Here is a 71270-nt window from a genome sequence, read left to right as displayed (position 1 = left end):
GCCATTTACGCAACAGCTAGAAAATTGTGTGTGCTTAGATGCTTGCGCTTAGAGAGATTTGAGTTCTCAATAGCTCTTTCCAAGCTGTAGTGAATGGTTTAGCAATGTTGAGAAAGATTTGATGCAAGTTCTCTTATCTTTCAGTAGTGATGAGTAATAGTAATCTTTGGTTTTGTCAGTTCCAGCAAATTAATGTTGATTTGAGTAGTGTAATATTAAAACTGTAAACTTATTCACAGCATGGTAATTCTTGTGTCATTTTAATGTCTCAGTGGGACAGTTTTGTGCGGCTATCGCTCTTGCTGTGCTCAAACAGTGAATTTGTATTTCTAAAATAAGTTTATTAATGTGTTAACTCTAAAACTTGTTCTTTTGTCCTTTCTAGTTATCTGTGAAGTTCAGTAACAGCTAAATATCTCTTTCTAGGTAACTTGGAAGAGAAATGCCTAATAGTGTTTCTGTGTCCCTTACTGGATAAAAATAACTTCCAAGGAGTGACCCTGAGTAATCGGTGAAGACGTGTGGCATTATCTGGAGTATTGAATGTTCTCATAATGAAGATCCCTCTTCTGCAGCAGATGTATAAGGACGTACTGGGAGGCATTCCACTAGCAAAGGAAAGCCATCATTACACCTCGCTACTTAATCTGTGTATTGAGCAGTCACCAGAAAGAGATGAATCTTGTCACCAGGTGCACCTGCCATCTGCTGGTGGTGGTGGTAGGAGCCATGAGGACACTGATACGTCAGGTGTGGTTGTCCCTACAACAGCTGATACATCAAGTAGCTTTGCAAACATGAAGTCCTCCTTCTCCCCACGAGAAGTGACGCTGCTTCAGTTAACCTTGATCAGGATGATGGTGGCTAAAGCTGAGTCCCAGCAAATTGAATCTGATACGAGGCAGAAGTACTGTGAAATCTTTGTCCTCCTTCTGAAGGAGGCAAAACTTGACTCAAAGTTGGTAAGCTTTTATGAACTTTTGAAACATTTTTGTGAACTGAGGAGGGGGGGAAAAAAAAGGAACGTGTCTTAGATAACCTTTTCTTTCTACATATCTGCAGATTTGTCTGCTCAGTAGTTCTGATCAGCTGTTATCTCACATGGCTTCAAAAAGTTTAGCATCTCTTGTGTATTTCCAGCTGAAGGAAGAGGTGAGTATGTCATAACTTTTCACACCTCAAAAAATGACTTCGTGAATATGTGCCTTCAAGTTGTTCTGTTCGACTCTAGAGCCAAGTTTTTGTACTGTTTATAGGGCACAAAAGGAGTCGCTGTGTGACTACTGTGTAATCTAAATGTAGTTCTAAAGAGGCTCCTTCTGTGAGTAGAAACTATTTTAAGGTAAAATGTGTCTAGATGACAAGAAATATTCTCTTCAAGGTTGCAATACAGGTATTTAACACCCCCCCGATAATCTAGGTTATCAATATTTTTACAATTACTTGATATCTGTTAGGTGACGTGGTATGTAAAAATAGGTAATAACCTATTGAAAATTAATCAGATGCTTTTCTGCATTTTCTTGTTTGAGTATTCCAGTTACTTGTGGGCTGTTATTTTTTGCTCGTATACTGGTGAATGTGTATTGTAACCTCCATAGTAGCATCTCTGAGCTTAGATTTCTCTCAGAAATACGTTTGTTATTTCTTCCAAGGTTGCCTGGCACTAGGAATTACAAATTCAGATATGATCTGTCTACAGTATTATCTGATTTTGGGAAGGTCATGTGACTTGAGGAGGTTTGGTTTTTCCCTTTCTGGAAAACAGACAATTCCTATGGCATGCGTACATGACTTCGTGTTTGTAAAGTGGCCTAAGTACTTAAACAGCCCTGGACAAATATATTGTTTCTACCTGTGTTTTTTTTCTATGTCTGCATTTGAATCTTTCTAACATACAATTTTAAAATCTTCATGTTATGATTAGCATAGTAATTGTAAAATATACGTGATTGTTTTTTAAACAAATTTCCTCAGAACGCGTTAAATGTCACCTGGCTCGCCTTTAGCTTGAAGACTCTTTCAGGATTCCCTGTGAACACCCGGGTAGCAGGATGTCTGTGGACTCTTACCACCATTATCAAGGACATACTGAAAGATGAAGTTTTACCCAAAGCAGGTACTGCAGCAATTTTAAGATGTTACCGATACACGAATCCCCACTAGGGGGGGGAATGTTACTGGTAATCTCATCTGGACAAGCTTGTCTGAAAAACACGTATCCTCTTCGTTATAAAAGGATGACAAAGAACTGTTAAAAATGTAGTGGTTTAAACACACTTAAGAACTCGAAAATTAAATAGTCACAATCACCTGGTTTTTGCTTCTTTAATGATTTAGCTATGTTGCACTCCAACTCCATAACGTTCTTCTTGTTGCTGTAGGTATTTTGAAGAAGCTATTGGCTCCTCTGGATGCTGTGCTTGAAGGATTTTTTAATTCCATGCTGTTCCATCATTTTGACAGTCACCACTATACTTCACCTTATTCTGAAGCTGCAAACAATTTGATCAGTTTTATAGATCTGCACGAAGCACTTTTGACTTCCAGAACTGAATTTGAACTACCGCTTGCATGTCAGAGAGTGTTATTTTTGAAAGTTTCTTATATTCTGAACCTCATTAGCTCATCAATTCACTATATAATCAAGAAGAAGTTCATTATGCTCCTGAAAAAATGTGTCCTTTACAAATCTAGAGAAGATGCTAGAGGTGGATCCCTGTTCTTGCAAAACCCAGCTTTGTATGAGGATGCACTTGTGCTGAGTAACGCTGTTCTGCAGGTCGTGAATTTGACTTGGCTTAATCAGATCCCGCTTGGTGAGAATGCCGGCCACTTTGGAGGCAGTGAAGTTGCTGCTGGAGATGATGTTCAAAGTGGTTCAGACCAAACTGTTGTCAGAGCCTTAAGTCTCATTGTGCTTAAAGCACTGGAATTCAAGTTTCAGAACTCTGCTGCAGAGGCTGAAATCAAAGGTAATAGTCTCTTCTAGTTGTGATCATTAAGCAGCAAGAGATTTAAAGCTTTCAGGTTTTGTAGTCACAGCTCATTAAGACTGTAAGTAGAATTCAGGTGAATTACTGGCGGTGGGAGGGAGGAAAGAGAAGTCCCACCCAGGAAACCTGCTCTCACTAATTAGTTGTCTCCTTGCATTTTATTCTGTCCTTAGTTTTGCAATGGGGGGGGGCTTGAAGCAGTTGCGTCTGAGATTGAAAACTTCTCCTGTTAAGAACATGTCTTTAATATTTCAAATAATTGAGGCAGCTTAGGAACACCAGCCTCTTCTCCAGTTGGAAAAGAAGAGAGGCCATAGCACAAGCATCTGCTCTCTTCAGGGTAGGGAACTAAAAAGAACTGCAGGTAACATTCTGCTATTTTCTAACACAGAGATAGGACTTTAAGTACTGTCAAGTATTTATCTTTGTTGAAGGTACTAGGCACTACTGTTGGACAAATGACATATATAGGGTAAAGCCAGTAGTGGTAGAAAAGGTAAAAATAATGAAGCTGTAAAGTAAGAGACAGGAAAATTATGGGACTTGGCAGAGTATAGTGGTTGTGTTTTTCACCCTGACATATAGGTCTAGTCCTCTGAGTAAAGTGTGAGGCATACTTCTCATACCTGCTTACTTGTTTGTTTGTTTGTTCTGCTGAACAGGGGAATTAGATTAGGAGAAGAGCAGACCTGGCGCTGATGCTCAGGCTATGCCACAAGGCAGGCAGCGGGCCGGCGAGGGAATGCTGCGTGACTTGTGTTCCTCACGGGAGAGAAGGCGTTGCTGTGTCACGCTGGTAGGCAGTTAGGAGCCTTCTGCTGTTGCTGTAATGAAGTGGTGGGGCAAGGCATTTTGCCTGAGAGATGCTTCTGGAATCCCATCTTCCCACTTGCATGTTTTACCTCGGAGAGAGACATGATACCCGTCTTCTGATGCTAAGCCGTGTGGACGGAGACGTGCGAATTCTGTGAGCTTGCTGTGCCTGGATGACGGGCTTCATGGCAAAAATGGAAAGGCAGCTCAAACACAAGTGAGGGTGTTCCTTATTGTAGGTTAATCAATGATGTGGCAAAAAAAAGTAATTATATTTGGTTTTTCACCAAGGATAAAATTTTACAGCATTTTAAATGTATCAAGGCATTTTAATACAAGTTCTAGATGTAAATGTTATTTTAGGTTTTGTATTTCTGCTATGTGGCACGCATAAAACCAATTTTTAATTCATCTGACTGTGCAAAAGCACCGCAGACTTCTGTTAGCTTCTGACACTTTTTTTTACATTTTGAAAGATGTTGTATTTGTGTTGCTAGTTGCATTCTTAGTTTTTTTCAGGATTTGTAGAGAATATTTTACTTACTATCCACCTTCTGAAAAATATGTAGAGACTGAGATTGTCCAAGAGCAAGCGAGCAGAAAAAATGTAGGTTAAATCTATTTTAGACGTCTTTATGAAAATTCTTTCTCAAAAAAAGAAATACTCCTTTCTTTTCCAGATTCGTGACACAAAAATGAGTTCTTTAATTAGATTCAAATACCCAAACTGTCAAGAGGAATTTCAAGTTGAAAGGAATGGTGGTTCTATTTTAGTGATGTTGAATTAAGTGGTTAAAACAAGCACCAAAACACTCTAATATGCTAACTTCTTCCCTTCCAGGAAGCTCGTTGATCTTATCTTTTTTTATTAACATGAATTACAGTGGCTTAACTTTTAATTCATTTCAATTTTGAGGGTAATTTCCAGATATCTTTGATTTATAGGGAAGGATTTCAGTCTGAATAGTAACTATTAATAACAAGGGTAATTTGCTATCCCTGTTATTTGCTAAGAGGAAGAGCAAATCATAAAGTCAAATATTACGGGAAACCACATAGTGATGTGGAAAGTAAAATTGATTCTGATGTTGCAGGAATTTTTCAAAAGCTGTAATCACTGTTTATATAAATTATGCAACTGTGCCCTTCCAGCCGTAGTGTACTTCCAGCAGCATTAGAGTTCTTGCTTAAGGACTAGCTTTGGGGTAAAAATCTGTATGTCACTGTATTATTTTCTGTTTTCTAAACATTGATGTGTGCTGTGCTACATGAAGAACTAGTATATGCTACGTAGTGTATGTGTGTAGTACATCCTAGAGTATGTCACTAGTAGCAAAGAGGTAAGCTTCTTGACTTAAGGGAAAGAGCCTGTCTGTCGTACAAGCGTAAAGTTATCAGTAAGCCACTGAACTAAAATAGCTTAAATTCTGAGATACTTTTCCTGTCCAGGAGTGCACTGTTTAGAGAGGGGGGGAAAGTGAAGATTTGCAATTAAAACGCTGCTCACATTAATCCTTCCGGTAAGGATTTTGGACTGTTTCACAAAGATACCTTTATCCCAAGCCTATATGGACTTGAAAGCATATGTCACCCATGAAAAATTTGTTTTATAAAGAATATGGCTATGCTACAAGCTTTCTTTTTTATTTTTTACTGTAGAAATGACAGTTTCTTCCCACCAGCTGTAGATCACTGCAGTTAGCTCCTACGGTGAATCACACTGTGGGGCATTGCTTCAGTCCTATTAAAACTTTGCAGGTGGATTATTCATATGGGAAAAGCTAACCTGGATATAATCTCAGCAAAGTGCTCAGGTTGGGTTGTTTTATCTGTGGCATTGACTTCATTCCGATTCACCTTTCTTTCGTTTGTGATGCACCAGTGAAGCTACCTGATCAGGGAGTTAAAGGAAATTATAAATCCCAGCTCTGTAGTTATAGTCACATTTTTGTAGATTTCCTGATAGATGCAACTTTTTGGAGGTATAATCTTGTTCGTTGGTCTGCAGGCTTAGGTGTGAGAGGATTCATCCAAAACTTTTTAGGTCACATCTGATTATTCTTCCTTGAACTCCAAGGAAATGAGATCAGATGAGTAAATCATGTCCTTAAATTGTATCTGTCTCGGGGTGGGGAAAGAGGGAGGAGGTGGTGCCTCATGAGTCATTTAATTCTCTGCAGGTTACTTATTGTTAGCACATTGGCATCTAAACATTGTTATGTTTAGAGTTTAACAGAGTGACCATTCATAGTGAATTGAAGGTTAGATAATTTCTTATGGTTTTCTACAAAACATTTCTTGATTTTTAAAATATTTTTTGCTACCAAGAAGCAAAAACAACTCTACAAAATTTGATGCCATGTTAAGTCAATTGAACTAATTAAGTCAATTAAGTCAGTTGAGTCAAATGATAAATGCATTCTTGAACTGTTATGCACTGCTCATTTAAAAACCAAAAAGTGTATATTGTTTAGTAACAAAAAAATAAAAGCAAAATTCATGGTTACTTCTTTTTTTCAGGAGACTTTCAGAGTACCATGTCCCAGCTGTTGATATTCTGGAGGAGTCATCTGAAGTCTTCCCCACAGTCTTCCCCGGTTGTACATCACTGCGAGTGGCTCTCGTTAGTTTTCATAGAGCAAGACGATGATATGTGGGAAGCTGCTAAAGCTTTATTACTCATTTATTTAAAATTTGATAGGTTAGTGTACATATTGTTTGACGGAACTATGGCGAATTGTAATTTAGTGATGTTATTGTGATATATATAACATTTTCATTGATTACTTTATAGAAAGAAAAGAATTTTTTTACTAATTCAAAAAAGCCCCCAAACCTCGGGACAATGTAATAATATGTGGTATAAGAGCAGTTGACTTCACTGATAATTTCATTAAGTGTTTTTTGGATTGAAATGAGGGACTTGTGTAACAGTTTCATATTAGATACTCTATAAAATCTTATCATTCATAATAATTGACTTCACAATCTAAAATAAGCTTAGACACAGATAAAAGACTGGATTTTTTCAACACTGCAAGTTTGACCAGAATAGACTACTATAATTAAACTTCAAGAATTCAGAGATTTCTGGTGAAGTAGCCCTCTAAGAATTGGACCCATGTTAATTCTAGCTAGCTGATAAACACTGTTACTGCTAACAGCTGAAATGTGTTCTTCATTGATTTGTCCTGGACACACGCTGCTTCTTTGGTGTTTAAATTACCATTCGGGATATCCTAATTTATAAAAGGTCACTCAAGCTTCAAATGGGAAAATATTGCAAGTAGTATCTTAGACAAACACAATTCTTCTTAGATCCCTAATAAAAGTAGGCCACTCTTCTCCAGTGTGCTTAGTATCCTGAAAGTTAGTCTGTGTTCAGGTTTACAAAAATATTGAAATAACAATTCATGTATTGTAAGCAACTTTGTTTACTCCAGAATGTTTCCTAAGGAGTGCTCTTAAAGAAGGCCTGCTTTAAATGCCTTAGAGTCCTAAACTGTTTGATGTCCTAGCCCCACCTGCCTTCAGTCTTGTGTAAAAAGGTCTTTTTTTGGTTTTTACTTTTTGACAGATTCAAGAAAGAGCAAGACGTACTTGTTTAAAAAAAATAAATTGTAAACTTCGATTGAATTTAATCCATTTCATGACTTACTTTTCAGGTTACAGTGTGATGCTGCTGACAGCTTAAGCCAAAAAGAGGAGGAAATGTGCAACTCCCTTACACACGCAAGTGGATATAATCCTCATTGTATCTTTTTATTTTTTCTAGAAAAAATTGCATTTGATTCCACAGTACTTCTAGATTTTTTGATTTCCTCAGAAACTTGCTTTTTGGAGTACTTGGTAAGGTACCTGAAGCTTCTTAGCAAAGACTGGCATCAGTTTGTAGATGTCTGTAACCGTTTTGATACCAGACATGGCATTTTTCCATCCGTTTCTTCTGTCAAGCCACCCCATCAAGAAAAACAAAGCGATATGACTGATGAGAGTTTGCAAAATGCCTGTTGTGAACCAGAACTGCAGACTCCAATATCTTTGGCTTCTTCTCACAGTTACGTAGTGTTTACAACAGAGCAAGGTGACAATGAAGTTGCAGAGTCAAACCAGTCTAACTCATTGATATGCACTGATAGTGCAGCTCTGCTGGGTTCTCTTCAAAGCCTTGTTAATTATGACAGCTCAGAAGACTCTGAATTAGAATCAGATGGAAAAGAGTGCTTGACAGACACAAAACAGGTGCCTCTAAATAATAGTGAGACAAGGATAAGGGAAACTGGTTGCAGCTACGCAGGTGAGAAGTGTAATACACTTAAATCTGAAGTGTCGCCTCTGAAACAAAAGGGATCTAATACCTCATCCGGTTTGACTTGTGTGAGGTCTTCAGATAACATCGTTCCCCTGAGAATAATGCTTTACAAATCAACAAAATGTTTGGAAGAACTGCAAAAAGCTATCTCTAGGTTGCAGAGAAGAAATCTTTTCCCATATAATCCGTCTGCATTGTTGAAACTACTGACTCACGTTGAGAAGATCAGTAAGAACATGAATCCACAATAATCCGAAGAAACGTTCTAGTGATTTATTTTTTTTTAAACTAGTACACCAGGGAACGTTTCCATGAGACTAATGACTTCTAAAGCTCATGCCTCTTGCACCTGCAGCATATTTAACCTGGAGCAGGATAAATGTGGTTTTGGTTGACACCTTAAAAATCTGCAATTGCATTCAGTGATATGATCCATTACCTAAGGATCCTGAGGTTATTCATGGTATGTATGTCAGTGTATGGCACGTAAGGATTAATTGTTAGGTATTCACAATTTGATAATAAATGACTGACTAATAGGAAAGCAGATCAACAATACATAATACTTAAAGTATTGTCAATTATACTTTACTGTCATTTTGTATCCAAAGTCATTGCCAGTTTGGCAGTGATTTATGGACCACAGTACAGTGTTAATGCAACACTTGACTGCTTCCAGGTTGAGCTAAATAAAATATTTTAGTTGGGGACAGTGCTGGTGTTTCTCCTGTGTGTTCTGCATCGGTGCTTTGCTCCAAGTGGACCTTCAGAAGTGCTACTACCACAGTCACAATAATCCGTGCCACGCTTTTCATGGCTGAAGTGCTTAACCGATGTCTAGGCTGTACTTTTTTTTTAGCTCTTACTGTTTGTCTGATTTAATCAGCAGTGTTATCATTTCAATAAAAATTAAAAGTAGTTTTTCATAGTATTTTATAATATATTCCCAGAATTAGAAGGGAAGATAGATATGAGACTAATTCATATATTTCCTATTTATAGAACATTTTGGTGGAGCTTTATATCTAAAATCAAGCTTAGGTAACACAGAAGTGAAATTCCTTTCATCCATTATGTGTTTTGTGTTATTATAGACTATATACTTCATACATTTGTTAAATCAGAAACGGATAACTAGAAATTAAGTGTTTGCAGTGCGGTGAGATGAATATTAAGTTCTTATACTTGACACCTTTTATTAGATCTAATTTGAATAACCTGAAAGGTAAGCATCTTAAGACTTTGCCTGGGGAGATTTAGTCCAGAACAGGATCCAAACCAGTGCGTGCACTTAGCAGGAAGCCACCTCATGTTGGTACATTTAACGTGCAACTTGTGCTGATCTTACAAGGGTTGAGCAATGAGAAGGTCCTGATGACGGAGACTGCTGTAAAGATCTCAGACTTCATCAGAGCTGTAAGAAGCAGTTTTCCTTTTAGGATTGTCTCGTGAAGGTAAGTGCTCTATTCAGGTTGAGAACCGAGTAAGTTCATTTGAAACAGCTGTTTAATGTTAAATTGAAATAGGTGTTAAGATGTGTAGTCTCTGGAGCAAGATGGCCCAGATCCCTGTGGCCATCTTCTAGATTAGTCTTGAGCTCTGAACTGCTTAATCAACACTGTTGGGATGGACAGAAAACTGGGTGAAGCTTAGGGGACAATTTAGCTGGAAATTGCATCGCTCTGCTCTCCAGAGACACTTGAATGGTGTGAATCGCCAGAGAGGAAGGTTTGAACCTCAGTCTTACCCTTTCAGGCTGACAGCTGTAATCACTTGGCAGCCAGATGGGAAAGGGTAGATCCCCTTCAGTGGCAGGTAGGAAATCTGAATATTCTGTGCATTCATGGTGCTTTGGTTTCTTCCTGAGGTAACAGTTGTGCATAGGAGTGGATGAGACTGTCAATGAATGGAAATTTTTCCATTCATGATTAGAGTTACTTTAGTTGAGAACTACCCTCTGTTTCTCTTTGCTGTTTGAACTTGGTTATGCTCTAGATGCTAAATTGCACTTTTCTGTCAGGATTAAATTGTCAGGACTAAATGCTTGTGGGCGTGTTCAAAGATGCAACTCTAGACAACCTGGGAACTTTTCGATTCAAACAAGGGAAGTGCCTTTGGCAAGGCAATTGAGCAAGAGTTTCTCAAGATCACAATTTTAATTGTAAGTAGGTGCTTAGATTTCAGTGAAATCCTTTCCACTATCCACACTTCTAATCTAGCCTTTGCTGACTAGTTTATTATAACCGACTATCTTCATTGTTTTCACTGAACACAGTATTGTTCAGCATTTCTTGTTCTATACTGTGCCAGTTGCAAGTATCCAAGTTGCAGCAATATTTCTCAGATACTGATAAGATAAGCAAGGTGGGAAAAGTGGAGCGGGGAGATAATTTTGGCTTTGTTAAGCACTGGTCGTCTTGTTTGTCAGTGATTACTGTAGGAAATTTCCTGAAGTAAAAGTGTAGACATCTCGGAACGGTGTCTAAAATTTAGCAAGAAGTGTAGGAGCCATAACTTGATTTTTGAATACAGCAAATCCAGTGGCAGTCCAAATGTATTTAATTCTTACAGGCATGAAATTGGTATTGTGCCCAATTGGTTGCTAGTAGTGAACATTCCCACATGTTTCACCTCTCAGGAAGCCATTGTTTTAATTCTCAGAGTGTTTTAGTGATAAAAATGGGTAAATGTGGTATGTATCTGGCAACTAGATACCTTAATGTGTTGATATTTTACCATTTATGAACTGTGGGACCTGACATGGTGTAAACCCGATACGAGTGAACTTTTTTTTATTGCACACAAAATGACTGTGAGCAGTGAAGGTAGCTAGTCGTTGTATGGATATATTAAAAAAAAAAGTCTAGCAGATAGAAAACACATTGCAAAAGAATTTGTAATCGGTGAGTGTATAAGGTGGGGTGGTTGAGGTCTGGTTTTGGGGTTGCTGGTGGTTGGGTTTTTTTGGCTAGAGTTTCTACTATCTAAAATGATAAGGCAGAGCTGTCATTGCACTTGCTAGAGCAAATTAACTTGGCTACAGAACCTATTACCAACATTCAATTAGAACTTGAGAAGTAGGTCAGTTATTACTAGGCTGTGCCTTGCCTTTGGATATTGATATCTAACAACTCTTCTTGTATTATTTCAAAGCAAGACAGAACAAATCAGGTGACCTGTCTGGAGACAGTTTTCTATCTGAGGACTTGAAGTGTCCACAGTCTCCATCTGTGTCTGTGCAGTTGTTTTGAGGAGTTTACCTTCAACATCAATAGAATAAATTATGCTTTAATGAGGTAAGCAGGTAGGTAGCACTAGAAGTTACTTACAGGATGTGCTTCTTAAAAAGAGTATTTTTGAACTTGAATATTTGTAGAGCTTGGCTGCAATTACAGCTGAATCCAGGTGGTTCCATGCCTGTGGTTCTTCAAACTGGATTTCCTCCAGTATTTTTACGATGTCTTGTCATTCTAGTTTTCAGACTTGTAACACGAGTTTTAATCCTGTAATAGAAGAATAAAACCCAACCTTGAGAATTTGTGTACTTCCGATACTCTTGTAAAGCGAGGATTAACGAGCCTTGGTTGTTACCTTGTTTATTAGTGCAGGATAAGCGTCATCTGTCCTACTTCCAAGGTCAATCTGGGATGGTGTCTGAAGTCACTATCAAGTACTCACCCTTTCAGTCTCAGTAGGAGCGAAATTACCGTGGTCATTACATTTTTACTTCTGTGTATTTTCCCTTAAAGAGGTATCCAAATGAATTTGCTAATTCTCATTGTACTTTGTACAACTCTTCAGAGTGAACCAGGTAGCCTAAAAAGCTTCTTAGAAGCCAGTTGTGTGTCGGAAGGGCTAATAGGCAGTCTGTTACTGCCACTAGCTCAGCAGCAGGCACAGACCCAGACTTGGCTGAGAAACATCTCGGGGATTTAAGCTTTTCCAAGTCCTTGTCTTTTGCAGTGTTGTGCAAAGGAGTTTACTGGTGGTAACTGTCAGAGACAGTGTTTAATAGACAATCTGGCTTGCAGCTGGTTTGCATACAGCAAGGGAGGAAGGAATACAACAGGATATCTTGTGGTGAAAAGCTTGCGTGGAGAATTACACTGTCCTTAGTTATTTCTGGTTCCTGCTTACTTGTGCTGTGAAACATGAGCTCTGTCAGTCAGCAGCGTGCTTTGAGAGGGAGGGTTCGGGGAAAAAAAAAAATTGTGAAATGTTCAGAAAAGTAGCACCCATAACCTCAAGAGTAATTGCTGAACTTTGGCTTCCTTCAAAGGTTGTGGGGAAAGTTTGTCTGTACATATCCTGAAATTATGTCAGGAGTTATCCAAGAATGTGCCCCATCTCATCTTGGTGCTACGGAGTTGAAACCTGGAAGATTTTCCATGGAGCTTCAAAGAGCTTCCACACGTCCATGGCTATTTTGACGGAAGTAATAGCTGCGTAGAAAGCAATAGATAAGATTTTGAAGTCTACTTTGCAAAAATGCATGTACTCACTACGTACAAAAGATTTGTTGTCGTATGACAAAATCATTATTTTCACATTCATGATGTTCATCCTTTGATTGCTAGCTTTATCTTCAGATGAAATCTTCTGGAGTTTGTCAGCTCTTAAAAGTAACTTTGTCTCATACAGCTATTTTGTGTAGGAATTTAATAGAAACAAAAGTCCTGGAAACTTATCTCCAGTACTTGGCTTCCTTGGTAGTATTTATATTCTTCAAGAAAATCATGTATGAAATGGTGTTCTCTTTCTGCTGTGAGAATTAGGCAAAGATCCCCAATGCAACTAATGTAAAACTATAATAATAATAATAATGAATTATTATTATTATTTCTTTAATTATCTCTTTAAAGGAGAATCTTGTACTCTGTCATCTTCAACAGAGTATTGGTGGCTCTAAAGGACTATTTCTTTACCTGAAGAAACTAAAAATATTGACCAGTGTGATGCCAGCATTTTCTGTAATTTTCAATGAGGAGCTAATGCAGAGAGGGGATTTGCTGACTGTGAATCGTCAAAGGGATTGCGTTTCAGTTTCGCCAAGCAAATACTCTTTATTTTGCGCTTATGTTTCCTGTGGATGGATAAAGATGAATGCGTTAAGAGTCTTCTAGTCATGTAATCAAACATTTGCAACATTGTCTTATGTGCAAGTGTTACAAATTGTTGAGATTTATTTTCATAGGGGTTGTTAAACCAGTGCTTCCTGCTCCAAGGATCAGCAAAGACATCTTTTTTTTTTTTTAATCCTGTATTATCTGAGCTGTTGGAAAAGAATTAAAAACCTCTCTGAATTAATTGGTTGGAGTAATTGGTAAATCTCTAGTGTTGCAGACAGGTTTTGTGTGCTACTCTCCTGTATCCTGAGATAGTAATAGCGCACAAATGTTATTTGAGTGAACTGTTTCCTACAAATGTAAGCAGCTAAAGTTACTATTCTTGCTCAACTGACCTAAGTATCAGAACGTACTTAGTGAAAGTATCTTATATAGATATGTAGTTATTTTTTAATTACTCTAGTGTTTCTGATTATTAGAAAGGTGAATTTGACGAGTATGGGCAATTTGATGCTAAATCAAGGGAAAAGAAAAAAAACTTCACGCCAAAGATAATTTAAAGACAAAACCAATTTGGATTTTGCATGACCAAACTGTAACCAGATGAATTTTTCACCAGATCCCACATCCATCTCTGCCTCTGGACATGACAGCACTCTTAATTGCTCTCCTGGAGGCTTATTGATACACTTTGTGTTCAGCATTCAGGTGAAATGCAGCCAAGAGTTTGTAACGACTTGAAAGAGATAGCATAACTGGTATTTATAACCCTCAATTGTTAAGTGTGTGAGAGAAATTAGTTAGAAAGCAGTCCCCAGGTGATGTCAATGACTTTTCCTGGAGCCTTTTTCCTAAGGCATATTTGAAGCCTGTCAATAATCCTGTTCTCTGCATTCAGATGAAGTGATGGTGGCTTGGGTCAGCAGCCGAGTGTGTTTGTGTTTCTTCAGTTCCCTCCACTGTCTGTCCAGTGTTACTGCTGGCATCCCCTTTGCATCCGATTGTCATCTTCCTTCTGGTTATTAAAACCCAGATTCTCCAAGTGTTCAGTTTTTTAATTCTTATTAAAAGTCACAGGAGCCAAGTTCTGAAACAGTGATTTAGAAAGACTTTGGTGTTTTGAAGATTTCAGGCTATGTATCCAAATTGTGTGTGTTCCTGATTTAGTCCTGCATTCACTTACGAAAAGTGTTTATTACCTTTCTTTGTTCAAAAACAGGTATCTAGTCTTCAACTATGACAGATGGCATTGTTAATTAATAAGAAATTAACCTCTCCTTACTTAAAACCTGTATGGATTATGAATCAGATCATATATCTTAGTAAGAAGGGTCTTGAGAAAGCTTTCTGAGAGATTGTAAATGGACTTCTGCATCCCTTTTATGTAGGGGTAGGTTGCTATATTAGGAGACGATAGGAATTCGTATGAAGAAGAGGAGCTTAGCTTTTAAACTACAGGTTGGAAGATTAGGAGTTACAATATCCATCTCCTTGAGCATGTGACTTGGATTGATGTATTTTCAGATATTTATTGATTCTTGAGGAGCAGAAAGTATAGGAGTATCAACATTTTTTTAAACTTAATCTTGCAGGAGAGCCGCATGACAAGCAGATGGGTTTCACTGGTGGTGAAAAGAGAATTTGGTCTAAATTATTATTATTTTTAGATCAAATTGATTTCTCCTTATTCTGTGTGTGTGTGTGTATATATGGCTGGAATGTGATTAACCATCTGACATTGAGATAATCTGTTAGCAAAAATGACTTAAGTATTAATAAGCAATGTATTTAGAACATTCACCTGTTGGCTCCCCAAATGAATTTTTTGGTTTTTTAGAAAGAAAAACAGAATAAACCCTTAGGTTCTGGTTTTTAGTGGTTTATTTCTTCTTCCCCTTGCAGGTGCCATCATACACAACAGCTCTGATTCTAGAAGTTTAAGATTTAATACGGTCTCAAAGATTTGCTGAGAAAGTTGGTTAATACTGTATTCTTTCTTATGTAATTGCTTAGAAGGTCAGGTGAAAGCTCCCCTCAAATGGTGGATTCACTGTAATTTGATATATGTATTTAACTAGCTGGAAATTTGAGATAAGTGAATTTTGTGATTTTTTTTCTTAGTTTGTTCTAGTATTTTTTTCACTGAAAAATTGTACACAATTTCTGGTGATATGTGAAATAATTATTTGGGTCAAATACACGCTTCCATCACCTAGTATATTTAATTGTCATGTGATTGAGTAAGGAGTAGTAACAGATTTCCTCAGCAAGACATACAGGTGTGTGTTTTGTTTAGGTTTTTTTGGGTTTTTCTTGGGTTTTTTTTTGCAGCATTCAGAGACCTGACATAAGTACTGTGAACGTGCAGCAATAATTGAAAGGTTAGTGGGCAGTTTTGATCAAGAGAGTTTAGTTAGCTTGTTATTTACCAAGCAATGTCTTTAATCTTGTAATAGAGTTCTGCGTGGGTGGTGAGTGATACCTAATGACTGCTCCTCAAAAAATAAGTAAAAACATTTTTTTCCCGGTTTTTATTACTTGTAGCAGCCCCACATTTGTTTCAGACAAATGTGTTTGTTGCAATTTAGTGGAACAGTGAAGAAATCGTGGATTGAGGCATAACAAAGATGTTTCTGCCAATTACTTACTACATTACTGGCGCAGCATTAGCCAAGCGATATATGAATCAGCTTGCTCGAGGCTTTCCTAATTGGCAAAGTGTTCCTGAGTGTTCTGTTTGGTTCATACTAGTAGTTCAGATGTGGGAAAATATGGAGATAATTTAAAGCAACAACAAAGCCATAATACTACCTTTCTGAAATAATCCTTCATGTTTAATAGTTCTCTGGTACATCAGTTTATTGAACGTATCGGTTATATGAAAGGACTGAAGACATGCAATAGCTGCAAACTGTAATACCTCAAAAAGGAGAAAAAAAAACCCAACAAAAACCATACGTGAACAACCCCAAACTTTTCTCTGTAGGAAAATAAATGAACAGGATCCGAATATTCCCTGGGTCACATCTTCTTTTATTGCAGTCTTACAGATTACAATGGAAGTTTCATTATACTTAAAAGGAGTTGTGGACGTTTGGATGGCAGGAGGAACCTCTCCAGTTTTATTTACACAGACACCAGATGTGGTTTGGGAAGTCTGAGCCCCAAACTACTGAAGACTGTGGTGTCATCAGTTACTATTTGGTGTATATTCTCCTCCTGTACTCTTCCGTAGCCCTCTGCTTATTGTAGCTTCCTGCAGAGCCGGTACACTGGGCGAGGTGAAAATTTGGTTTAACTTTGACATGTCTGTTCCTATTTCATGGGTTGCTGTTTGCTGACTGCCAGAAGGAGGAAAGGGCTAATAGGTGTTTCTCTGGCTTGGCAGAGAGGTTCTCTCCTTACTTTCAAACAACATTAAGGTGTCCTGCCCACCAGAACACTAAGTAATGTCGACGCTTCTGAAGGCTGTTACTTATTTGAAGCTGGAGAGAGCTGCTGAAGAATGACTTTCAGCCTTTTCCTGTAGTTACGGCATTTAAAAAAAAAAAAGCACATAGGGTTAAGTACAAGTTACATGTTTGTATGCTATCTCTAACCAAACGTACACTCAGTGTGTGTTTCCCTCTGCTTTAAGAATTTCAAAAATTTCAGTTTGTATCCTCTGAGGAACTGGAGCACTTTCTGTAAAACTGCAAAGCGTTTAGTTAATTGAGGCTGGAAGTATTCCTGGGGCTGGTCAATAGGAGTAGAAACTTTCTCAACTTTATTTGAGAGCCTACAGTTCATCTAATAATGTCAGTGTGAAGTGATGCTTTTGGCGTTTCCTCTTCTGCGCAATCCTCAGGTGCAGCATCCTCCTGTGCATGTGTAAAGCAATGTAAGTTGACACGAATTCTCATCGCGCAACAAAATACCACGTGACTTCGAACATTTCTTCATCTGCTGTGTTGAAACAAGCGCAAGCGAAGGTGCTTGGCATTACTGCTCCAGAGTTTCACCGCGTAGATACATAGGATGTGGGGATCGCCTTCAGTCGGAAATCTTGAAGTGCAGCTTTGCTGGGTGGGTCTCGGAAGAATTTGAAAGAGTTCCCTAGGTAGGGTGTGTTTACCTTTGTCAAACTAGCGAGCATAATGCCTCTTCCCTGCTGATGTGCTTGTTCTCTGTGACTACAACATCATAAAGGTAGGAATTTCTTCTTCTTTCCTTTTTTCTGTTGTTGTTTTTTTTTTTTTTACCCCTGCATATGTCAGATTATGGTCTGAATCATTAGTATGTGCTGGTCTGTAACATTGTCTTGTTTTGTGAGGGAAAATTAGAGTAACTTTTGATAGTCTTCAGCTAAGGAAAGGAGTAGGTCTTAAGTTTTACATTCCAACCTATGAGAACTGCTTTATTTTAGAGAAAAGTGGTAGGGGTTAGTTGCTTTTCTACTCCTTGTATCGTTATTAAGTGCTTGTAAGAGCACTTCTTTCTGAACTGGAAGGGGGGAAAAATTATTAACAGAAATAATAATATTCAATAATTATATAAATGTGATTGCATCAAAACTCCCTTGAATTTAAGTTGCTCAAAAAAACTAGTTCTAATTTTGTTCTGTAAAAAAATGTTCTGTAAGAAATTCGGTTTGACAGTTTTTTTGACTTACCTGTTGAAGATGTGAAGCAGCTAGTGCCATAAACAACACATTTAAGCAAGTTGCCACAAAAGGGTCTGTCATAGTAATGCTGTAACATTCAGATGGGGGAACCCCATTTATTTTAATTTTTTTTTATCCTCTTATTTTTGTAATTTGTACCTATTTTTAGCTACCTTCCTAGCTTGGATCACATCTTCAGCTGGGGTGCTGCTGGTGAAGCAGAGGTTATGCTGGTACACATTTAGCCGAAGACCTCTCTCACATTTGTTAGGACATGAAGAGGCTGCCAAACTATGGCTGAAATGGTGGAATAGCAGCTCCCTTCTGGCTCCTCCTCTAGCCGGCTTTGTGGGTGGAGAATGTCGGGACAGGTTAAACTCCTACAGGAGGAAAATTGCAAGTAGTGAAGTGCAACAGACTCTGATTGCTGGTCCAGGATGGTGCAGAGATCATTCAAGTCCATGTATGAGCTTGAGCTGCTTTGTGGACGCCGTGGCTGAAGCCCCCGTTTTGAGAGGCTGCAGACAGGATGGTTTTCCAGGGTGCAAACGCACCAGCCCTGTCCCTTTCCCTGCCTCCCAAGGGCTAATTTAAAACCTTGAGTCATCTGCTGTGCAGGTGGAGAAGGCAACAACCTTTGCCTCGGCACCCTCGGGTCCTTTCTCTGGTTCTTTCCTATTCTGCTGGTTTCACACGTTTGGCAGGACTTGCGCTTCCAATAACGCGCTCATCCCAGCCCTCGTGTACCTCTTTGCGGTTCCACTCTTCTCTGCCCTTAGCTCTTGTCTTAAATGACCGGGAAGGCTCACAACTCGGGTAAAATCTCCATTATGTAACATAGCATTTTAAGTGGGGCTTCGGGATTTTCTTTCAAATAACATTTTGGTAAGTGACAAAAAAATAATGATTTCTGCATCTTTCCCCAAGAGTAATAATTTGAAGAAAAGTGTCATACTGAAAAGATTTTTTTTTTCCTTACTTTCTGGCTAGTGTTATTAACAAGTTCTTGAAGTAGCTGTGTTGTCCCTCTAGGTCTGTTCAAACTTTTTATGAATTAAACATCTATTAAGAACCTGTAGTTTGGATAATTTTGATTTTCGTTTGGGTTCTATTTGTCCCTAAAGAACTATTTTTCCCCTCGAAATTATTGAAGGTAATTGAGTTTCTTCATAGCTCTTTATCCAATTCTATCAATGTAATGGATTTTTAAAGTTTAAAGGCAGACATAGTTTGCTCTGTAACTGTACCATGCAAGAACAGTATTTCACTTTCTTCAGCTGCCTGCCATCAGCTAAAACCATTTTAACTGCTCTTTACCTTTGAGTAGAGAGAGCATGGTAACTTTCACCCAGAAAATGAACTATTTCAAACAAGTCTGGTTCTCTTTTTTTCTTTTCCCCTAGAGAACAGGGAAAAATATAAAATTCACTTGCCACCTTAATTGAGATTTATTCAAAGTGCTATTTTAGCCAGCTACAATATGGTAACCAAGTTACAAGGTAATGTGATAGAACAGTAAAAGAAGTAAAATACTCTAATTGCCCTATAAGTAGGCACTTAAACTGTTTACAGTAGAGATTTGTACAAGCTAGGGAATAAATCTGAAATTAAAGGTCTCACAGCAATCTTAATTCAGCTGGTTTAGATGCATGGAGTATTTCAGTGTTTCATCATAAGAACCTCAAAGTCCAACAGCTCTTTTATTCTGTGCTGCCACTGGTTGTGTGTGTAGGCTTGGTGAGATGTCATTCACACTGGGGTTGTGTGCATTTTGACTGAATTCATGTTTTCACATTGGGACAAACAAGATGAGATAATACAAGATGCAAAGAGATGGTGGGATCGATCCAGATGGAAACAAGTGATGTCTTTCAGCTGGCAGATACCTGCAATGTGCAACTGATGCCTCAATGAATGGTTTTGTGTGGAAGAAAACAGTGGAGGTCAGGGTTGCTCTTCTTGCCCTAGGGACTAACAATTTTTCGGCATAAAACGTTATCAGTGGAGAAGCTAATCTGGTGTCACGTCCTGTGGTTTCTCAAACTTGCAAGTTGTATGTATGTCTTGAAGATGCATAAAGCAGCTGTTGTACATTTGACAGGCTGTGCGGCACAGTACAAACTGTCAGCACGTGCCCAAATATGAAACCATTAAGATTAGGGTTTGGACATACAGGACTTTTTGGATTTTATTATAACTCACTTTTCTGTAGTATTGGGATTATTTTTTTTCCAAGGTATCTCTTAGGTAGTGCTTCTGCTGTCCTCAGTAGCAGAAAGGTTGTACAACTTGGCAACAAAGCGTAGGTCTCATATTTTTCCACCTGTTTCACGGTGCTGATCGCAGTTGGAATTCTTTATGCAAGGTGATTCCTATTTTTAGCAGAACAGGAATCTGCTGAAACTTGTTTGTTAACTTGCATATATTGCATAGTCTTAAACAAAACCTGTGCTATGGTGGATCTGATCTTTATTTACTCTTTTAAACCACTTCTGTTTAACGCTGGTGATTAACAGCCTAGAAAAGCTTTGCTATCGCTTCATATCTGGGAGACTTGGTTTCTCCCAACAGTCACTGTACTGGCTTTGCTAGTTCTACCAAATGATGAGAGAAATAGATGAATTATGTTATTCTTGGTTTTTGCTGATTTTATTTTTCTGTGTTACACTTCTGGAGTCATGCTGCCTAGACAGTGAAATAATACGCTTAGAGAAATTAAGGCTTCTTTCACTTGCATGTTTTAGTGATCCACTGGGGTTTTGAATTTATTCAGTGGATAAGGACAGGAAATTCTCCTGACACATCCTTCAAACCGGAATATTGCCTTCTCTTGTTCTGGTTTTGAAAGTGCAGTTTTTGCAAGTAAGAGCTTTTGTGTGGAGAGCACAATCAAAGCTTTGGCTCTGTTTCTTTTTATTCATTCCCCAGACTGCTGCAGCCAGGCATTCCACTTCAAAGCAGCTCCTGAATTGGCTTTTCAAAATGTAGCCATGAAGCTTTTGGTGAACCAAAATTTGCCCCCTTTTTTTTCCTTAATGATACTAAAAATTTGATTTTTATTTTTTTTTTTTTTAGTTTAATCAAATATATCACGGACCCAAGGAACAGAGCTTTGGAAGAAACTACATTGGTACTTCCCAACTGTACAAGCTTTCCTTTAATTATAAAGGATGCAGCTCCTGAAGTAATCATTCCTGATTTTCCTGTTTTGCACTAGCCCATTTAAAATGCGATGAGGCTACAGAGGAGATCCTGCCTTAGCAAGGAGGTGATTAGGTTTCTTTACTTGGAGTATTTCATTTCCAAGGCGCAGGGGAAATTTCCAGTTTTCGAAAGTATCTTTATTTTATTGCTAGACTGACTTTTAGACCCTTGTAGGGCAAGAACAGTGATTCCAGTTTTGTCAATAAAAATAAGGTTGGTGGTCCCGGTGTATGGGTAGGAATCTGGGAAGAAGCAGGGAGAGGTTTTTTACCCTGGGTTGGGCAGAATGCAGGTCACTCAGCTGTTGCCATTTCTCACTCCTTGCTTTGTGCTGTTAAAAGCTGTAAGGAAAAAAAGTTCTGGGTTCAGCGCTCTTAGCAATAGGAGGTTCAGGCTGGGTGGGCTTTCAGGTTTCTTGTTAGAGCTGGTCCCAAATCAGAACAAGCTGGTCCTTTGCATCTGCTGCCTATTCTCTGAGAGGAGTGTGTGTGAGGGGAGGATAACAGCTCGTGACAGATCGTGCAAACAGATCAGCTGCCTTTGAAATCCAGTACCTAGAGCCTGTTGCCAGCCCTGAAACTGGTTGCCACCACTTGTGGTTACTCTGGAATACATTCCTTTGTGTGGTAACAAGCTCCTGATGAACGTAACCATCTTCGAGTTTTACGCAGATGCCCTAGGAGCCGAGCAAGTCTGGGTCCCTGGCACTGCACTCGCCAAGCTGCACAGAGGCCAATATGTCTCGGCAGGGTAAAACGAGCTTGTTGCAAAACATGCCTCGCTCACCCAAGCGATAAGAAACTGGTTCTCCTGTTTCCCACCCAGATTTCGGGCACTCTCTGAGGAAATGCCTATCCACCTCACCATCCCTGCCCATAGGCCTGCGTGGCAGAAAGGGCAGCTGAAAGAATTCTGCTTTTTTGTTAGTGCCTTCCACCAGAGGACCTGTGGTGGGTGCCTTCCCTTTCCCACTCACGCTGCGGGCGCTCGGAAGAGGTGTTCTCACTGTAAGATTGTGTGTCCAAAGTGTTACTGGCCTTCCTTAGGATTTAACAAACTGCCAAAAATCTTTGGGTTAAAATCAAAGCTAAGCAGTAGAGATGTCACTTAAAATTTATGCGAGTGCTTGAGGTTGGTTTGTGTGTAATAAGCAAGAGTAATGGCCCTTGTGGGGGCAAAACCTTTTTTTTCAGAAAAAGTGGCATGCAAGCAATAATAGGATTTTTTTTTTCTCTCCTATGGCACTGGCAAGGTGCCTTTAACCTGATGTGATGTGGAAGCAGAGTTTGATCTGTCTGGCTGTGCAATCTCTGCCTGGTGAATTGACACAGATGTGGGCTTAAGGGTTCTGCGAAGTCATTCTGCCACAGCTGTCCCAGGCAGCTGGTAATCGGAGGGAGAAGAGATAAGCAAATGGCAGCTGTAGTTTTTCTTACAGACAAAGCCTGCTAGAGACAGCTGACCTGGATGCTTTCTGTTTCCTTTTCTCCAACCCCTGGCCTCTTCTTTCACGATTTAGACAGCCATTGTTTTTAGGGCTGAAGGGATTCAAAGTAAATAATTCAGAATGAAGTGGTCAAGTCATAACGTGGAGAAAGCTGAAAATGAAGATGAGTATTTGGGACGTTGTTTACTGTAGATGTTGTGAATAAACCACAAAGCCGGGTTATTTGTGTGAGTGATGCTGTGGGAGCATTGGAAGAACTTCTTGGCAGAGGGGATGGGATAATAAATGGCTTCATTTTTAAAAGTGTAGTTGAGTTCTAATACTAATTTTAATCGAAGTTTCTAGGAAGTAGCAGGCATCTATTGGTGCATAAGGAGATGCTGACGTTAGTGCTGAGCTGTTGCCAGGTCTTTTATTTGCCTTGAGTGATGCTTCCTGAGATGGAGACTTCTGTCAGGTGTCAGCTTCCTTTTCATGCAGAAAACCGTGCAAACTACGTGTGGGTTGTGTGCGATACTTCTCCGCAAGCTGAAAGGGCCACGGCCTATTTGCAATACAAGAGAAGAGAACCCTGCTTGTCTACGATACATGTGACAAAATAATATTTGTGGAGTTTCTATATGTTTCAGGATCTCTGTTTTAAGTCAGACACAGTCACACAGTCACACAGTCACAGCCACAGCTGGTAGCCATTGAAGAGCAAGAGGGTAGAAAGAGAAACTAAAACACCTGTGTCAGTGCTGCCCAGGTGTGTTTGGAAGGAATTCCTCACTTTTCAGGTGCTCCGGGAACCTCATCATGAGAACGAAAGATAAAGGGAATCAGGAAAACAGCCCAACTACTTAAGCAGCTGCTATTATGAAGATGGAAATCTCCACGATGGCTGCAGTGGAAGCATAGGTTGGGTGTGAGGGTGAACATCCAGTTTAAGGGTAATGAAACCTAAGGATAGGCTGCAAACAGATGTGGAAGCTCATCAACAGTTTTCTGATAATTACTTGGACAATGTTTGTCACTGATGGTCTAATCCCCTGTGTGCTGGGCAAGACCTGGTATAGCTACAGGGAATTACAGAAGAAAGAGTTGCAGAGATCCCACCTTTCTGTAAGTCTGTCTGATATTTGTGAGGAGGGATTTCTGCTGAAATCTGTGGACTCTGGACCAGACCCCAAATGCCAGGATTCCCTTTACATTTTAAGATTAAGCATGTGCTTATGAGCTTAGTTTAATAGAGATGTATTAATTAGTTTAAGACCTGAAAAGGCAGTCATACGGTAAAGCATCAGTGTGTGGAAGGAAAACTTGAATTAGTGGGGACCCCAAGAATCCGATATGAATATATGCACTCTAGGATTTTTCTAGGGCTTCAGTGTTTTGGGTACGTAGTCAGTCACAACCCATCTCACCATAACCCAGCTGTTAGCACTCTGTCCACAGTGTTGTACTACACTGGCCTATTTTTGTTACAGTTAGTGATAGTTTGCAATGCACAGGGCAATTAAAAAATATAGATTATATATTAGGAAGCAAAACTGTGTAATGAGTCTCTCCCTTGGTCTTCCAGGGCAGTTTGCAAGCCTTTCTGTCTGACCTAAAATGTCATGTTTCAAAGCCCTGCTTCATTACCGTGGCGCCTGCTAGCTGTAGTTAAGGGTCTGTTAGCAGCCCCATTATAAATCCCTACTTCCAGGAGTTTATAATAGAGCAGTAAAAAATTGCTCTAGGCTGAAACTCGGCATATAAAGTCTCAGCGCAGGAATAATTGTGATTTCTCCCTCTTTTATTTTTGCCTGTACTTATACACACATAATTCATTCAGTAGGTTTTTACTGTCCCCTTTCGGCATTTAAAAAGATTAAATGGCTTGGTTATTAATATTTCAATACCGACTACTGTGCTCGGCCAGGAAATGGATTCGCGGTGTCTGTTAACCCGGCTCTGCTCGATGGGTACAAGTCACCCTTTCACAAACCAGCTGCAAAACTTCATCTTTAGCAGCCGAGGTGACAGCAATTGCTCATCGAGCTGTTGATTAAATTGGGTTTCAGAGCCAGCCGTGTCTGAACCAGGAAAGCCAGAGGGAGTGTGCTGAGCTGTGGTGTCCTGATACAGCATGCCTGGGTGCAGAATTAACGTTGTGTGGCCCCTGCACAGATCTGGAGGAACATGAAAGGGCCTGAACTAGTGTCTGTCCTCAGCATGATTTGATCTTATGGCTTGATCCTGTGCAAATAGATTGCTGGGAGATCTTTCAGTGGGACATCCAACGCTACAAGGAGACTTGGTTGAAATTCTCCCAGCTCAACTGTTTCCTCATTGAAATTATGGTTCAGTGATATCAGTTATTTCCTCGTATTTTATTTTCTGGTTTACAGGAGGTTTTGGTACGGAAAAGATTGTTAAAATCTATTATTACTAAAAATTATAGCAAAATGACTTATTTCAGCCTTATGGAAAACACTATAGTGACTTCTATTTCTGTTCAATTTTAGAATATTTTTATGACATATATAACATATTTGTACTGTAAAGTCCTTACAACTTGATGAGGGATAACAGAAATTTCTAAATATATAGTGTAGAATGCAAAGGTTAAAAATGAGGCTTTTACAAGAAGGAAGTGTTTTGGCTCAGGTGATATTTTTTTAATTTATTTTCTTCCAGAGCTTATTTTACACATTTTGTTATGATCTAGGATTTGGTCACAGTTACATCATAGTATTTCCTGCAAATCCCTCAAAAAGTTGGCTATACTCTGTAACTTTTATACTTGATCCTGTGCGCAGGTGTTTGCAAAATCAGGATCGAGGTGTATATTGCCATTAGTGTATTGAACAGCAGTAATTCAACAGCAAATGTCTTCATTATTATGGAACCGAGTCACCCCCAGAACTTTCTCGGTTCTTTTCCACTCCTCCGTCCACTTATATTGAATTTATGAAGGCAGCCTAGGGAGGATCAGTTTTCTCTCGTATCTTTTGTGTATTGGGGTGATTATAAATGATTATTGTGAGAGATTTGACTGGGTACTAAGCAGTCTGGTGCAAATGACCAAAATGAGACCGCCGATTACCACCACCTGTTGGATTTTGAAGGTCTTGCATTGGTTTTTACCAGCTCAAAATTTACCTTTATTATTTTATGTTCTGCTAGATTTTAATCCCACCTGCATACTCTAAACCGACTGAGTTCTGGTGGGACCTGAGCTGCCTCAGCTGCTTGTTCCTTCTCTCTGGGAAATGTCCTGCCAGCTGGGAACTACCATTTTGCACAACGGGGTTTGATAAGTTTTATTTGATATGTTTTATTTTTTATGCAGAGGGAGTAACTTTTAATTATCTCTTTCTTTGCTTAGCATGGCGCACGTACTAAAGACGCTCAACAGCTGGTTCTGGTGGGAGAACATCTGGATGCCTATCAATTGCACATGGGAAAATTTTGTAGACCGTGATGGACTTGTCTTTCCAAAGCCACAACAGTTATATGCCACGATCCCGTATGCCTTTGTATTGCTGATTATCCGATTCCTCAGTGAAAGGTAAGAAACATAAAAGCAAATTAATGGTAATGTTAATCCTTCTCAATGCTACAAATTTTTGAATAATAAGATATCATTAGATCAATGTGCTTTTGGTTTTCTAAAGGAGGATTAGTTGACGGTTTGCTCAAAAGATCTAGTACAGATAATCTGGCAGGTGAAAAAATGGGAAATATTTTCACTATTAAAAACATGTGGCTGTGGTCCAATCTAGAAAGAAAATATTTCTATCTAGCTTTCCTAGAGATGCATGTGGACAATTCCAATTATCCTCTTCCCCTAGAGATTCGATTAATACAAAACCATTCTGGTTTCCTTTTGCTTTTTCTCCTTTAGTGGCAGGGTGGAGGTGTTCATCCTCCAAACCAAACCTCTACTTTTGTTTGGTTCTCCATTTATGTGAGGCTGATAGACCCCAAGTGTCTAGCTGCAGCAAAACTAGGTGGAGCAGAGGAATCTCAGAGTTTCATCTGAACATTTTTTGCAGATCTAATAATGCTGATTCCTTTTTTTCTCACTTTGGCACTGATGGATTGCTTCTGCAGCTGGAATCTTGCGGGACAGGCAGAAGTTGGCTCCACAGAAGAAAGATACAGATATATTCAGATTTGCAATGCTTTGACATATTTATATTTGTCTTTCTTGCTTGACCTTTGGTGGTTTTATTGCTCTAAAGAATGTGATTAGTAGTTTTTTATAATTATTTCAGGATAGAATGAGGAAATTTGGAATGTCATAAGTTGGACAGACTTGAAAACAGAACCAGATAAGATCATTCGTATTAGAGATCAAAAGTAATTTGGATCATATGTTTATAACCATTCTCAGTAAATGCTTGCCCAACTGTGTCTCACTGTGCTGCTATTGGAAATTACTCCTGTGAGTAATTAGCCCACACATCTGGCCTGCAGTGAATCTGCCCATTAAAGAGGAAAACTGACCGCTGTTATGAGTAATAAGGTATCAATTGCTGATACCAGCGGGAGTGAGTGGGACTTCTGTAGAAGAGCCTACCCAAGAAGAAGAGCAGAACATTTGGCACGCTCTGCAGCGATTTGCGTTGGAAAATGGAAGAGAAAGAGAAGCCTTTGGTCTCTGGGGGAGTTGGTGTGTGCCACAAGCTGGAGGCCACAAGCCAAATCAGTGGTAGCCCTGTGAAGCAATGTGCTGAGTGACTATCTGCAGCTAGGACAAAGTATCCCAGTAGCAGTTTTTCAGCTCACGTGGAGAGAGCATCTGTTATTGTTTCATTCTCCCTTACTCGTTGCTTAACTCCAGCATGCCTCTGAAAAGCACAAGGACACAAAAATCAGGATATTTCCTTTCATTTTATAGCATTGCATCACCACAAACTTGAGTCCTTGGGTCTGTTTTTTTTGCATAACTGCTGATACGTGATGGTTCTCTCCTGGGATTAGCTAGAGGGAGGTTTCTTTCTCTCACAGTGCAGGGTCATATCCTAGAGCAGATTAAATTGCTTTGCATTTATTGTCTTCATATGCTGCCATGAGAAAATAGCTGAGGTCTTGTAACTGTGTTGTATTTTTAAAGTTTTTCATGCTATGTCTTTTCAGATATGTTGCTATACCTCTAGCAAAAGCTTTAGGTATAAAGAATGTAAGACGTGTGAAGCCACAGCCTAATCCTGTTTTAGAGAGTTATTTCCGGGAGTGCTCCAAACATCCATCCCAAGTAAGGACTCTCATTCTTTTGAAGCTAGTTTTGGTTTTGGAAAATCCCAAGTCTTACTGTTTCAATCAGCTATCAGCAATGACATCATGGGATGAGTTCCAGCTGATTGACAGATGACTTAATTTATTTGGGTTTTTGTTGCTGTTCTGCTGACAAGGGTGTATGGCATCCAAAACACAAAATATGTTTAAGATGTTTAATTTTCTGGCATGCTATTCTAGGTTAGACTGTTAATATTTCCAGTGAAGATCAGTGTTCCATCTTTAACTCATTCCGCCTGGAGAAAACATCAGCTGACATCTGTTGTTGGAAATTGGTATCATGTTTACTGCAAGCAATAATATTGGAATGCTGGCATGGAAGCCTTTTGATCCGTTGTATTGCTGTGTACTTAATCCTGGCTTATGTGAGAAAGAAAAACAATCTTTCTATTACCTTGCTGGTTTTTTTTTTTTAAAATTGAACAAGAGAAAAAATTATAGCCAATGTTTACCATCTCAAAAAATGAGGCTACTTGGTTGTTGATGGGAAAAAGGTACTTTGATATGAATGTAGCCTCAGAAAGTTCACTTACGTGACTACAGTTACCAAATAATCTCAGTGTTCCTACACAGTTTTTGAAAAGTATGTGCTTTCTAGTAACGAGAAGTGTTGATAATTATTGCTACGTGGAACTTGGCTTTCTATCCTTAACTCTCCTATTCTCTTACTGTTTCTTTTGCCTGATATCATCAGGAATAGATGTATTCGTGTTCACATATGAGCTCTTCTCTGTCTGGGCAAGTATCCTGATCTCTCTGTTTCTTACCTGCCTTCTGCATGAGTACCATTTGACAGTTATTCTCAGAAAGGAAACACAGCATTTTTATGCTTGTCAGTACCTGGAAAAGACTGAGGCTGCCTCCTTTAGGTGTCCAGCTTGGAGACCAATGTGCCTGAAAAACCACGCAGAGGCCTGGCTATTGGATTGAGGGCATCCATTCTCCATCAAAATAGTCATTATTCCTGCCTGGCAAGTGGAGAGCTTCCCAGCCAGCAGGGTGGGCTGGGCACAGAGGCTGTCTGCACTCCTGCCCTCCCCGGCAGCTGAGGTGCCTTCACCCACATACCAGAGCTTTCTCTCAGGGTAGGAGACTAACTAAACTGGACTTACCTTGGTGGAGGCAGCACCACTGCCACCCACAATTTGCATACTGGCCTGGCAGGGAAGGAACTTCCCCAGGGATGAGTCCAACACTGCCTCCTCTCCTGCAGCAGCCCCAGGGGAGGTCATCCCACACCTTCCTCTCGTCAGGATGGAGAGGGAGGAAGCCTTGAGGCTGCTGCATGCAGCACTGGGCACTGAGCACCCAGAAATTCAGGAGCTGCTGTGCCTCGAGCTTAGCATCTGCTATCGTGACTGCACGGCGCAGCCACTTGACCTTCAGAGCACACGTCAGGCACAGACACTTGACTGTCGCACGTGAAGGGCTGGATGTATTTCTTGGCAACTCTCTAGTCCTAATTTATTTCTAGGTGTCAAAAGGCAGTCTGGATTTCACTCAGTAAGATTAACTGGCTTGCCCTGTACCACAGAAGTACATTGGATTTGAAAACACAGCTTGGATCACCTTAATGGCAGGCCCATGTCTCACCTGCAAAACTTATTTAAATATAATCTAATAATTAATTATAATTAGGTAGGTATGTCAACACATGGCGCTTCCTCCTCCAGCGCAACCTCTTGCTTAACTTAAAAGTTGCATCTTTGAAACTATCAGAAGCTACCAGAAAGACAATTGCACAGTTTGTGGACGTGTGTATTTCCTGATTATATAAATTAGCATCTTGAACATCCGGGATTTCTGTGAGCGTCACGCAAAAATTAAACCAGGGAGCCTGCAAGATAAACTCCCATAGATAGTTAATATTAGTAACATTTTTAAATTAAGACCTCAGTGGGAAGCTGATCTGTGAACGACAAAATAAATGGAAGTTACATGGGAGCGCGTCTTGTTGCTAACACTGTTCCATTTTTGCAGTCAGATATTCAAGGCCTTGCCAAAAAGTGCAACTGTACTGTCCGTTTGGTGGAAAAATGGTTTAGGAGACGACGAAACCTTGAGATCCCAACAGTGCTGCGGAAATTCCAGGAAGCTTTGTAAGAGAAAAAACAGGTTTTTAATTATTATTGGTTTTACTGTTTGGGGGGAAAAAAAAAAAATGATTGAGGTCCTCAGGTGCCTTGTAAGGGGAACAGATTTCCAGAAAGCTGGGACTGTCTGAGGGTTTTGGTTTCTGCGTACACAAACAAATTGGAAGGTTTTAGCAGTGTTTCTCCAAGTGGCATGACTTTAAAAGACTAGGTTAACAGTTTCTCCTGGAAAAAAACCCACCTTCACAATATTTTACAATTTTTCTTCAGTGTGTAATAATGGACTTATTTGTAGACTCCTCCTACATAGTGCTTAATGAAGAGAATAGGAAAATACTTCTTCTGTTTGCCAGTAATCATAGGGGAACAAAACTACTCACTCTTGTGTATGTACGTACCCATGCTGTTGTTTTGGATGCCATGTACAGAAGGCAACTCAAGAGCGGGAATTGTGGCTTCCCAACTGAACGATAGCTTGAACATGGAGCACTGTGCAAAACGTGAGCTCAGATGCACTGATGGGAGTGGGCTGTTGGGCAGTTTTGAGGGATAATAGTGAATATGTAAAGAGTTTCAAAACCTTCTGCCTAATTCTGGTCTAATTTTCACTCAAAAGTCTCATTTTTCACAAATATGCAAAGACCTTCCAGCCTAGGCCGTTCTTTGATTCTGTGACCTCCCCAGACCTAAACATTTTACTGATAACTATTCTATTGTTACCCAAAATCTTATACAAATTGTGAATCCCCAAATGGGCAGGGCTTTACTTACATAGCTCATTCCTTTTGGATACTGAAATTAACTGTACCAGTGTAAAACACTTTCCTAATTTTCTTTTATATTTGGATTTTGAGTAGCATAATTACCTTGGCAAAAATGCACATGATTATAATATTTAACCTCTTTTTTTGTGTAGATTAGCTTAAGGAATGAGTGTTAAAAGCTCAAACTTGATTTTTTTTTTTCAAGATTATTTTCAGTGTGAATCAATACGATGGTTTGATGATGTCCTCTGTTGGGCATAAAGCCAGCTGATAGACATAGATGTGTGTCTCATAAGTCAGAGTTGAGTAAGCTGACTCTGTGTTGGTTTTGTGGACCAGTTAACTTGGTGTTTACAAATGACAGTAAGATTTCTTGCTGTTGATATAAGACCTGCTTGCCACGGGTGCATGTCTCTAGTAACACACAGCCAAAGACTGAAGCTAAAACTTGCTCAGCAGCTCAAGTGAGAATGAAGCAAACAGGTTTCTCTTGTGCAATTTTGTGAACCTTATTCTGCTCTTTGTTACTGAATATAATTGGATGCATTTCTCAAGGCAACAAACGACGAACAGAGTTATTCCACGCTAGCAGTCACTGTTACAAGCATTATGAAACTTTTGAAAGCCTGCAATCTCCAGGATCATTTTTCTGAATCACAAGGAAAATCTGATGAGCCAGATCTAAACCATACTTAAGCTATTAGTGCTCCCAGTTAAGCAACACTGGAGTTTGGAAAGCCCTCTGCACGAAACTTTCCTTGCCTTAAAAGACTTGCCAGCCTTTAACTTCACCTGCTAAATTCTTTTTAGTTCAAGAGAAAAGATTCCTGTAGTTAAATCAGAAAATTCTTTTGCGTAGCTGCTGTTCAGTGCTCTGCCTGGTGGCCAGGTTTAGAGCTTTTAAAAGGCACTCGGGTAAAAATCGGTGACTTTGGACGAGTTTTACTTCAGGTTTTGTTCACCAAATTCATAAAGAAGCTTGGCTAAATGCAAAATGAGGTAGTGCTCTGGCAGTGTTGCACATATAGCGAGTTATCTGAAGCCCAGAGTGTTTGTTGCCACGTGTGTCCAATATATATTAGTAGGGCTGGGGACTAATGGCACAGTCTTCTTAGGTGCTTCGTGCTTTGGATCCAATTCAGAAAACCACTTACACTTTACAGTCAATGCAGAATCAGTCCCGCTACGTTGACCGGCTGCTCGCACCTCACTTGCATGAAAGAGGAGGCCTCAGGGCAGAATGAGCCCTTCAGTGTGAAGTCTGTCCCATGCCACAGAATCGAGAATGTCAGGGATTGGAAGGGACCTCGAGATCATCCAGTCCAGCCCCCCTGCCAGAGCAGGATCACCCAGAGTTGGTCACACAGGAACGTGTCCAGGTGGGCTTTGAAAGTCTCCAGAGCAGGAGACTCCACAACGTCTCTGGGCAGCCTGTGCCAGGGCTCCGGCACCCTCACGTTAAAGAATTTTTTTACTAATGTTCTTGTGGAACCTCCTGTGCTCCAGGTTGCATCCATTGCCCCTTGTCCTGTCATTGGACGTCCCTGAGAAGAGCCTGGCTCTGTCCTCCTGACACTCACCCTTTACATATTTATAAACATTAATGAGGGTCACCCCTCCTCCAAGCTGAAGAGACCTGCAGGGTTGTTTTTCCTGGCATCTCTTGGTTAACTCTGAGCTGGCTATTACTCCTGGATTCTGCTCTCCCCTTCCCTGGGCTCTCCTAATTTTCATCACATCCCTTTGAATTTTTCTGTCTGTGCAGTGGGTGTTTTGCAGTGTTAGTTGTCCTGATCTTTTGTTTGTTTGCTTTTCTTGTAAAACGCTGGCTCAGCTGTTGAACATCTCATTCTTTCACCTGGGGTATCAGCCTCCAGGTAATGTAGGGCTCAGAAAGGAAGGGCTGCTTTTACCAGACAGGTTCTCCTCATCATCTCTCATGTGGCACTTCGCTAATGTTTGCCAAAGACCACAATCTCATTTTTATACATCTCTCAACCTGTTAGTGCCGTGTAATTCTTGAACCTCTCTGTCCTTCTTCAGAGGTTCTGGGAGGCTGTTTGCTGCTCTTCGCCAGGATATCTCTTGTTCTATACAAAGTTCACTCTGGGTGTGGGGCTACGCGCCTGTTCCCGTGATCACGACCTTTCTTAGCGTGTCGAGTTCTGCAGTGTTTTCCTACTGATCTTGAAGAGCTGCTCTGGGAAAGGTCAAATGTGTTCCTGCCAAGGGGAAGAGTGGAAAGGAAGAAATTTTCCATCACCTGTAGAGGTGGGAGTGAGAATGCTCCGACTGAGTCTCCAGCCGCACCCATTCCCCGGGACAATACCTCCCACGCAGGCTCTGGAGTCATTACAGTGCTGATTGCTGGCTCCACATCACCGCATCCTGCTCTGACATACAGAAGCAACAACATCATTTGCTGAGATACACAAGAACTTTTTTCCCCTTTGCTGACTTAACAGATCAGTGGTGAAACCCTGGAAGTTTTATCTGCTTTGATGGATATCTGTTTAAGGCCCCAAAAACTTAGATCAGGCTAAGTGCTGGCAAACACAGTGAAAGATTGAGGTTTATAGTTAATTCAGACCTCTGTAGTAAGACATAAACCAGTCCAGTAGTTGTTAAAGTTTTGAGGGGCTGCCCTGTTTTCAGTAATCAGTGTTAAGACAGATCAAGAGAAATTAACTCAGCAGTTGACATCGGTCATTGTAGGCGCTCCCAGTGTATCATTGGATTGGAAAGTGTGTGCCACATGGCTGAAAGACCTTCTGGGGTCAGGAAACTGTGAGATGTTCTTAGGCCACTGTGAATATTCTTGAGGGATTGATACAGCAGGAAATGTTGCTGTTATCGAACATTCATTTTAGGGAGTTTATTACATTTGCTGTGACCATGCTCTTGATGAGATCATGCCTGGCTGGAAAATTACTACTGTAATCACAGTCAGGGTACTTGTATTGTGATAATGTAAATTAATTTATTTCTTTAGCAATTAGTCAAAGCTTAAGTAGTTAAATGTTAATAATTCGGATATAGTTAATATTGGTCAACCCTTAATGTAGAGTGTGAGGGCGCATTTATGTGAAGATTGTCTGTGATATACAGACAGTGATTGCAGTAATTCTAGCTCAAGACGCTCTGTTCTTATTTGTTCATTTTAATTTTGCAGCTGGCGATTTTCATTCTATCTTACATCCTCCATTGCTGGATTTATATTTCTCTATGATGTAAGTTAATTTTTTGAAGGATTGATATTCTTAGATGTTTAACAAAATAAGGACTGGTTTCTAATCTTGTTGAAGCCTGTTAAAAGACTCAGTCATTTTCTTTGGGTTCAGATCTGTGATATATGTAATCTAGATGAGAGGCTGCAATGTGCACCGAGGTTTTGCTTAATTTTGAAATTCTCTTTTGAACTTCTGTGCTAAGGTAATTTATGAGCAACCAGTATTTTTAAGGCAAGTTTCAAGATGGCTTTACAACTTGCCTGTTAACACCTACAAATGCATCACATGGCCATGTTTTTTCTCCGAGGAGGCCATAAACCTTTTCTGGCAGCACTTTTGGGGGTCACAACAATGGTGTATTTCGTGGCTATTTATTGAGGTGTTGCTGCCGACTCAGAAGCTGGGAATAACAGAGAGAGTGCTGCTTGTAACTCTGTGAGCACTGCCTGGGGTGTCATTAATTCTTGTCCTGAGCAGCCCAACAGTTCTCAGCGTGTCTGCGTTCATCTGGCTCTTCTCCCCAAACACTGTTTATCACCGTGAGCCAGCGGTGTGTGGGACTGGTAAACACAGCAAAATCTAATCGCTGTGGCAACGTATCTTGAGTAACTGCAGTAATAAAACACACACCCACTGCTTTGGATGATGAAATGATCAACTGGAACATTTCAGGTGTCCTGAAAAGTAGCCAAAAAGCTGGGACCAATATAATAAATCTGAGATTTAAGATCCCTTTAGAAATTGGTGGAGAATGGTCATCAAGACTATAGCTTCTTAGCCTGCTCCACTTAGAAATTTTGAGTACTGAAGATTTTGAGTTAAGGTGACTTATTGTTGCTCAGCTGATCAGTCTCTGAATCATCTGTCTTTCCCAGAAACCTTGGTTTTACGACATATGGCAGACGTGGGTTGGCTATCCATTTCAGGTAAGCTTTTTGGCATTGGGCCATTGGCCCGGAGGCATTTCAAGTATTTCCCTGTTGAAAGGGGTAATCCACAGAAGCCCTTCTCCCTCCCACCCGGCACCACCTAGAAAGGTGCGGCACCAGAGCCTTTTGCCTTTCTTCGGTACCTCCTGTTGACTGCTGCAGGACTTCTCCATGATCTGCTGGTGCTGCAACTCATCCCTCCAGCCAGACCGCTGTTATTTCCACCCGTCCCCGGTTACCGGTTGCGCACAGGAGATGTTATCGGTGTTGGGGTTCTAGTGCAGAATGCCTGAGCTTGCGCTGGGCCTGATGATGCTTCGAGCCACAGCAGAAGAGCTTTATTGCAGAGGGTTACGCTGAGCCTGTGTGCTTGCTGGGCCCTGTGGCTCAGTAGAGCATGTGGAGGGAGCACTGCGGTGATTTGGATTGGCGTAGTGAGTCCCTGCTCTGGAGATCTCTGCTTGTGTGCTCCCAAGAGTCACAAGGTTCTCACTTCGTCCTAAAATATTTTACTAACAGTCTCAGAACAGATGACTCTAAGCAAATGGCCTTTTTGCCCACCTGCCAGAGGTTCTTGTGTGCCCCCTACTCATATTTTTGTAAATCTGCAGCTCATCACGCTGCCTTCTTATCCCTGTCCTACTTGGGGGCCAAGAATAAAAAGAATCTTACTTCCCAGAGGAGTTTTCCCAGTTTCTCTTGCTCATAGGACCTGATAACTAAGCCTACTTCCTGCCACATGGGAAATGTATGGAACCGAGGGAGCAGCCAAGCTCAGCCTCTAGCACTAAGCAGATGCATAGGATTTTAGCATAAATAGCTGACATTTTAGTCATCGGATGTGTGAATGTTTAAAATGTTAATTGTTTGCCAAAATGGAGGGCTTTGTTTATTTGCGGTTGTTTGTAATTAAATGCAGAAGGGCTCTGCGTGTAGCTCTCTGACAAAAACATGGTGAAAAGCATGCTACGATTCAGAGGTGGGGGAGGAACTGCAGAAACTAAGAGTTCGATTTGAGTAAAGGTTAAAATATTTGGCTCCCAGAACATCCTTCTTAATGAAGCCCAGAACAGGGATTTAGTTTAGTTTAATTTTTTAAGCAAGGCACAGCAGAGGAGCAAAAGAAGTGAGGATAGGAAAAAAAGAAGTAATTTCACTTGGCACTTGCTTTTTGCTATTCCCAGAGTTAACTGTGGTTTTCTTTCTTGCAGACTCTGCTGCCATCCCAGTATTGGTACTACATGGCTGAGATTGGGTTTTACTGGTCTCTCTTATTTACCCTTGGAATTGACAACAGAAGGAAGGCAAGTGGTCATGCTTATTTGTAACTAGAACCTCTGTTTCTGTGAGGGAGGAAAAAAATATTTGGAAGGAAAAGACCTGTCCTAATCCTGGGTTTGGTGCAGCCACGTGAGGGCAGCATCAGTCTATTCCTGGCACACCTGCAGACCGTGCTCTCCCGGCTGCCAGGACATCTCTGTGTGTGACAAGTCTTGCTCGTCACTTCATCCACACGGAGACCCTCAAGGCCTGCACTTGCTTGGATATACCTTTTTTTCTTTTTTCTTTTTTAATCTTCTCTCTTCTACAGGATTTTCTGGCTCATGTCGTTCATCACTTGGCTGCCATTGGGTTGATGAGTGGCTCTTGGTGTGGCAATTACGTGCGCCTTGGAACGCTGGTGATGTTTGTGCACGATACTGCAGATTTCTGGCTTGAGGTAACCCTGCCCATCTTTTTTGTTTTGGGCATTTTGGTTGATGTTTTGGGGTTGGTTTTTGTTGTCGGTTTTTTTTTTTTTTTGGTTGTGCCCAGGTTGCACTCACTGATATTTTAATCTTTCTGCCATAAGTTCAATATGATCCTTTCCTATCGCCACAGAGACGTGGATTCCTAAACTGTAAGATAAAAAGCTTCTGGGTAATTTAAACTGGTACTCTGTTACAAAATCCATTATGAGAAAAAACCAGAAGTGAACTACTTCAGTACGGAACAGGGACTGGAAATACAGCTGCCTCCCTGGATTATTCTTGTTTTGCTACTAAATTAGACCAAGTTGGCTAGCCTGTGAACAGCTTGTCATGGTACCAATTCTCAAGCAAATTTAGCAGCCAAAATTTTGTCTCCTTCTCCAAACTGGCTTCATTTTGTCAACATTCACACCCTTGTGTTGACCCAAGGTGTACATCTACATTATACGCTTATGGCTGGAGACATTCAAGCTGTCCCTGAGCAAGATATCACAGGTATCTACTGGCAGAAGAAAAGTTTATTCCGGCAAACTGAAGAGGAAGTCCCTTCCCTGAACTAAATATAAATGTTTAGAATTGAGATTAAGAAGTGTTCTGTTCTATGCAGTGCTTTGGTTGTAGAGACTTGCTGCTGGGTTTCTTGGAAGACAAATACGTTTCCTTTAATAGAATTCCCCTGAGTTTATAACACCAAGGTTGAGAGCATGGTTTCATCACCTCTTTTGGTGGCAATGCCAGCGTGAGCAGCCCTTGCAGGCTATTGTGTGTCACTGTTTCTGCTCCTGATAATCTCTCCGTTGTATTGGAAGAACTTATCATGGGGTCATTCAGTTTGGATTGGCCCAAATTAAACGTGTACATACAGGGTTGTTGGTTTTTTTGGCAAGAATGGGGGACTACTTCTTCCTTCAAGTGTTTTCGTGACAGTTTTTATATTCTGCTCAGAGAGCTGTCCTTCTAGACCTTTGATGCAGAATATTTAAAGATGAAAGGAGAAATATAAGCAGAGGATCTGTTTTGATAATTCTTTATTAGGTATCAATAAAATGATTGCTTTAAACGTCAAACTGGGAGGAAATTTTCTTCCTGCTTACGTGGCAGATGAGTCCTTGTTTATGAAAATGCAGAAAGGAATGTATTTCAGAGAGTGTTTGCCTTGTATCTGATGGGTTTTATTCAATGTAGGCAGCCAAGATGTTTAATTATGCTCACTGGGAGAAAACCTGCAATATGCTCTTTATCATCTTTTCCATTGTGTTCTTCATCACAAGAATCATCCTGTTCCCCTTCTGGTAAGAAATATTTAATGTAGTCACAGGCTTTTCTTTCCTTCCCATTTCTGTGGAGAGATTAGTATTGGTGGTGCTGGGAAGAAGAAAGGAATGGATTATACTTTAAAGAGCAGAAACAGTATTTTTCATTATTGGTGGCTAATAAAGGACAGTGAGAAGAGTTGGCCAAAACTGTCATTTTCTTTAAAAAATTAAGTACAAATAGTTTTTAAATGAGCCTCTTGAAAATACGCTAACTTAAATAAAGGCTTTTATGTATTATTTAACGTGGTTTTGTAAATTGTAATTAAATGCTATGAGCTCCTGCATTTTCAAGGCAATTGAGCTACTTAACTAGAAGAAATCATTTTCCCTTTCGTTCCATCCCTTCTGCTGTAGCAGCAAAGTCAGATTACAGTGTCATTCCTACGTGATTGTAGTTAGTTTTCGTGTAGAGCCTTCTTTTGCTACCTAGTTCTTAGGCAATGCCTCACCTCACTCGCTCGTGTGAGGAACACTCAGAAAATTTCAGGTGAACCAATTAATTTAGGAAGTCAATGCAAATAAATCATAACTTGCTGATTACATGACGTTGGAGTGCTATGATTTAATCTGCTTTGGAATATCCACACGGATGCTTAGTGCACTTAATGCTCCGCGTGTTTAGCTTTTAAAAAGTGCTTAATGTGTTCCACACTCGGAGTTCGGTTGACTTGCTCTCGTTTGCCTTCGTGGCCCCCCATGCATGTGGACAAACCCTTAGAGGCACAAGCTGGTTAATCGTTTTGAAAGTTGATTAACACAAGGTTTTAATTTCCTGTGGTATTTTCTCTCAGAAATGCTGATGTCTTTTACTTTATTATTATTTTTCGATTAACTATACACGTGATCTCCAATCATTTTGCTTCGCTGAGTTTCTTGTTCTTGAGCTTGGAAGCAAAACACGATGAGATTAAAGGGACTCAAAAAGCCCTAAATAATATAGAAGTAGTAAAGTCTGAAGAACAACAAAGCATACGTTAATTAACAAAAAGCCCTGTTGCACAGCCTGTAGGATTTTCTCTGGAGTGTGGATTTCAGATTAGAAAGAATTTGAATAAACAAAAAATGGCACAGTCAAACTCAGAGTTGCATAGTATCTAGACCACACAGAGCTCAAGATTTTAAAAACCAGGATTTTTTCTAGGCTTATTTATAATACTTTCATGCAAGACTCAAGTTTCTCATCTTCTGAAGTCTGTATTTTAGAAGAGATGCATAATCTGGTTAAGACAGGGCTTGTTAATTAATCTGTCATCTTTGCAGAGCTTTTTAATATTTTATTGAAATAATCAGTTTGGAATATGAAATTAGAAATAGTTGCAAATAGCATAGGGAAGAAATCTTGCACCATAATATATATTATATATATTTATTTTTTTTAGGATTCTTCGTGCCACGTTGTATCAGCCTACATACTACTCCACAACTCCTGTCATAGCATATTTTTTATTCAATGGGCAGCTATTGATCCTTCAAGGCTTGCATTTGTATTGGGCTTATCTAATTTTCAAGATTTTGAGAAGGTTCATTTGCTTAAAGGTAAGAAATTTTGCTTCTGCAGAAAGATGTGCAATATACCAAACAGATGCTGCTACCTCCAATAGATTTACTTGGAATTTCTTATTGTTTCCCTGAACTTCCGTGTCACTGTTTTTGATGGGAATCTACAAAGTGTAGAGATACTCAAATATGCTTTCTGCCTCTCATGATTACACCTAAGGTCATAGATCAGAATATCAAAACTTCAGCTAGAACCCTTTTTTGCCTGTATCTGCCGTTTTGCTTGTTTATCTGCTCTCCCCCAAAACTGAAGCCCTAAGGTGGTGCAGAACTCTCTAGAAATTCCTGTGTTATGAATGAAAGCAATCTTTTCTCACTGAAGTTTGTAGGAATATACCAAAAAAAGGAGAGGTGAGTGAAATCTTCAAATACTGCAGAAAACTCACAGTCAAAGTTCTTGAGGTTTGTCTAAATCTGAGGTCAGCTGGACTTCAACACTGGCTTTGGATTAAGAAAATCCTATGAAGCTGGACTGGCATTATGTTACGACACAATGAAATAATGCCATATTTAGCTGGAGTAGAGAAACAGCACAAGTCTGGCGCTGTTATAATCTGTTGTTACCCTGTAGAGAAAACTCATGTGGCAAAAAGCTAACCAAGAAAACTTTGCTGTTATTTAGGGGCTTGTTTGTTTGCCTGAAGCAGTAACATTTTCACAAGGTCTCTTTGTCATGAAGTGGACAATGTGATGCAGGGTGGACAAACCATTTAGGAAGAAGCATTACAGAAAAAGACTTTAGAGAATGTCTCTTCAGATTTGGCGTCAGCATCGACAGGTGTATTCTGCTACTTGAGTGAAACTGAAGTTGTGCTATTGAAAAATGGTGTTTCTTTTGGGGATCAAGATGCAAAAACTTTATTGAGCTGACTCCATCCTTTTATCTGAAGCAGTTAATGCTGTGAAGCCTCTTAAGGAAATAGAAACATTTCCACTCACATTTAATTGTTGTTTGTTCAATAACTGAAACCATCCAACTGGATTATTGTACTCCTTCAGATCTCATGCAAATAGACAGCTGGATATCACAGGGACACCCAACTGCAGTTACAGACTCAACCCTCATTAGCCAGCAAACAGCTGTACATAAGGGATGAATCTGTAGAAGAAATGTCTTGCATTTTTTTTCCTTCTAAAACATGCTTCTGTGCTCCCTTAGACACTGAAAAGCTTGTATTTCTTGCACATCACTTACCTCTGTTAGATTAATTACTTCTGTCCTGACTTGTTGACATTTTTGATGGTGGCCTTTTCTCTGTGTTGTGCTTGCACAGCTCTTCTGATGAAATGGAGACGGACATCCCTCTGCCTTGCAGCTGAGGAAGAATTCTCCATCCAAATTGGTTGAGGTTATGAGAGTACAATGCAAAAGAAGGTCTTCAGATACAGAAACAAAGAGGACATTACTAGGCCAGCTATATAAGGCCATTCTGCCTTGCCTGCTTATATGCCTTTGCAAGGGGCAGAAATGGTTTATTTTGAGATAAGAGCTTTTTTGGATTGTTGGGTTGTTTTTTTTTTTGTATTAGTCATTGCTAAAAAACGGAAAAGCATCAAGCCTGCATCCCTACCATGGCTTTTTGATTCCTTATACAGCTCTCTGAGAAGACGGTTTCCAAATAACATTTTTACAGTGGTAGCAGCAGCAGCCCTAGCCCTTTCCAGTCTGCATGACTTCAGCTGGCTTGCATGCGCAGCCCGTTTTCCATAGCGGTGGCAAACTTGGCTGTGAAAGCAGCCAGTGCCTCCAAAGCTGTAAAGGCAATGTTGAAAAAGAATGGTGTTTGCAAGACGGCGTTTTTCTACCAACCTATTTGTTACAGACACACTGCACACAAATAGCTGCTGCTATTTTAGTGAAATACCAGTAAGCCATCACGCTCGTGTTAGAAGGGTTTTATTTCTCTGCCCGAGACTTATAAGTTTTCATTCAGAAAACAGGCAGATTTTGACATTTTTCTTGAAGCAACAGTTAGCTACTTCGGATGGAAAAATGAAGTCATGATGTAACTGGGAATAGAGACCGATGTTGTTGTGTAGCTGAAGGAAGCTCTGAGCATAGAAAGGGTGTAAGAAATTTTTTTTCTGCTCCTTGAGCCCCGCTGGGCTGTTGGGGACAGCAGTGAAAACCACTGCAGTGCAGCTGGCAACAGCTCCTCGCATCCATCCAGGGTCAGATGTCTCCTGTGATTGTATCCTCTGGACAGTGTCATCACAGTCTGAAAGTCCATGGGCTTGAGTGTATTTATTCTCAGTGGGAAGTGCTGTTGTCCCTGGGTGTCAAAGGGCAAGTTAACCGACTTGTCTGGATCAGACACAAAAAGTGGGACTCGGTAGGGAATGTAGTCAGGAGGGCCCAAGTCTCCAGGGAGTCACATACCCACCAAGTCCATTTTGCTGTTATTCAAGGGGCTGTACAGAGCTGTGGCACTTTTTTTTTTTTTTTTTTTAGAGCTGTGAGTCTAGGTTCAATGCTCTATCTCCAGACTGTGGCAGGAGGCTTTGTTAAAGGCAGGAGTTAACACAAAAATGACATTGAGTGCTGCAGCCTCATGACTTGACAGCTTCTTCTGTGCTTTACTCTTCCCCTAGAGGAAGAGATGGCTTTTGTCCGAGGCTGGCTGGTCAGAAGCTCTTCATCTTGGGTGTTACCTTCCCGCTCACTAATAAAGGAGACAATTATCCTCAGTCCTCTGGGATAACTTCTCAGCTGACTGACTTCAGCAAAAAAGATCCTGGACTAAAAATCTTGCTATTTCCCCTCTTCCCAAGTACTGCAGACAGAGATGAATAAAAATGAGGAAAAAGGAAGGAGGGGAGGAGATGATCTTGCTCTGTCCTTCCATGTCCTATTTTCTTGGGCATGGGAGTCTCTGTCCCTGGCTGGTAGCACTTGTCTCCAGGCTCATGAGACTTGTGCCGCCTTTCCCCTGGCCCAGTCTTCCAGAAATGCCCAAACGAGGAATTTCTGCACCAAGAACCTAAGCTGTATTCAGCTACTTTGCATTAAGAAGCTTTTTCTTTTGTATGGGGGTAAACTTGAGGGCACAGAGAGTATTCTTTTTTTTCCACATTTGTTTTCGTTTGGAAAACATAAAAACACCCCAAAAGGAACCCAAATGTCCTTTCTCATCTGACATTTTTTGACCCTGTGTATGAATATGGCACACGCACGTAAAAAAAACCTGCCAAGGTCAGCCCTGTAGCCGTGTATCTTAGATCAGTTTGGCTGCAAGAGGAAGAAGAGCATTCTTCAGCCTAATTTCTTTTCAGGTTGGGTCAGGCAATGGCAGTGCTAGCTGCTGCCTGCCATCTTGATGTCCAAGGCCTTTTGTTGCTAGGAAACTCCGTGTTTTTCTGTAATATTGTTCAATTACATGGTTAAATTACCAGCTTGTATCAAGTTTCAAGCACCACTGAAACATGTCTAGTCATCATGTCTGCACATATGAGAATATTTTAGGAAAATTGAAAAAACACAGGGAGAAGTATGTACGTACACACTGATTTAAAGTCTCTCGCCAGGAAAATCCCGTGGAGATTAAACATTTTATTTCCAAGGTCAGAAAAAGGGAGCAAATGACAGCAGCTTATAGCCACGTTATTATGGCAAATTAAGATGTAAAATATATGTTAAAGCCATTACACACTGAGTTAAGGCTTTGCGACTACAGTGCTTTAGATCTTGAAAAATATGTGTAAGATGTAGGAAATGGGTCTGATGTCCACGTGACTCAGATACTTCAGGGCTGATGCAAAGTCCATCAATGGCAGAAGGTAATTGCAGGTTTTAAGCAAACCGTAACATAACCAGAAATATGTTTCTTTTGTTTAATTGTGTTGTCACCATCAGACTGCCTCAGGGTAAGGCGATGAGCTTCTTACTAATGGTCACTATTATTTAGGAGTCATCATCTGCGGTTTTGTTTTATTCGGTGTTATTCTTTCCTCCTCTCGAAGCAGAAAAGACCCTCCATGCTGTAGAGCAGGCTTTTTGGACTTGTCAATCTTTTTTAAAAAACGAGCTGGTGCCACTTTATGTATCTTCAATAATCCTGTGGAATTTTGTTCTCGGTAAGCAGGCTTTTTCAAGATTTTGCTTGGGTCTGACCTTGTCCGTGGTTTGTTCATTCCTTATTTGGTTTAAATTCCCAAGGAACAGCGAAAGTTAGCATTCAAAAAATGACTAATGACAAAGCAGGGCTAGCTGAAAGTGATAAGGAAATACTATTCTGAGGTTGAAATGAGAGCTGTGAAATAGTTACGATGCTTCTGCTGTTTCCAGCAGGCCTCCTCCTGCTCTTCAGCATTTTGTTCTGTCTGAGGCTTGCTCTCATACTGAGAAATACCTGCTAGCTCCTGGGAACTTTCTTCCCTTCCTTCTTTCCTGATACTGGGATGCCACTTCCCTGACAAGTGGTTAGCCACTTGCATCAGTTACTCCCTTTTCTTTATCAAAAGAAGGATCTACTACTAAAGTTGTATCCATAAAAGTGTGCCTAGAATATTCAACGTGTTTTAATATTGATTAATGTGTAGGCAAGGCCTGAAAGCCCTTTGGAACACAGTCATATCGTGCTCTTATAAAACAAGCTCTGACTACTTACACTGAAGAATAATGATTCTTTGCACCCGCAGAGGTGCTGGCTATGCTACTTTCTGTCTTGCTTGTTGTGAATTTCTCTCTTTAGAGACTTGCTATAACCTTTTGCATAAGTTTTTAAGTTCTGCAGTTCTGGAGATCCTACTGCCTGCTCCTGATCGATATCTTTAGCTGAGCTTAGTTTGAGGCTGTTCAGACTCACCTCAGCTTCTGCAGGACTTTCCTTCCCTGAAATCTGTTTTTATTTTTTCCTAATGCTGTGTTGTACTTGATCCGTTTGCATCAAGCAGACCTTTCAGCAATTCATTTGAATCTTATGTTTATTTTGTAACCACACGGGTGATGGGAGTGTGGGATTTTGGTGCTGAATTAGGGTGAGAATTTTCTTGATTAGGTAAATTAGGCTCACAGCACATTCTTTAAAGGGATTGGTTTGCAGGTCCTTAAACATTTCTCCATAGAAGTACAGACAAAGCACTTCCTTTGCTTTCTTTAGTTACCTTTAGAATCAGAGCTGTATTTTTTGGATCAGACCATGGACCCACAGTGGTTAAAATCTACTGGCCTCTAAAGAGATTACACTTGAAACCTCCTTTGTGGCAAACAGAAGTGGATCCGGTGTTCCTGTGCTGTTCGGTGGGCGCTAGGCACACCGTAGGCGAGCTGAGCCTGGTTGCTCCCAGCTGATAAACTCTGGCTTTTAACTCAAGCTCAAAGGGTCATCGCATGACCCTCCTCACGCACAACAATTCTCTGCTTCCATACACCGTGCAATTACTGGGAAGTGAAAACGAAGCATGAAATGAAATGTATATTTGGTTTTGGCATGCACGACGGTTTATTGGCCTCCTAAAAAGTCGAGCTCTCAGCTGATTACTTTTTTTCCTTCTCTCTGAAGCAGTAAAAAATCCATTTTCAGGACATTTATAATCACAAAATGAAATGGAATGAGAATTAACACATTCAGTGAGAAGGCATTCATCTCAGAAAAATGTCATTCTACAGGAGTTAAACAGAGGACAGGGCTTAGTTTCCTAAACTAGAAGCATGTAAGTTGTGTTTTCTTTTTACTTAGTGTTTTGTTAAGCCTGTACTGTGCCAATGGCTGTCAGGGCACTGATAAAATGGACTAAGAGGTGTGGTTGCCTTAATTTCAAGTAGTAGTTTTAAAAGCAATAGTATATTTTAGAGGATAATGATACTCTAGTTAGTTACAATTTCATGACTGTGGAACTGAGAAGTTGTGGAAAAGTTTTCAGTGGACATTTTGTGGTTACTTTCTAGACAGGAATGGGCCAGTTCCCACTGATGTTCCGCTTCGGAGTTTGAGTTCTCTGAGCGAAGATTTAGCACAAACACAAGATAGATGAGTTTGGTTCTCAACAGATAAATATTTGCAGCAAGGTATTCCCGCGGGGATAGCTGATTAAGGTAACAAAATGGGATAAATGGAAGTTTTCCCTCTTAGAGATAAAAATCTGGGAACCTTCCCAGTCAATTCAAACCATTGCCTTTGGGACACGAGCTTTTTTTTTTTTAATAGCCTAGAGATGGGAGGTAGCCAGCTGGGTCAGCCACGTGAAGGCTCGTGCCCTAGTAAAGGGAAATTACGTCCTGTTACGACTTTCTTTCATCTGCATATTTCCCATTCTGCTCCAGCAATCGAGTTAAGCCCAAAGCCTGGCTACATGTCTCACTTGGTGCTGCCAAGTTCATCTGAGGGAGGAGAGGTGAAAAGCAGGCAGAAGAAAGCACAAGAGAGTAAGAGTCTTCTGGCTGGTATTTACGATGGTAGGCAAAAAGGAGAAAAGCCCACGCCGGGGAGCTCTGGAGTTCTGCCCTCCCTAGGGATCTGAAGTGACGGCTGTTCCCTCAGGAACAGATCTCGTAAACGTTTGTAGCCCAGCAGGGTCTGGGAAAGAGGAGAAGCCACTGGTTCTGCTGTGCAAATGTTACGGGGCAGTCTAGGAGTACTCTCTGGCCTCCTTTGCCTCAACCAGTTCATTCTCCTGGCACTGAGAGTTAAAAAGCAAGATTTAAATATCAATCTTTAATTTTTACACCATATTATGAAAGGATTCAGCAGCTGAGCAATGAGTTCCAGGGGGGTCTGTTATACTGTAACCTAAAATACACTTCTCAGATTTCAAAATAGCAACAATGTTCTTTGCTGGGATTTTGATATTTTTAATTTAGTTTTTAAATAATTATTTCTATTTAGAATGCCCATAATTTCACGACACCTCTCACTTAAATGTTATATGAAAATCAAGTTTTTGAAACTTTACTTGAGGACTGTTGTGACCATTAGGGAGGAATGAACTAATGAGAAAGCAAAGGAAATAATTTCTGAGCATTTGATTGCAGTAGCTGGGCTGTGAAGGCATACTGGGTGGGAGCTTTAGTATGAAGTCCCCTTCCACAGCCCTGTTACACACAAGACTGTACACGAGCGGACTCAGTCCTCTGGCCCTCAACAAATTGGATGTGTGGGTGCTCCCTTCTCCTTTCTGACGTTAGCCACGCCGGAAACGGGGCTGCGCAGGTCTCTTACGTGCTGCAGTCAAAGTCTGGGACTTCCAAAGCTGCTGAGCTTGATTTTGGTAGGAGCTGCAGATGGCCACTGCCTCAGAAAATCAAAACTAGGTGTAATTTCAAAAGCGACGTTTTTGCCCTGGCCAGTTTGATGTTGATGCAGGGCCAGGTTCTCAGCTGGTACAAATGAGTGCAGCTCAACTCAGTCACTGGGATTGGGCTGGTTTTCACCAGCAATGGATCTGGCCAAGGAAGCACCCGCCACCCCTCTCTCTGCATCTAAGTCTGGCAAGAGGCAGCTCTACTTCTAGTAAATCCCTCCCTTAAATTACTCTTTTTTGAATGTGGAAGTCCCTGATTCAGATAAAAGACAAATGTTGGTAAAGTTTTTGCCTTAAAATTGATTTACCTTGCTGTTCACAGAACGGCATTTGCTGACAGCTTTTCTGGCCTCCCGTTTTATAAAATATTCCATTTGTTGCTAGTTTTATATATATGCACCTATATAAAAACTATATACATATGTAATAGTGTGCATGTGTGTTTTGTGGCTTTTTTTCAGTGGCCAAAAATCAATTCACAGAGTACACCCTAGGCCTACAGAACTTCTGATGCTTTCATTTACTATTTTTAATATATACTTTAGAGGTCTCAGTTGTGACTTTATTATGAGGTGAGTAATTCTCATACTTTCAGAGGGATTCACAATCTGCTGAATTGATTTTAAAAAAAAAGCAAGAAACAAACTTAGAAGAAAGCTAGTTAATGATAGATGAATATCAGTCGAGAAGGGAAATTCTCCTATCCTGTATTTAAAGAAAATATGTTTCCCTAGGAGTGTTCTCTAATCCTTATTAGATGCAAGGAAGGTAAGAAGTTACTATATGCAAAGAAGTTTTGAAATACTGTATGGAAGTGATTTTAGGTACTGCAATATGAATGCCAAATGAAAAGGCATTACTTGTTAGGTGGGTGACTTGAAAATGAGATTGATAATGTTTAAGAACAGAAATAACCTTTAGATATATCACAAAAGGAACAGAATGCCTCCTAACAAGGAAAACAGAGAAATGGGCACTTCAATGGACACATTTGATAGAAGTACCCAGGATTTACGTGGCTGTATACCTTGTGGGGTCAGGTTAGTTTAACAGTGCTATAAGGCTTTTGTGGGAATACTCTTTACCAGCTGTGTTGTTTCAAAGCATTCATCTGAAGGGCAGCATCATACCTCGCTGAGAAAAAAGTGTGAGTGTCTGATCAGCTGTTTTGTAGCCAAAAAAGCCTTCATAAGGAATAAAAGTGTGTTTTCTGATAAAAGTTCGTACCACTGAACTCCTTGGCTTAATGCAAGTTCTGTCCTAGGGTAAAAAAGAGTTCACTATAGCGAACAGCATCAAGGCCTATTATATTGTTCTTTGTTTCTTTGCCAACTGTGGATTTAAAATTGGAATAATTCAAAAAGCAGTGGGACATTATGACTCACTCGGTACCTCCTGGGCTTTTGACATTACCGTAAAGCCACATACACTGGGGTGCAAGGTTTAGTTAGTGGATTTTGGTAACATGGCCAGCAGACTTTATTGAAACCACAGAGTACCTGATTAACCATAAACAATGATTTATTTCTTTTGAACAGTCAGGGTATTATAGCTCCCGTCACAGGTGCGTTATGCTGAGTGACAACGCAAGCGATATATTTCTGAGGTTAAATTATTTCTTCAGTCAAAATCAGGGACATATTCTAATGGTAACATCTAATTTTACGAGACTATTCTTTTTCGATATCTGGGGAATCGCTGTAGCTTCACATTTGTTTCTTGCACATCTCCTTTGAGTTGCTTCTGAAAACTCTCAGTGGAAAGCTTGGAAAATGGGTATCACATACAAGAGAGAGATTAAATAAAAGGAGTTTTGGCCACAAGATGTCCCTTACAATTAAACTAATAAGTCTGCATCTTCATTTAAAAACTGCAGAAAGCAGAGTCCAACAGTGCCTCTTCCACGGAAGATCAACATTATTTATGTTGCCTAGTGTGTATAAGCTGAAAAGGGGAATATATTTCCCCATAAAATCTTTCAGGCTGGAAATATAAAACAGTTTGTTTGAATCCAAATGTATATTGCTCAGTCTCCACAGGAAAGTAAAGACATATTAAGTCATACGTCAGCTGAGTTGAATTATTGATGTTGAATTAAAGATGTTGAACTCAGAGATTCATCATCTTTATAGTATTATTTGTTAGAAAAGTACCCCCTTCTATCTATTTGGACTGACTTTTTATTATCTTTCTTGTTTATTATCTCTTTTATTTGAGTCAGTGCTTGCTGATCTGACTAACGGCTTTCATCTTTGTACTGCAAGCTGTTTCCATATGTGCAGGTGCTGTGGAATTTATTGTCTTTACATTGAAAAATCAAGATCCAGTTAATATGTTTGTAGATATTTAAATTGAAATGTTCTTAAGGTAGATTTAAGGTGTAAAATCTAGGACATTCTGATTTTAGTGTAAGACACATTTAAGAGTCAGGAAATTCCAACTGAAGGATAAGAATAAATATGTGAAAATCCTAAAATCCAAGTTTCACCAAATCAGAAAACACATAATTAAAATTCCAGAAGCAGCTGTGAATTGCTTTTATATATCCGTACCTGGTAGAAGAAATCCATTTAACTGTGTGGACATAAATTATGCTTAACCTGAAAGATTAATTAGTTTTAATCTTGTCCAGGCCAGGGAAAACTGAGATCTCTTTATGCTGCTGAGAAATCCTGTATCGGTGTTGATCCCACCAGATGAGTTAGACCTGATACTTCTCCCCACACACATGGAGGCAGTTACACCAGTAAGAAAGCTGGGACTGGTGGGGCCTGACCTTGCCTACTTTGGTCAGAGGTGAGGCACAGCCAGCCCTGTCCTCCTCTCCTTCAGCTGCTTGGCTGAAAAAAGCAAAGGAGCAAACATCCCACAAGCCCCGTGCCCAGACCCAGGCCCTGAACTGGTGAAATGGGTGCTACGCTGTTGCCTTCGTAATGCCAGCTGCCTCATTGCTTGCCGCCTAAAAAGTAAGTCCTTTGTCAGGGAGAAGCTATATCAGAAGCTGATTCATGAAAAAGAAAGAAATTGTAGCCACTGAACTTCACTGCAGAAATATCTTCTGCTCGGATACCACTCAGCCAGATTATTTTTCTTCGTGCTGCCTCAGTGGCTATTTCTGGTTCGGAGCATGTCCTTGTAATAGTACCTTTTGTTTTGAGATCTTGACTTGGCCATCTGCAGTGAGCCACGTTGACCTGGCCGTGCATTTGCCATCAAGTGCCCATCCCCTTCTGGAAGAGCCCAAGGCATGTTGCTGAGCCTTCCTCACCATTTTTAGGATCAATCCATTTGCCACAATGTATTTTTGCCTTTCATGCTGCTGGCGCTGCCTTTTCCTCTGCTTTTACACTTCCCTCTTTAAGTGCTACATAGCAGAGGTGAACGTCAACATGTGTGGGGGCAAAGGTGAGAGGAGAGGAGGGTGGTGTCTGCCCAGTACTGCTTCTCCACTGGTGAGGTTCAGGTGGTGTCACCGGCACACAGGGACAGAAAACCACACTTCCAGCTGCCTCCCAGCACAGCCGTGTCTTCCTCCCTATCCTCTTGTCAGCTGTAGCAGAGAGTGCAGCGCCAAGAGCTTGTCAAGAGGGAAGTGATTTCCAAGTGCTTTATTGAGAGACAGACTTGTACAAGTAGGAGTAAGTTCTCTGTCGGTTTAGATGGAGATTTGACTGGTGTTTTCCTGTTTACAAGAGGCTGGGAAGTGGCCTATGAAGTTTGCTTATCTCCGAATTTTGAGAAGTGTTTTTTCTTGGTGAACTCTCTTGGAAGGTCCTTTGTTGTTCAAGTAATAAGATGTGGTGCTGATGACTTGAACGATACACGTTCTAACAACAGTGAAATGCAAGAAGCCAAAACTACCTTAACAAATACGGTTCATTTAACTAAAAGAGGCAGACTGAGCAGCAGGTGGAAGAGTTAAAACAAAAGGAAAAAAGATTATACAAGTTTGCGGCTTTGGCTTCACTACAAATGGCTCTCTTGCAGACTTTATAGCATTAGTGTTGCTTCTCATAAACCTTAAAACCATTCATCCATTTAGAAAGATTAAACTGGTTAGTCATCCAGAACATAAAATATACACATCCATTTTTGTCTGTTACTCTAAACCATCTGAAGAATAACAAATGCAGTTGATGCCATTAAACCAAAGCACTATTAATGATGGCCTCAGCTGCGGTATTTACACTTTGCCAACTCTCGTGTTTCTGATAGTGCGTTCATCTGTCGTTGCTCAGGGACAGCAAGAGCAGAGTCTTGGAGTTGGAAAACACAACCGTGATGTATGATGTGAGGGGCTCAGAGAAAACATCTTGGTGCTAAAGCAGGGAAAATCCTAGAAATCTTACAGGTTTTGTTATTCTTAGAAGGTCAAAGTTAAGAGGTGCAGACTTTACTTACCATGCCTTAATATATTTATAATGGTCTGTTAAACACTTTGCTGTGACAGATTTGTTTGGTTTTCTAGTTATAGATGAAGCTATTGTTATTTAAAGTCACTTTCTATCACTGAAACGAGTTAGGCTAAAATGGCCAGACTCTTCTAAAACAAGAATTTATAGAGACACTTGGTCAGGAAGCAGGTTCAAGATTAAAAATATTAAAATTTAGATTTGATTTGATTTCTTCTTGATTAACATTAGAATTTCAGAAGTAGCACTCTTTACTAGAATTAAGCAAATTTGCAGTAGTTGCTTCAGAATGCAAAGAAATTTCAGTTCCTGCTGCTTTGAAATACGTAAGGCATATCTAGGGATTCCCAGTGTGCTGGAAAAAAAAACATTTACATGTTTTAATGCTTGATAGCATTAAAACTGGGAAGCAAATCCTACCTGAGTTTTCAGTTCCGTGCTGGAACTGCCAGCTTATTCCTACAGGAAACAGGAATCAATGTCACACATCAGCTGTCACTCGAAGCAGAGCAGATTGCCAGCTCTTCTGAAGCGTATGTTCAAGTACCAGCATCTTTGGGGACCACAACCAGGTACCCCAAACGAAATACACACTCGCGAACTTTACTGACTCACGTCTATTCACAATGAGCCCAAAAGCACTCCTCCCCCGTCTCTCCTCTCAGCCAGAGACTGCTTGGGAAGGTGAGAACACTTCTTCTGGTGAGTGTGGCAGATTCCGTGTCACGCACTGTCCTTAGGTTTAGTTTGCTTTTTTGGGGGGGAAATGTTTCCAGAGGTAGCGAGACTTCCCCGTGTGGCTTCAACATTTTTCTTTTCCTACAAATACAAATTGCAAAACTACTAGGAGCGAGAGGTGATCGGAAGGAGGCAGAACCCTGTAAATTGTTTGTGTGGGAAACGCTGTGTTCCCTTTTTTCTAACTGATGGCAGGCCAAGTTTATTTTACAGTATTTACAGTGAGATTTGTTTGTTTTGTTAACCTTTGTATGTTGTTGGGGAAAAGGCAGAAGAAAATCTCCAGGAAGTTTATAGTTTCTGATGATACAGGGTTTAGGCTTTAGTTTTCTTTATAGTCCTATACATTTTAGTAGAAGTGACATATATAAAGGGATGTGAGATTGCAGTTAGATGAGTTATTACTGAACTGTCATTTATTTTCTCTGTATGAATTTGGTGCTTAAGGAAGACCAGCAGGCTAAGAAAGTGAAATTGTCAGTTTATTCCGAGAGCTAGATACAGGATGGGCAGGAATGACACTGATTTCTCCTTTCTGCATCTCATCTCTGACCTCAGCACGTTGCTCCACAAGCAGCAAGGGTGCGTGGCCTCTGCCTGTTTACAGTCCAGATAGGTGATGAGGAGAACAAATTTATCTGTGCTGCAGCGGTCCCCAGTGTGGCTGGGGACACCACGACACCTGCAGTTCTCCATACTTGAACCTGGGCACCACCTGGCCATGAAATTTTGGGTGTTCCCATTAGCAGACTCGATGCCCTGGTGCTAATGGATAAATTGTCAGCCATGACGGTTTACCTTGAGGGTCCAGGTTTTGATCTTTTGATCGGCTGTGGGGAAACTGCTAGTTTTAAGTAAGGGGTAGTCTATTGAATCATGAGATGCTGGAGAGGGAATGACTGTTGCACATCTCTTCTCACATGAGAGCTGGAGGGTATCGGGTGAGTCTTTCGGGTGGTGTCAGGTCTACCAGGCACCTTCTGAGAAACTGGAAGAGACAACCAGTGGCAGCTGCTACTCACACAGGAAACTGCCAGAGGTGGAAAAATCTTCTTGGGTGCCTGCTTTGATCTCATCTCCATTCACAGTCGCCACTTAGGCAGAAGAAAAGGTTTACTTGATTTACACTATAGCGTCCTACCTTGAGTCTGCAGAGCAGGTCATCGGTGGGTACGGAAAATCCGACCAGGGAGGCGGGTACTGCTCTTGTAGGCTTGTTGCACTGAAAGAGAAATAGAGGTGTTTAGTTTTAACACCAAAGCCTTGATTGTGTGACCAAATTTCTCTTGTAGGGTCCTGAGTTATGGTGGGAGCTGAGAAATAAGAGACTTAGGGTATATTTTATGTGTCGTGACAAACAGCCCGGAATTGTCTTACCTCTCCCTAACCTTTGCTGTGAAATTCTGGGTAGACACAGTGTCTTTTCTCTCTGTGGTGGAAGCATTCATTGACAAGTGCCATCTCTGTCTGCCTGGGGATGAAGCATGATTGCTAAATGTTGGAAGCTGTTCCTATAGAGCTGGGAAGGGATTTTCATTTCAGGGCAGACTGTCTCCCTGTTCCCCTTTCACCCCTGCTAATGGAGCTGCTCTTCCCTCCTCCCTGGCCATTCCTTTAGCGGATGAGATACCCAAGATGCCTACGAGCAGCTGTATAGACCTGGCCTCCTCGTTGCAAATATTGACTCAATGCATACACTATCAAGCAGGGAAGAATATTTTGGGGTCACTAAGTCTCCTTAAGATAAATTAATACCAGGAGATGCTGGCACAAGTAGTCACTGTTTAATTTACACCTGTCAGGAGCAGGCAATTCTCAACTCCTATGTTTGGGCAGGTGTATTCATCATATTTAGCTTTTATACAGTATTCTTTTCATCTTCCCTGCATTTCACAATTGTTAATTAATCCCACAGCACCCAGGGATTACTGGTAACGCTTTACAAGGGAAAGCGAAAACAAGCAAGAAGAGGTCAAATGACTGGGCCAAGGTCATGGAAGAAATTTTGTGTAAAGAACATTAAGTTCTGCAAGATTAAAGTGTTGTTAACTGACTGTCCTTGGATGTTAGCTTCCATCTGGGGGGAAGAAGTGTTCCTAGAGGCAGTTTTAATATTGTCTAGTGTATTTAGAGCTCCTTTTTCATTTATTCCCTTTAGCATTTTTTTTTTTTTTCTTTTTTTTTTTTTTTGCTGAGGCAAATGGAGGACAGAGGAGTTTTGTCTTCAGGGCATGGTGGGGAACTTCCACGAAGGGAGAATGTTTTGTGTTCTGGAACTTTTACACGCCAACTTTTCATTTTGCAATTGCAAATGGGCGAACCTGACTAATGAAATGATTTGGTTATTTTTTTCCAAAGTCATGGCGAAGATCCACCGACAGGCCCTTTGGGGAGGTCTGCACTGGTAACAACGATCTGGTAACTTATCCGACAGTAAGTACTGTAAGTATAAAACATGCTCATGGTGCTTTCTTCTCCATAGGACTTGAAAGATGACCGGAGTGATGAAGAGGAGGAAGATTCTGTCACAGATAATGAAGAAGAGTCCACAAATAATGGCAACAAGAACGGCTGTGGGTCAAGCAAACATCTCCTAAACAGCAGCCACCACTAGTGCCATCATGCCTCGCCTCCTGCAGTGATTTCTGGTTTTCACCCAACCTACAGGGTAGAATTTAAGTGAAAAGGCTTAGGAGAGACTGTGATTGATTTATTGTTGGCTACTGGACCTGGAAAAAAGCCCAGTTTAGAGGGGAGGGAAAAATTGCATAACGTGACAAAACGTGTTAATGACCCACTTTCTGGATTGTTGCTGAGTGTTTGGACACAACGACTGGCAGTGCTCAACGAGGTCAAAGCCCAAAGTGTCAGGTCGTTTAGTGTCCCATTGATTGTAGCATTGTTTTTCAATCTGATGTGTGTTTCTCCAAGCAGTTGAAGTTGCAGAGGTTTTATGGTAGGTAGGTAGTGTGAACCCATTATCTATTAGGAACCCAAATTTACTCAATGCAGGAAAAAATTGACAGCGGTGTACAGTGACTAGCATTTTAGTCTTTACTTTTCAGTTTACAGCCTCATAAAGATGGCTGCTTCTTGTGAGTTAGATTTGATTTCCTGGGGGCTGGTGGAGGATAACATCAAGGAGGGCAAATCACTTGCCTGTGAAGAGTTGGCTTCACTACAAAAATATAGTCTTTCTCCAAAATATGCTTTATGATGGATGGCACAATTATTGTGTCCTAAGATTCACCTGTCAAGGAAGTCACTGTTAAAACAGCAAAACTCAGCCCCAGTTCTCCACCGAGCTCCAGTCATTTTGGCCCAGTGTTAGAACAGGTGTGGGTGGAAGGGAAGACAATGAGTGAAAATTGGGTCTTCTCACAGGTTCTTTTGCACTTCTTATTTGTCTTCAAAACTGCCGAGCCATCCCTGCTCCTGACACAGAAGATTAAAAATAAATTTCATCTGTTGCCTTCTTGTGAGCTCATCTCACCCAGCAGCACTGGATGTCTGTCTTCTCAGGAAATCCGCTAAGTTCTGGTTTGTGGTTCCCCTGTGTTCACTGCATGGAGCTGGGGGTTGGGGGAGCATGGGACTAGCAGGGAATGTCGCATCAGCAGCACTGTGTAGTCATTTGGTATCAGGATCTGTATTTCCATCTCTGCTTTTTCTGAAAATGAGGAGTAACGTCAGCTGGAGCCGAACTTGGATGTGAGTATGTGACTTGGGCCACATACTGTTGTTTATGCTTTAAGGAGTGGAGGAACAGTGGATATTTAATCAGCTCCTCTTACCAAAAGTGCCTCTATGCTCTGTTTGCACTTCTGTTCCGATGCCAGCACAGAGCGCAGCAGCATTTTCAGTCCCGGGACTTTCCAAGGAAAGCCTGGGCCTTTTAAACAGGGTGGTACCCGTCTCATTTCCAGATGCATTAGCTCACAAGGTCGTAAATAATTTGTGTCATAAGTTTTAGAGGTGAGAGGCTCTCCATGTGGTTCTACGGTAGCTGAGATCATCTGGTGAACTAAATCCAGTAGCTTGATAGAGACCAGGGGGATCACTGCTCAAACAGCCTCAGCGCGGAGCTTTGGGTTCGGAAAATCTCTTTTCCCCTTAAGGCTGCTCAGGCAGGAACTTGGTGACTTACGGGAAGCACTATGTGAGTGACTTGTTTTCTCAAGATTTTCCTGGCAAAGGAGGGTGTAATTCAGTGACTGAAGCGTTTGAAAGAATGGGAAACGTTTGGGATCTCAGATAGGAGGAAAGAAGTGTTTTCTCTGCAGTTAAAAGAAACCGGAGCAGTGCTTTGTTACAGAGGCTGGTAGTGTGAAAACATCTACCTGAGGTCTGTTCAATTAGCCTGCATTTAATTTTTTACTTATATTTTGGACTGTGCAATACCTCAGATCTTTCTGTTCCACCACAAAGAGAATGGCACTGTCGAAGGACGATGGCCTACAGCTTCTGAGAAGGATGGGGACAGGACTCCTGAACCCATGGCTGTTGTACAGCAGTGTGCTGCCTTACATAGCTGTAGAGAACACCTCAACTGCTGCAGTGTGGGTTTGTTGGAAGTGTAAGTACTTATGACATCATCTGAAGCCACTGGTGAATTTTGCGGGGTCACCGTCGCTTATCGGGGCCGGTTTATTGCCTACATGAAGCGAACTGGCTTTTCCAAACAAAATGTAAAAACCCGACGTTTTGGAGGTTTTACACTCCCTTTGAGAGCGGTGGAGACAGCGATGCTTTCTACAAGACATTTCTACAAGGTTTTGGGAGATGGCCAGGCTATTATCGTTTTAATTTTGGTGCCAGAAAGCTTTCCTGCTATGACTAGGAAAGGAATTCAGGAAAGGAAGCATGAAGAATGATGTTGTTGCAGGAGCGAGCCTCTGAACAACTACTGAGTTTTAAACTGGAGGTTTATAGTCTCGTTGAGGACAAATCTTGCCCTTCCTACTCGGAAAAGTCTCCCACTGAAGCCAATTAACTATTGGAGTTTTGCCTAGGAAAAATTTTGGATCGTGGTTGTCCAACCTAATTATGAGACCCATTCTTTTAAATCATGTGAAAGTAGGGCCCTAAAGGAAGAGCAAAAGGTAGATGAGGCAAATTTGGGGTGAGTACAGAGGAATATGGAAGAAAATAATGTCATGAATGGGAAGATGAAGTCTAAACACAGTAAACAGCCAAATAACGACGTCACGTGGCAGTTACGGGTACGGAAGGCCCTGCCAGGGGGTTGCTGTTATGGCCAACTGAAGCAATGAGACCTAAAAATTCTGTGCGTAAACCACAAGGTACTGGAGATAAATGCCCACAGCGCAGAAATAAGTGGGAACAGACCGTCACAGTGGGGCTGGACATGTGTCCTGTGTTAATGTCAGATTTGTCATTCCTGAATTTACGTGTGTTTCGTTTTCTATTTTAATGACAGAAACTCAGAAAGAAGAAGCCGAGGTCATGGGGAGCCATTCGTGCTAAAGCAATAAATGTCACAGTGCGTCAGGATTTTTAGTCTATTCAATACCCTTAACGTTTGTTAAATCTGGTTATGAAAAGAGCCTCAAAATGCAAGTGCAGAGCAATTGCAGGTAACATGTATGAGCGCTGGTCAAAGATTTTCATATGTTATTTTTACCCCTTCACAAACTGGGTCCTGGTGTAAAGGTTCGACACTGTGCATCTGGCTTTGCTACGTCACTTTGACAACGCCAAAATGTTTATGATAAAATTCTAGACCAAAAATGAATTCACAGTCCATTAGGCTCAGCGGAAACTCTTCTGTTCCATTTAATTTCTCTCAATTTTGTTCAGTGTACACTATGCTGCCTCTGTACTTGTCTACTACATGCACTTACCAATCTAACCTGGATTTGATTTACAGATCTCCTTTACTCCACAGAACTAATTTTGTCAATTTGTATTATTCAGTATAATCATCTTTTTTTGATTTTTGTTCTTAATGACACTGATTTTGTCTGGTCAGTTATGCTACACACTATAAATAAATATTTTTTAAAAACAGATATCTATGTAAAGAGTTCCTGGTTTTCCCTGCCTTGCACTGTCCTTCTCTCTGCTTTCCATTCCCTCCAGCTTTCCAGTGATGGCCTGTTCAGAAACTAATATCCTCCTCTTCTGAGTTTTTCCCTTGCCTGGAAAAGGCTGGATGACCTACACCCTCCTTAAGAGGTAACAGTGATCGCTGTGATTGAACTGGGGGTTTTGTGGACAATTCATGAATAGAAATGAAGCATTTGTGTTACTTGGGATTTATGCTTTGACTAAAGTACTTCAAAGTGATCCCAGGTGCGCTAGGAACTACTTGCCCTAGAATGCCATCGAATTTCTGTGTCTTTACTCAGTTGGCTTTTGTTGTGCGTATTAGGGCTGCTTATGAAGTTGTGTGTGTCTGAGGAGTGTTAGAATAATACGCAAATGCAGAGCGAATTCTTTTTTTTTCCCAGGAGTGCTTATGTTTATGTGTAGACTGAAGTGCCGTCACCCAGTTGGTTTGCCTTGGGTTTATGACCTAAATGACTTGTCATAAGCGCGCTTGAGACAGCTCGTACATGGATGTTCAGCTGGCAAAAGCAGGAAAAGCTCCCCTGATTTCTATCAGCTGAAGAGCTGTTCAGTATTTCATGTTCTTTCCATTTCTGCCTCCCCAAGTCAGGGAGATCACAGAGGTGCTGACTTGCCGTCTCTTCCCATGGGCAAGCAAACATAAGGGAAGGTGTTTCAGCCCAAATAATGAACTGTACCAGAATACTTTGGTTTTATTATCTGAATTCATTCTTTTTTTTTTTTTTTTAACTTACGAGTAAGAATAAAGTAGATGGAAACCAAATCGAACAGGGATGTGTGAGTTTTGGCTGCAAACAACTTGCAAACTGTGAAGAATAAAGAAAAATAAAATAAAATCTTGCTGATTTAGAAAGAAAAACACCGTCTCCACAGGCGCTTCCCGCAGCTGTGGGTTTGAAGAACAGCAGATAACCAGCGGGCAGAAATGAAAGTCCATGCTGAGAGTAAGAACATAACCCAGTTGTGACAGTGCCGAAGAGAGTTGGTTTGATGCTGTAGCTGCCCAGGAGCTGGAGAACCTTTCTGTACGGAGCAGCAAATGAGCCGAGAGCGTACCTCTTGGCCGATTTTGCCGGTCAAAATCACTGAAAATGCTGTTCTATTTCCCAGTCAGTTTTATGGGCTCCCTCCTTCTGTGTCTGTGCCACATGGAGCCAGGGGTTTGTTCCTTGACAACAGAGGTTGAGCTTTGGCTGCCCAAGGACCTTGAGGAGGATAAACACCTCGCACTATTTGAAGGTCGCGCAGGATGTCTGAATTCCCATGGAGAATGTGATTTCTGCTGTCAAAATCTATGAAATCTATCTAATACCTGTGCTTTAGAAACAGGGAGCCACTGATGTGTGAGGGACAGCAAGGTGGCACTAGGTGACCAGCACCACAGAGCGGGACCTGACCTCTGCTGGGCAGCACCTTGTGAATAAGGAGAAGAAAAGTCAGCAGAGGGCTCAGCCAACTCGTTGCACAGATTTTTCTTACAAGTGTAGTTGCCAAAGACTCATTTAAAGACTGTTTTCTCCAGCTCTTTAAGGGTGGAGCATTTTCTCTCACTCCCTACCTCTGAGAGCAGGAGGCACCAAACCTTGAGGCGAGGATACCAAACCAGAGGCCTGGGATAATCGCTTTCCCACTCTGGTATGAGGCAGGGATAGGTTCATGCTCTAAAACATATTTAGAGAGAGAAAGGGTGTTACCATCAAGAGTTGCAGCTCTAGAAGTTCTTGCCGCTTGTGTACAATGTCCGGCTGCTCTGTGCTGCAGAGCTTGGGCACACCTTGAGTAAGAAACTTCTGTTCATTTCTTTGAATTCCCATTGCTCAGCTCATGTTCGCCATTCTGTCACTCAGGTTTTTCGGCACCTGCGTCGCTGCTTGACCTCCTCAGCAGAGATTTCTCTGTGCCCCATCTCTGCTCCAACCCGTAGTAGCAACAGTGTTGGTATGTACTGCCACAGTAGCACACTTGCCCACTGAAGAGTAAGCTGTTTGGTACCTCACGCATAAGAGGGGAAGCTTCACAAAGTTCTGGGCCATAATAGAGGAGAGGGAAAAATAATTGGCCAGAACACCAGGACTTGTACAGGAAAACATACAGTTTCCCTTTCTGCCTTGTCACCCATGTGTGTTAAGATGTTAGGCAGCACAGAGAAGGTAAAGCCTTGAGATTAATCCCTTATCAAAGAATGGGATTGTGAAATCGAGGAAATGGAGGTGATCAAGGCAGTGTAATCTTCACCCTAAGTGGCTACAGAGACTTCAAGTAGGGCTCTGAGAGTTTATTTAATTAAATTGCTCTGTGTGGCATGGCTTGAAGTTTCTAGTTTGACAGAAGACAAGGCTGAATGTGCAGGTCTAAGCTTCAATGTAGGACTCTGCAAACACAAAGTCATAACAACCCACGTAGGATAATGTTGTTGATGTTCCAATAGTCTCAAGATTTACAAAAATATCTTCTATTTACTCAGCTGGAAAAAGCCCTGCTCTTCTGGAGCTTTGTTACCCCACAAAGCATTCGGAGGACACCCCATAATCATTTCAAAGTGAGAAACATTAAGTGGAATAACAAGTATAAACTCTATCCATAGTAACTTTGAAGTGCAAGAAGCGTGTCTTTGTAGCCATAGAATATTACTCTGCTTTGGGCCAGGATGGGGAAAACACAGCTCCCAGGGAGTTGTTTCAGGTGGTGAAAAGTCCATATTTTTCCTACCACAAAAGAAGCTGGTCTAAAAACATTCACAGCTGAGCAGTGAAATAGATGATTAAGTTCCCACTGAAATTTTCAGGAGCTTTTCCTGTGATGCTGAAGAGAGCTAGATCCAGACCTCAAGTGCCCACATAGGACGATAAGGGCAGCACATCAGGATCAGGGCACAGCCCCAGTGCTTATTCCTCCCTGGAAAATGAGATCTTCTCTCAGGACACTCACCTGAACCCAGCTCTGCCTTTGCCTCTGCCTGAACTGGGCATGTATCTCTTGAAAGATATCCCTGGGAAAAGCAATGCCTACCCAAAAAGCTAAAAACTTCACTTCCAGCAAGCATTCTGCCTCCTGTCCTCTGCTCAAAATCTAAGCAGAGACTGAGTTGCTGATGCTAAAGCCTGTGATCCAGAGCCACATTTAGCAAGAAGAGGCAAATGATGAGCTGTGGTTATCACAACCACCTCGATATACGAATGTGAGAGGGCTGCTGAGCCAGAGAAGCTGGAGTGAAACGGCTGGGGCCACGCAGCAACAACTTAAAGGAGAACTGACATCACCAAAAACACAAAGCAAAGCAGTAACAAGGCTAGGAATTAAAACAATCCCAGGAGAAGGAGGAGGAAGAAGACAGTAGTTCAGTAATGCTGGGGATCAGCCCTTTCCAAGCAGCAGGAGCCAGCTTTGCCTGGATTCCGAGCTGAACTCCGTAGCCAGGACAACTCCTTTTCCCTGAGCACCAGCGGTTTCAGACTGAGTCCAACCGATGAGTTCCCAAGGCAGCAGCAAAGGCAGCGGGTGCTGGGAAACGCGCCTTTAGAAAGTTCTCAGTATGTGAGTGAGGGGTTGGGGAGGGACTCAGCTGGGGCTGGGCCAGGGTAGCCACAAGTGGAGGCCAGCAGACCTGCAGCTGTGGCAATGACCCCGCAGTTCACCTCCAGGTGCTGGACAAGCCTGACTCCCCCTTCAGTCTCAGCTTTGGTTCTCTGCTTTTCCTGGCTGAGTGAGACACCTCGAGAGTCCTAGAAGAGCTCCTGGAAGACGTATGTGTTTGTTTTCTACAATAACGAAGAGAAGAAAGCTGCTGAACGGCCTTTCTAGTGCTGGTACGTACGGGTAAGTACCTCGGTTATACCACGGGCTGCGTACAGTGTGGGAGAAGTCCTAGCATTGCAGGAGAAGATCTGTGGGAAGCAGGAGCTGAATCTTATCAGTTTGTGCTAAGTCTTATCAGGCTATGCAAATCCTACCTAGTTCCTTTGCAATTTTAAAAGAGGAATTATTCAACAGCCAAAGAATGTTTCACACATTTCTCTACTGCAAGGGCAGTGAGGTCAGACAGCGGTTCTGTGTTTGGAGCTTTTTTCCCCCCTTGAATCCTTTGGATCCTGCAAGGATGGCACTTGAGCAAAGAGCAGGATGCTGTAGCAATAGCCCCTTTTACCTGAACTGAGGACTATCCTGTAACCCTGCTGTATTGCAGGGCATGCACAGCATTTATTTAACTTGGTAACTGCCCCCCACACCCACTTTTGTGCTGCAGTTTCCTCTTGTGCATCCACTTGTGATTCTGCTCTGATATAAAATCCAAGCAAGAAGGAAGCTGGGATGCTTTACTCCTTCCCCTGCCCTGGCACATGTGGCCGACACGAGGGAAATCATAAACCAGCACCACCACGTCTCTGCGCCCTGGATTGTGAACAGGGCTGCTCCATGGGCAATGATTTTTTTTTATTTATTGTTTTTTAACATTTAGGAATTTATCGGAGACAAACATCAGGGCTTAGGCACGGCTGGTGAGGTTAATCCTGCATCCTGATGGAGCCCCACAAAGCAGAGGAGCCGCCGGCCTGAGCATCCTCATTGCGGGCCACGCTCCTTTTGCTGAGCTGTAACACAACTTTGAGAACAGAGAAACCTTCGTTTTACACATCAGGCAGGATTTTAATGCCTGCTGAGGGGGAATGGATGCTCCTTTGCCTTGTTGCATGGTCACTCTGTGTGAGCTGCGTGAGGTGAAGAGAAACCTCAAGTAACTGCAGAGGACACCTCCAGGGCTGGTTACTGGTTACCGGTTACCAGTTACTGGTTACCTGGTTGTTGCTGCAAGGGCCCACGAGGTGGCAATAGCAGGACACTGCTCCCTGCTCGGACACGGCTCGGAGGAGCACGGCTCTCTGTCTTTTTGCCCTTTAAACCAAAGCGATCCTATGGAAGATCGGGGCGCAAGAGTGTTTCTCAAAACTAGTTTCCGCCTGGTCTGTCTCGAACTGTGAAACGAGAGCCTGGCACATCGCCGGGAAAAAAAAAGCACCATAAATGTCAGTGAGAGCGAGTGTTGGGTGCAGGTCCAGCGGACCAGTTTGGGTGGGGATGTCCCAAGGGCTGGCGTCTACCTGGGAGTTACCAGTGTCACCCCGCGGGTGCAGTGCTCTCCCGCTGACTCCCCCAGTACCAGAACCCAACCTGGTGTATCAGGGGTAAGGAGGTTAAATCTGACTCTGCTTTACTGCTTGTACTTTTTTGTGTTGTCCATTTAAACTACGTATTCGTCGAGTCCCACAGAGATTCCTAGTGCAAAGGGAACAGTCAGCCATTGCAGTAATGTCCCCTGGGAGGTGGTGGATTCGTGAACATTGGACACTTAAGATTCAGCTGGGCAGGTTGCTGGGCCATCTTACCTAGACCGTGCTTTTGTCAAGAAAGGTCACCCCAGATGATCCCTGCTGTCCCTTCAACCAGGTGTTCTACAATTCTCTATGATGGTAAGCTCGTCCCCATTCTCACCTAGATCTTTAATAGCTGTGATGTAAATAAAGGTGATAAAACTCAGTGGTTATGCGGCCGCTCCACATTGGGAGACAAGCTCTCCACCTGGTCCCTATGAGGTGCTCTGTGTTTTGCACCACTGACAACAATAAAGCAAAGTTCTAGGGGTGGAAGGGTTTGGGCCAGGCCCAGTGTGTGTGTGTGCAAGGGAGGGAGCAGTGGGATGTAACCTCCTGAATACAAAAGGAGATGGAGACTGAGGAACAGTTGCATCTTGAACCCCTTAAATCCAACAGGAGCCGAGCATTATGTCCAGAGCAACCCAAGGATTTGGGAATCCCAAAAAGTGGCCTTGTGTAAGAAAAAACACCCTATGAGCACGCACTGGGAGGGCACCCACCCCACCCCATGTACTAACCCTGGCTGTGTCCAGCCTGCTGGCCCTGTCAAGGAAGGATGGGAGCTCCCCGAGGACACCCTGTCCCCAGAACATTGTCCATCATTGTTCTGCTGAGTAGGTTGAAAAGAGAGAGGGGGAACAGCTGTGCTCAGTGGGCTGAGGGCTATGAACAGCCCACCTTGCATCACCTAGCAACACCCATCCCCACCAAGTTTTAGAAGGGCAAAAAGATGAATTAATTGGGTGCTGGAAAAGATGAGGTGCAAGGCAAGCTGCTCAGCTGAGGGCTACATCATCCTGATATGTACGATGTGTAGGGCACAGACTGAGCTTTGGGTTTTGTCCTCCAAGAATGTTGCTCTAAACCACCTCCAGAATGACTGCAGTGCACTGGCAGGAGGCACCACTAAAAAGTGCTCCCTAGAGAAAGTTGTTCCCAAACTTCTTTAATGCAAATAAGTAGTGGTCCCTGCAGCCTCAGGCTGAAGCACTTGGTAAGCACTGTTAAACACTGGGCAAAATGGGCTTTTTATAAATGAAGAGCAGAGAGACAAACAATTAAGACCAAAATCTAGAAGTTCTAGGAGTTTTCCCCCAAGGAGATCTTAGGGTCTAATGAGGGTCACAGTGTGTAACTCCTCCCTTACTGCTGCTGTGGCTGGTTCCTGCTGGGAAGAAGTTTTGGGCTTGGGCTCCATGAAAGGTGTGCTAAAACCCCAGCCAAAATGGCCCAGTGAGCCAAGAAAACAGTCTGCGTGCTCCCTCGCTCACCTTGAGTGTAATCAGGAAAAAAATCCACCAGTTTAAACAAGGTTCTTTAATCTCACTCAGCACATCCCTCATGGTTACGACCATGTAGAGAGCTGGGAACTGATTGCTTTGGTAGCGGGACGAAGAGTTTCCCCACGCACGGCTGTGGGTGAGTGGGAGGTGCTCGTAAGCTGGAGGCTGAGGGCAGCAGCCTCTGCGGTTCCCATGTGAGCTCAGCTCTTCCAGGTTTCTCTTTCAGAGCCAGGAGGCAGCTGGGTTTGACTCGAGTGCCCCAGCAGAGAATGAAGCTTCAAGGTTGCCTGTCTGGCGCTCACCGTGCAGGAGCTTTGCCACAGGCTGGGGCCAGCTCTTGGCACAGTTTCCTCCATCGCAGCTCACAGAGAGGGTCACTCCTCGCTGCCAGCAGGTTAACTGCGACGCATCTCCTCTCATTCCTTGTGGGTGTCCAGCCCAGAAAGGCTGAAAACAGGCAGTCATGAGAGTCCTAGAGCGACGCTAATATTTTCCTTTTATGAACGAATACTTGCAACCAAGCCAAAGTCAGTTGCCAGCTCTGTTGGGAGAGAGGATCTAGCATCAGAGAAAGATCCTGATTCCATTCTTGGTTCACCGTACGACCCTGCAAATAATGACAATATTGGCCCCAAATGGGCTGGGATGAGGTATCAGTGGCTGTTGTTGATTAAAGAGCAGGATGTGTTTCAGACTCCAGAAGGTTTGCTCCCTCCAGACCTCGCACTAGCCCTCCATCTGGCCGGTTCTTACCTAGTGACTCTGAGTAGACTTTACTAACATGTGCAGTCACGTTTCCTTGCTGTGTGTGGAGGAAAAGGCAGCCCTTGCTGTCACTGAGAAGAGTGTGGCTTGCGCAAACTCCATGAAAGTGCAAGGGACTGGAGATATGGCTATGCAATGGTCACGGCACATCCTGCCTGCTCCGCTCCTCTGTCATCTGAGAACAGAGATGCTTCTGCTGCTTTGGGTTGGTTCAAGAGCCCAAATCGTGGGGTTCTTTCCCCAAACAGGTGCTCTGAGTGACGCCTAGGCTAGACAACTAACATAGATATGCAACATAGTTGACCAAATGAGGACTTTGCATCTCTAGGCTGTGGAGCTCATCCTAAAGGCTGTGGGACACCCTCCCCACGGTGTCTGTCCTCCTGGGACAGTGCTGGGCAATTTGCTGACTCGGTAGGGGTGACATGGAGGGAGTGAAGAGTTGTCCAGAGTGGGGGAACTGCAAAGCAGCCATGCCTGGGGAGAAGGCTAACAAAACTGTATTAATTTTTAAAATTTCCAGGCAATCAGAGGTTTTTGCCTGTAAACTCTGCACTGCTTCTTAGAGTGGCATTATGGTAAAGATGCTGCACAGCTCTGCTTCCAAAATGAGAGAAACTGGGAAAATTTGCACTCACCTGAGTAAAGGATTGGTGCTGTGGGGAAAAGTAACTCGAATGCTGTTGCATTGTTGGTCCTATCACTGCTCGTGGATAAAAAGTGGTGGGTTTTGACTGATGAATTTGAGGAAAAGTTAGTTCAAGCAGTTTGATGCAGCTTGAATATGAGACTGAAGAAGGGTTACACAACAGAAGTCCGGAGCAACCATTACCTGGGCACATGTCTTGGGGCTGTTTCAGTTCCACAGGAGAAAAGGGGTGCGTTACAGATCCAGGCTGGGGGGCCATTGTGGCCTGGCCTTGGGACACAATCTTTCCACAGCTCTGTGCCACCACCCAAGCAGTGCTTGTGCTTGGAGGACAGCCCTTTCCACCTTGGTGCATCCCCCCAGCTCATGGCCCTGCAGCTCTGGCGGGTCACAATGAAGGGGACCCCAGCCCTGCAGTGCCCGGTTGTGTGCCCCCACCTCTCCAGGAATGACACAGGGCCTTGGTGGCTGGAAGAGAGCAGGTTGCTGTGCTGGGACTCACCTCGGAGCCCCCACCATCGTGCCTGATGAGGGCCCCTGACGCCCAGCAATCGCTGCTCATTGGGATATTGAGTTTTCTGTGTGCTTTGCAAGTGTAACTGGCCAAGACATTGTGAAGGGAGGAGAGAAGGCTCAAGGGAGAGGTGTTAAAGAAATAGGAAAACATTCTTAAGAGTGTTTCAAGCCTGCGCTTTCCCTTATTAGTACTTTCATGATGGAAAGATGCCGCTTCAGGTCTCTGCAGTTGCACTGGGCCACCACGTCCAGGACCTGTAGACATCCGTACAGACAGCTGTACTGCCTCCTGCATCCCCGCAGCACCACCTCTACTGCTCTTCCAAGCCATGCACTGCTGTCTTGGCTTATAAATCTCCTCTGGCTTCTTGTGCAAGAGAAGGAGAAGCCTGATATGAAATACTCAGTTGAAAGGGGGTGATTCTCATCCAAGGCAGGTGTTGGATACAAAAGGAGATGTTTGAGAGAGGAAGGGGAACACCAGACGTGGGATATGACCAGCTGAAGGACAATGCCTGGGAAAAAGGGAGGTGGTGCCTGCATGAAGGGCTTTGCTACTGTCAACTCCAAGCATTCAGAACATCTGCCTCCACACCAAAAAGAGAATATTTTTTTGAGAAAGGTTTATTTTAAACAATTCTATGATTGGGAACTTCTTCATTTGCTCCCGAGCAATAAGCCCCTAGGCTTCTCACAGATCGCATTTCCCAGCCTGTCGTGGGGTCAAATATGGAGTGATGGAGTTAAATGGAATCTCATGATTGCAGGAGCCAGGGCCTGGAGAGGAAAAACCCAAACAAACCATAAACCATAACAAAAGAAAGTGCCAGCTATTCCCAGGTTCCTGATAACATCGTCAGAGGTGGCAACACTGGACTTCATAAAAAGCCTCGCTGAACTTTAGGGTCAGCCCCAAACAACGGCAGCTCTTTCCTTTGTCCGTTTGTTCCGGCATGCCTGGGGAGTGACGTGTGGCTGGTTATTATTGCCTGGGTGATGGCTATCTATGCGCAGCTCTGGGATACCAAACCATCCCTGGACTAGCCTTGTCTGTGTTTAAAAATCCCACATGGTCACTGATGCAGGAATGTAGCCAGATCTCCACTCTCACGGGGGCAGGTGGGAAGCGACCTGGGACTTCAGAAATCCATTCCTCAGCCTCTATACCACAGGAGTATTTTTTTTCTCATTTCTCTATATTCCATGGAAATAGGATATTTTTCCCCACTGCAGCTGGGCGAAGCTGTGAGGCCCCTAGAGAGCAGGCAGAAGGGAAGTGTTGGGAGGGAAGATCTCCAGGGAGAAGCTCATGCAATGCACTTACTCTTTGTGAGACAGATGAATCTCAACTGAAGAAAACTCCCTCTGACAAAAGAGAACCTCTTTCTACCCCTGAATAAAATTCCCTGGTACAAGAAAGAAAGGGATAACTCTCCTGCCGTGGATTCACCTTAACTGAAGCAGGCTGTGTGCTTCCTTGAGGATAGTGGCTCAGCTCTGTCCCTGGACACATCCAGTAGCACAGGCGCTTTTCTTTCTGCTCCTTGTCACCAGGAGCTCAGGAACGAGCTGCCCATTTTCAGCCAGAGTTGACAGAGACATCTCAGAGAGAGTTTTTTTCTCTTGCAGGCTCAGGTGAATTTAGGCTGCTGGAAAGAAAAACCTTGTAAGTGCCTGTACGGAGAGCTGCCTCAATGCTTCCAGACACTAGAGACTCCACACAAAGGAGCACAGGCTTTGACACCCTCTGCCTGGGGAAGAAGCTCTAATCAAACCTCTGGCTCACTGTGAGAGACCGATGGGTAGGAAGGCCACCGCTGGCACCTGCAGAACTACTTATAGTGACTTGGTTGATAGTTTTACACGACAGAAGAACATTTCTGGGTCGCTACTTGTTGTTAAGCTGTCTCTGGCTTCTTTGGGAGAGCATTCGCATGGGTAAGAGCAGCAGCCGCCAGGCTCATGCCCCACCAGCCCGGCCAAGCTCTGCAGAGGTGGGTGCAGAGGGAAGGAAGGAAGGAGATCCCCAAATACCTCACAGACAGCAGGGAAGGCGTTAGATGATTGTCCGTGAGATTGGATCTTAGGATCAGGGCAGGAGGGGTTTGGAGAAGGGTGGCTGGAGAGAAGGGAGAAGGCTGAGCAATGGCCAAGTTAACCCTTAGCATGCTGGCATTTTCCAGGCCATGAGCCAAATGACTGTAGAGGAAGATGTATATAACACATGTCTGCAGTCTCCAAAGGGTTATTAACTGTGCAATAATGGCCATGAAACTTGGCTTCCTTGACGTACATTTAAAATTGCAAAAAAATAAAACACGCTTTTCAGAGGGGGAGAGGGCTTGTTTCCTAGAAACTGCAGGGCCAAATCCACTCTCTGTGATGGTGAGAGGAGAAAAACCCCCCCCTGCCACCACCACCATGGGCTGGAGGTAATGGAGAAATGCAATCACAGCAGCACCACAGCTCCCTCCTGCCACACACATTATCCTTATCAGTAATAATTTCAAGGCATTTTTGAAAAGCCCATGGTGTTAAACTCATAAAGTCTGTCTCTCGCTGAAGCTTTGGGATTTGGATTCCATAAAACCTCTGCTGCTCCTAAGACGGTTCACTCTTTTGTTGTATGGGTACCTCTGTGGGGGCTTGTCCCCTTGCTCCTGCTCTTGCCAACACCAAGTCCTGCTGGGGATGTTGCCCCTGTCGAGGGGTGCTGCAGCCTCTTGGGCCCCTGCCCTGAGACATTCTGCAACTCCGCGATGCTCGGCAGGGACCAGCCCAACGCAGCCTGTGCCGCTGGCCAGCCCAGCCACTCTGCGAGTCCTTCCACGCAGTGATTTACAGATTTCTCTTTATTAGTGCCCGTTTTCCCCCACACTATTAAATTTATTCTTTCTCTGTGTCATTATTTTTTTGGCAGAGGACTTTGGAAGGTGGGAGAAAGGACCTACCATAAAGTTAAGCAAATTGAAGCCCCCTCATCAAATCCTTTTGAGGGAAGGGACGAGGCACCAGCTTCAATCCCTCAGCAAATGAAGGTGGCTGGTGGTCTGGGCTTAAACATGACTGTTTGGGGCTCAGGCCAGATTTGGCAGCTCACAAATCAAACTATCTTTTGGTTCTCAGGAATGGAGGATTGCCACAGGTTGAAGAGCTGTAGGGGAGCTGCTGCCCAGAGCCGCTGTGCCAGCCGGGGCCCTGGCCTTGGAGGGAAGCACTGAAATTGTTAGTTCACAACAGATCAGGAGAGAAATTCAGGCTCTGAAGTTTTGTTTTAACCCGGTTACATTACACTATTGACATACAGCAAGGCAGACAGTCCCAAACAGACTTTTTGTCTCACTTGAATGGGTTCTGGGCCAGTCCTTTTGCTTTGATAATTTCTTGTTAGACAGCAGACCGAGCCTTGAAAGAGACAGGAAAACAAAGAGCTATTAAATCTCACCTGATCTTCTGTTAAGAAAGTGAATTTGAGCCACGGAACTTGGCTGCACTCAGATTTTATCTGCTGGGAGCTGGTTGCAGGTCCTGGGTTTTGCTCTTGCTGCTGACATCCTCCACGTGCTGGAGGGATGAGGAGCTTCCCCGAGACCAGCGGGAGGTGAGTGGGTGTTTCCGAGGTGCTCCACCAGCCTGCCCTGTGCCTCAATGCCTGGGAAAAGCGAGGTGAAGGGCTGGAGGCAGCTTTAAGATTCCGGTTCTCGAATAGCCTCTCTACCTGTTCGTATGAGCAGATCTCAAAGAAAATGTGTTTTGTTGTTTCCTGTCCAATGCCTGAAAGAAGGAAAATGGTGTTAACTTGCTCATCTCTCTTACCAGTCCTTTTCCTAGATCCAGACGGCCCTTTTCTTCTCCAGCCGCCTGCCCTTGCAGGGATGAGCAGCCAAATATAATTCCCCTTGCCTGTGACTCAGCATCATCATCACTGTCAGTGCAACCCCAGACAACACTCGCGTAAGCACTGCAGGGAGATCTGCCAGAGTCATCCTTTGAATTCTCCTACAATTTCAGTAACAAAGTTGTAGATTTTTGTGGAAGTTTAAACTTTAGGACACTGCTCTGCTGAGCCATGACAGTTCAAAGCTGCTAACATGTTTGGTCTTCACTGCTTTCCATGACTCAGCCATGCCAGGAGCGCAGGATCCGATCCAAAGCCCACCGAATGCTGCAGAAATCTTTCTGCTCTTTGGAATCACCCGTCTGCTTCCAGCAGCCCCTGAACCAGGACGACTTCTCATGAACCCTGGGCAGCTGAGGACATGCAGGACGTGCCCCAGCCATTAGGGCTGCAGGATCTCAGTGAAAATGGGAATTAGTTGCACCCAGGTGAGGATGTGAACATCCTCTTCACACAGAGTGGTAAGGGAAAGGGATCTGGCAGGTAGCTTCCTCCTCTTCTTCCTCGCCCACACAGTTGTCTTTGCTAGCCTGAACAACGTGTCCTCCTTACTTTAAATTAGAGTCCCCCTCTTGCCCACCACCGTAAAAATCAATTTTGACATCTCCTGAGTTTTATGCACTTATTTCATGTTTTCATCGATGCGATGAGTGCTTCCCAGAGTCTTTGCCTAAAATCTTTGTGCGCTCATATGTTGCCAACCTCGTTCCTTCCTGGTCTTCTGAGTCCCGGGATCAGTATTTGAGATGACGGTGGAAAAGCCTGCAGGAAATGAAGGAATGGGTGAATTTTTCAACTGAGCTTCCATACCAGCATCTAAATTCTTTTAGTAATGAAGAAAAGGATGTGCAGGGAACGTGACAGAGGACACTCATGCCTCTTGCTGGGGTATTTCCCATGGCTACATGGGCACTAAG

The 71270-nt window shown here is 42.2% G+C and overlaps 2 protein-coding genes across 2 annotated transcripts; both read left to right on the top strand.

Annotated features, from left to right (window-relative positions):
- The first annotated feature begins 554 nt into the window (after positions 1 to 554).
- Positions 555 to 8372, top strand: LINS (lines homolog (Drosophila)). The gene is made up of 6 exons (XM_009876744.1): positions 555 to 962; positions 1063 to 1152; positions 1978 to 2119; positions 2385 to 2975; positions 6330 to 6510; positions 7475 to 8372. Exons 1-6 carry the CDS (start codon positions 555 to 557, stop codon positions 8370 to 8372), a joined length of 2310 nt encoding a protein of 769 aa, XP_009875046.1.
- Positions 8373 to 25836: 17464 nt separating this feature from the next.
- Positions 25837 to 54580, top strand: CERS3 (ceramide synthase 3). The gene is made up of 10 exons (XM_009876743.1): positions 25837 to 26018; positions 27593 to 27710; positions 29732 to 29850; positions 33781 to 33838; positions 34714 to 34764; positions 35979 to 36071; positions 36359 to 36487; positions 37704 to 37810; positions 39214 to 39370; positions 54263 to 54580. The coding sequence occupies exons 1-10, from the start codon at positions 25837 to 25839 to the stop codon at positions 54392 to 54394; spliced, it is 1146 nt and encodes a 381-aa protein (XP_009875045.1). The 3' UTR covers positions 54395 to 54580.
- Positions 54581 to 71270: the final 16690 nt, after the last annotated feature.

The sequence above is a fragment of the Apaloderma vittatum genome, unplaced genomic scaffold (genome assembly GCF_000703405.1).
Source record: "Apaloderma vittatum isolate BGI_N311 unplaced genomic scaffold, ASM70340v1 scaffold11179, whole genome shotgun sequence".
In the NCBI taxonomy this organism is placed as follows: domain Eukaryota; kingdom Metazoa; phylum Chordata; class Aves; order Trogoniformes; family Trogonidae; genus Apaloderma; species Apaloderma vittatum.
The sequence above is the reverse complement of the archived record's forward strand: the minus strand, read 5'-3'. Positions and strand labels throughout refer to the sequence as shown.

Coding starts and splice junctions, on each gene's coding strand:
- LINS (XM_009876744.1), top strand. CDS start 555: ATGAAGATCCCTCTTCTGCAGCAGATGTATAAGGACGTACTGGGAGGC. Junction 963..1,062: donor CAAAACTTGACTCAAAGTTG/GTAAGCTTTTAT, acceptor ACATATCTGCAG/ATTTGTCTGCTCAGTAGTTC. Junction 2,976..6,329: donor TGCAGAGGCTGAAATCAAAG/GTAATAGTCTCT, acceptor TCTTTTTTTCAG/GAGACTTTCAGAGTACCATG.
- CERS3 (XM_009876743.1), top strand. CDS start 25,837: ATGGCGCACGTACTAAAGACGCTCAACAGCTGGTTCTGGTGGGAGAAC. Junction 27,711..29,731: donor GCTCCAAACATCCATCCCAA/GTAAGGACTCTC, acceptor CCATTTTTGCAG/TCAGATATTCAAGGCCTTGC. Junction 33,839..34,713: donor GATTTATATTTCTCTATGAT/GTAAGTTAATTT, acceptor TGTCTTTCCCAG/AAACCTTGGTTTTACGACAT.